The sequence below is a fragment of the Scyliorhinus torazame genome, chromosome 14 (assembly GCF_047496885.1).
Source record: "Scyliorhinus torazame isolate Kashiwa2021f chromosome 14, sScyTor2.1, whole genome shotgun sequence".
NCBI lineage: Eukaryota > Metazoa > Chordata > Chondrichthyes > Carcharhiniformes > Scyliorhinidae > Scyliorhinus > Scyliorhinus torazame.
The window spans coordinates 175,706,302-175,778,211 of record NC_092720.1 but is presented as its reverse complement, the minus strand read 5'-3'; the positions used below and the strand labels follow the sequence as shown (position 1 = coordinate 175,778,211).

Sequence of the window (71,910 nt, the reverse complement as noted above, 5' to 3'; positions counted from 1 at the left end):
GCATGCACTCTGCTGTGAACCCGTTTTAACGAGTCCTTCATACAGATAATTCCTCATCCGTTCATTTGGGAAAAATATATCAACTTATCGCTGCCGTGACTCGGATTCGAACCGAAATTGGTTCGGCCACAACGCAGACTACTAACCAATACACGATCACGGCACCACACTTTCCGGCAAAGGCTCACCTGCAACTGTCGATGTACTTGATTATCAACGGTGTGGCATGCATCATGGCCAACAGTTCATGACTCTCTAATTACAACTTTAGTAGATACACAGTTTGGATGCCTTAACCTTGGTTCCATAATGATGTTCCTGCAACAAGGATATATACACTTTAAACCAGGCTCATAAAAATAACAATGCAATCGCTATAATCTATAATACACAACAATTTCGATATTCATCCCAAACATATGGTATTTGGACGTTCTCCCGGTGCCTGCATCGGTTTTCTCCGCCTGCTCGACGTCGCTCCCACAGTCCAAAGATATGAAGGTTCGGGTGGATTGGCCACGGCAACGTGTGCCAGATTGTCCATTGATTAGCAGTTTCGCTGGATTGGTCATGATCTCCGTGCCGGATTATGGGTATTGTACGGAGGAACTTCGTCATTTCGACTCCTGCTGATTTTTCGAAACCATTTCACACTGTATCCCTTTCCTCTCATTCCTGAATATTGTCAGTGCAAACAAACTCTCTCTCTATTTCCGCGATTGAACTTCTCCGCCCACTTACCAATTGCACTTTGGAGCGCCTCTCAGTCGCCGCCTCACCCTCATTGATCCAAAGAGAAGAATCGAGGCCATTTTCATTCCACTGTTGCAATTAGGGTGAATATCTCTCTCTGGTCGTTCAAAGTAATATTGCTGAACTCTTTGGATGGGAACTGGCTGTTTAAAATCAAAATGATAGCATTCGGCGTGTTTAATATTGGAACCGGAGGAAAGAAATCAAATCAATGTGGCATGAAATATAAAAAGCACCACGGTGAGTGATTCTTTCCCACAGAGGGACAAAGTCTCATAAACACTTCATCCATGGGGTGGGAAAACACTTCATCACTGGGTAGAATCAAACTGCCAACCTTTTAGTTAACAGCCGAACGCGCTAACCGATTGCGCCACAGAGATGACAACCTCTGCTTTTACTCGGATTAACATATCAAATTCCGATGGAAACAGTCTCATCTTGTCCACATCGGAACAGCAAATTCTTGCTCTTGCACCAATCTGCAACAAAAATACAAAAGGCTGGGCAATCTCAGCCGGTCTGACAGCATCTGCGGAGAGAAAACTGAGTCTGTGTTTCAAGCCAGGGTGACTGTGTAACAGAACAAAGACTACACCATTATCCGTAGCCCTGTCAATAACGCGCCTCCAGACTTCTACATTCGAGCCATTGTTGTATTTTGCGCTTCCCGATACTCGCGATGAAACTATAATTAAACTGTATTTTCTGATGTGCAGTAAGGACTGTTTTCTTAGTTTCTAAATATCAGTTAGTTTCTCGAATCATTCTAATCAAAGGAAATGTGTCTTGACTGTCGCTGATCAGTCGGGCAGCGCCCTTCGATCTCCCCAGATTCTGTTTCTCGAAATGTTTCCCAACATTCACAAAACTGGTGCTTGATGTTCGTGTGTCGCTTCGTTTCCGTTTTCTCCATTGCCAACTGGCATTATTTCCCTAAATTCTGTCCGCTCCTCCTCATTGCATCATGACCAGATGTCAGGAAATGAATTTATATGGTGGGACTATCGAGACCAAGATTATTCTCCGGGTATACAGAAGGTTCAGTGGGTATTTGGTTGAGACACTTGAAAATTTTGGGTGAATGACCAAAGAAGCTGATGCAGCAAATTGAGAGAGACTGTTTTCACTTCCAAACAGACAAGAACCTGAGGAGTATGCTTGATGATAATAGTTAAAATAAAAAACAGGGAGCTGAAGACATTCTCGTATTCACAACCGTTTGAATTCTCGAGCATCAAGCAAGCACTCAGCTGTGAACCCATTTTAAAGAGTCCTTTCCTCAGAGAATTCTTCATTAGTTCTTTTGAGAAAACCCCATCAACTTATTGCTGCCATGACTCGGATTCGAACCGAGTTTGCTGCAGCCACAACCATGAGTACGAAACACGGGACGATCACAGCGCCACACGTATCCGCCGAGGCAGATGTGTAACTGTCGATAAGTCATAATTCCTCATCCGTTCATTTGGGAAAAACAGATCAACTTTTGTGGCGTGTACACTCTTTACTCCGGGGACATTAGGATGAGATTTCTAAATTCTTGGAAGTGCAGGGTCGGATTCGGACAAGTCAGCATGGATTTAGTAAAGGGAGGCCGTGCCTGACAAACCTGTTAGAGTTCTTTGAAAAGATAACAAATATGTTGTACCAAGGAGAGCCAATGGATGTTATCTATCTTGACTTCCAAAAGGCCTTTGATAAGGTACCTCACGGGAGACTGATGAGTAAAATAAGGGCCCATGGTGTTCGAGGCAAGGTACTAACATGGATTGACGATTGGCTGTCAGGCAGAAGGCAGAGAGTTGGGATAAAAGGTTCTTTTTCGGAATGGCAACCAGTGACGAGTTGTGTCCCACAGGGTTCAGTGTTGGGGCCACAGCAGTTCTCTTTATATCTTAACGATCTAGATGACGGGACTGGGGGCATTCTGGCTAAGTTTGCCGATGATACAAAGATAGGTGGAGGGGCAGGTAGTATGAAGGAGGTGGGGAGGCTGCAGAAAGATTTAGGCAGTTTAGGAGAGTGGTCCAAGAAATGGCTGATGAAATTCAACGTGGGCAAGTGCGAGGTCTTGCATTTTGGAAAAAAGTATAGAGGCATGGACTATTTTCTAAACGGTGACAAAATTCATAATGCTGAATTGCAAAGGGACTTGGGAGTCCTAGTCAAGGATTCTCTAAAGGTAAACTTGCAGGTTGAGTCCGTAATTAAGAAAGCAAATGCAATGTTGCCATTCATCTCAAGAGGCTTGGAATATAAAAGCAGGGATGTACTCCTGAAGCTTTATAAAGCATTAGTTAGGCTCCATTTAGAATACTGTGAGCAATGTTGTGCCCCACACCTCATGAATGACATACTGGCACTGGAGCGGGTCCAGCGGAGATTCACATGGATGATCCCAGGAATAGTAGGCCTAACATACGATGAACGTCTGAGGATCCTGGGATTATATTCATTAGAGTTTAGGAGGTTGAGGGGAGATCTAATAGAAACTTACAAGATAATGAATGGCTTAGATAGGGTGGATGTAGGGAAGTTGTTTCTATTAGCAGGATAGACTACGACCCGGGGGCACAGCCTTAGAATAAAAGGTAGTCACTTTAGAACAGAGATGAGGAGAAATGTCTTCAGCCAGAGAGTGGTGGGTCTGTGGAATTTATTGCCACAGAGGGCGGTGGAGGCCGGGACGTTGAGTGTCTTTCAGACAGCAGTTGATAAATTCTTGATTTCTCGAGGAATTAAGGGCTATGGAGAGAGAGCGGGTAAATGGAGTTGAAATCAGCCATGATTGAATGGTGGAGTGGACTCGATGGGCCGAATGGCCTTACTTCCACTCCTATGTCTTATGGTCTTATGGTCTTATGGACATTGCTTTCAATGCAGGCACACAGTTTCCCCATTTTAATGCACTATTAATGCAGGTTTTGCCTGACCGCTTAGCATCCAGTATTAAAACTAATAACATGGACTGGTCTGACAATTCCAAACCTCAAATGAAACGTGGGGTGAGACCTGTTACAAAGACACTTTGCCCAAAGTTAAATCCGAATTCATCCAATGTCCCTCTCAAAGAAGAGCTCCTTAAGGTCAGAACTCTCAGACAGATTAACGTTACTATTGCCCAGATTGCACGGACCCTCCTGAATTTGGTAACCACTGACAGGCTCCTTAGCCCTTCACTCCATACATGGAGGATTTCGACAGCGCTCCTCCGCATCGTCCTGCTGCCAAATATAATGTCACTTGCTCCAACTGTCAACGTACAGGCCACTACGCTAGGGATTGTCCAGCACCCCGACGACAAAGTAGATTTCAACCCTGTCGGCAGACACCCTTTACTACCTCTAACCCCTACTGACTAGCCAGATCGAACTTTCCGCTCCTCTGAACAGACCACTCTGACGAGCCCACCGCTACGATTTGCATAGAGGGCGTGCCTATCCCCTTCCTGATTGACACCGGCGTGACTCATTCTACGCTAGACTGGACATTAATTCAGAAACAGTGCTTTCCCCTTTCTGATAAGCATGTGGAACTTGCTGGTTTCATGGGGGAAGGTGCTGTTTATCCGCTTACGAAGCCACTCTCTGTTCAATTTGAGGGCCAGGAATGTTGCATCCCTTTCACAGTTACCCGCGTCCTTGGAGTCAACCTGGTCGGACGTGACTTGCTGTGTCCCTTGCAGGTGGAAATTGTTTGCCTTGATAACGGCATTACTATATCAGCTATCCCGCAGGCCCAGCTTCGAAATTTTCCCCTTTTCACTACTCCACAGTGGTGGTCGGTTGATTTTTATCCCTCACACTTTTCAACTCCCTTAGATATTCCCGATCCACATGTCACTCTTTGCTACGATCATACAGGATGCTCACCTGATTTGGAGAGCATGTACCAAGACACCCTCGGTTCTCTAAAATCTGTATCATTTGTTGGCCTCGCACAGGGAAAAGAAGGGTCTGCCTTTCTTGTCAATTTACCCCATGGCCTCTGGCATCAGTCGGGACTTGTGTCACCCCACGTGATCCTTTCTGTGAACGAAGGCTACAGTGCCAAGTCCTTGGGATTTCTGGCAGCTGCATTACGAGGACAAGCAGATCCTTTCTTTAATGGAAGTCAAATACTACCCGCAGGCACTTTACAATATTTTCAACGCCCATTTGTCCTCATTGGCACACTGCACCACCATCGTTCAGTCCAATCAACGACTTCTGAACTACCCGCAGATTTATGGGCGGCATCGAAACACGAAGTTGGTCTCACTAATGTCCCTCCCGTTGTTATTAAAGTTATACCCGACATGCCCTTTCCCTCGATTTCACAGTACCCTTTGCGCCCCGAGGTTGAAGAAGGAGTCTTGGTCATGATTCAATCGTTGCTTCAACAGGGAATTGTGGTACCATGCCAATCGCCCTGTAACACCCCGATTCTTCCAGTTCCTAAGATAGCAAGACATCCGAATGGCGTTTGGTCCAAGACCTCTGACGTATTAATCAGATAGTGGAACCCTTACATCCTATTGTTCCAAACCCGGTGACAATCCTTAGTAATGTCCCACCACAGGCGGCTGTTTTCACCCTTGTTGATTTACAACATGCCTTTTTGCAATACCCCTCGCCCCTGAATCACAGTATTTGTTTGCCTTTACATTTAAGGGCAACCAATACACTTGGACTAGGCTCCAACAGGGCTTCATTCATTCTCCAACCCTTTTCTCACAAGCATTGCACTCCCAGTTAGCGACATTATCAACTCCTGGTGGCTCCACCATCATCCAATATGTTGATGACTTACTCCTTGCCAGCCCTGACTTCACCACTAACCAGCATGACACCGTTTACCTGCTCATCCGTCTCCATTCATGGGGGTATGTGATCCCACCCACTAAAGTTCATAAAGGCCAACGGCAGGTCAAATGTTTGGGTGTCCTAATAAGTGCTACGGATCGCTCCCCTACTCAGGAACGCATTACTCCTTCACTGCAGACCCTATTTCCTATATCGCCCAAGCAGGTGCGAGCCATTTTAGGATTGGTGAACTTTTGCAGACAATGGATTGCGAATGTTACTGTCCATACTAAAGAGTTAACTCTGTACTCCTCTCAAAATGCTTCTCTTAAGTTTGAACTTCCTGATTCAGCAAAACAATCTTTTGTTACTCTGAAAAACGCCCTGGCAGCCGCCTCAGCGCCAGGACGACCTATGTATGACAGACCCTTTCAGTTGTACGTTAATGTTCTTGATGAATATGCCACTAGTGTTCTAACACAAGAACACGGTGACCGGCGTCGCTCGGTCGCCTACTATTCTACGAAATTGGACACTGTAGCTTGCAGTCTACCTCCCTGCACCCAAAGTCTTATGGCTGTCCATTTGTTAGCTCAGGCAGCCTCTAATCTGACCCTTTACCAGCCAGTACAAGTGCATACCTCACACTCTATTGTGGCTCTCCTAACGTCTCAGCAAACCCAGCATCTGACTCAAGCCCGCTTGAGCCGCTATGAGGTTTCACTATTGCAAAACCTTTACCTCTCTTTTCATTACTGTTCGACCTTAAATCATGCTGTGTTCCTCGAACAGCCCCCCGATAACCTTGTGGACCCGCCACACGATTGTTTGCTTCGGAATCACTTCCTTACCGCGCGTCGCCCGGATTTAACGGACCGGCCTATTGATAATCCAGATCTAATTTTTTATGTTAATGGCAGTTCCTCCATTTCTCTCACTGACATCCCACAGTCGGGATATGCCGTGGTAACCGACACTGATGTGCAGGAAGCAGCAGCCTTCGAGACCCCTGTCTCCGCACAAGCTATTTGCCCGTATTCAAGCATGTATTTTGGCCACATGTAAAAGTACTAATGTTTACACTGATTCTAGGTATGCCTTTGGCGTGACGCACGCTTTCGGTCGCCTCTGGCAACAGCCTCACCTCTGCGGGAGCTCCCATTCAAAATGCTCTTTGGATTAAAAATCTCTTCGATGCTAATCAGCTTCCCCATCAATTGGCAATTATTAAATGTGCTGCGCACACAAAGCGGGACACTCCCGTTCAATTAGGAAATGCCCGTGCTGATTCGGCTGCTTTAGCTGCGGCTGATTGTTCCCAGTGGGGCTAATCAGGCTCTAAAGCAGGTACCTGCACTAGGAACGAAGGGCATGCCAGACATGACTAAGTTCAAAATTTACAGAGGGACGCCTCTGATTCCGCGCGCACACTATGGAAGTCAATGGGGTGTTCACAAACCTTGACACGAGACCTCAGGCTTACTCCCGTTGGTCAAGTTTGTATTCCGAATTCTTTATTGCCGGTACTTATTGATTATTTGCATTCTTGTACCCATCTTGGCAAGGAGGGAATGGCACAGCTACTCCTGAAAACCTGGTGGCACCCAGATTTGAATACAGCAACGCAAACGCGGCAGGATCGATGCGTTATTTGCGTGAAACATAATAAGGGTAAAGGCATTAAATGCCCTCCAGGAACCACTCCCTTGCCAGATGGCCCTTTTGCCTGTATACAGCTTGATTTTATCGAATTGCCAAAAGCACAGTGCTACAAATATTGTTTAGTAATAATCAATGTATTTAGTAAATGGATTGAAGCCTTCCCCACCACTAATTGTACGGCACATACACTGGTGAAGTGGTTGTTAACGGAAGTCATTCCTCGTTTTGGGGTACCCAAAATAGTGAACTCAGACAATGGACCATATGCTGTAGCTCGGATCAATACTGAATTGTGTGAAGCACTCGTAATTAAACAGCAACTGCACTGCGCATATCACCCGCAGGCTGAGGGAATTGTGGAAAGAGCCAACGGGACATTAAGAGAAAAATTATCTAAATTAACTGAAAAAACTGGGTTAAATTGGCAAAAGGTTGGCACTATTTCACATGCATGTGACTCCCCATTCGCGGACCGGACTGTCAGCTACAGAGATAGTCTATGGTTGGCCAATGAGAACTCCCTGGGATGCCCATGAAAAATTCCTAGAGGGAGTAGACCTCCACATGATCGGGGAACAAATGCAGAAGAATTTGAAGCAATTAACACATTCTCTGAAGTTTCTCCACTCACAGGTAAAACAGGCACATCTCCCAGTAATGGCAGAGACAGTGGTCCCTCGATATCCAGTGAATAAACCCGGAGACCACATGTTGGTTAAAAACTGGGACAGAAAGAATCTAGGATAGCGCTGGAGTGGACCCTTCCGCGTACTGCTGACTACACCGACTTCCGTCAAACTTGAAGGACGTTCAAGTTGGATACATCTATCCGATTGCAAGAAGATAGTCTCCAAACCAGACGAGAACACAGGATGAAGATCTTCATAATAATTTTTGGACTATTTAGCCTTAATGGCCACTCGGTAGTGAAAAAAACGACCGAAACGAGACCTGCCTTCCAATACCTATTTATGTATGTCATATCTTTATGCCGAAAAATTGAATGTAAGCAAGTGTTGGGTTTGTACCCACATCCCCGTCCATTCGAGGGAAGGAATACCTCTCCAATCCCTCCCCTTTCATATCGCAGAGACGGTTGAATGGATTTTATGACAAAATCAAACAGGGAGCAGGGGAAATAGGGGGGATATGGAAATATGGAGATCTGCTGGCTATGACATGACTAAATTTTCAGCTTCGTATCAACCTACCTATAATCGTGCCTTGATTCCACCCTCCCTCACTGTCCACTCGTATAATGTTCAAGGTTCCATGTGTTTTAATAAATCAGGGAAAGGAAAGTTAATGGGGCAAAGTAGGTGCAACCTTACAGTTGACTGGCAAGGACCGGTACCAGGCATATCCAACAAGGGCATGTTTAACTGTGATTGGTCCAAGGTATGAAATATAACTTCTAACATTTCATGGGGACAGACATCCCCAATCCCCTGGATGACATCAGCTGATGATTTTACGGCCTATAATGGAACCTATTTCATATGCGGCACTAAAGGACATCCATGGCTTCCCATTGATTGGACAGGATCCTGCTTTTTGGGATATGTTGTACTTCAAATGCGTCACCTACCCACCTTTAAGCACTCCCCCTCGTGAGCAAAAAGGACTATTTCTAAAACAGAACAGTTCTTTATGACGGCCTTTCCCTTGTACGGAATGGGCAAGGCATCCGACGAACTGATCCACATGGCCACAGCATTGGAACAACTGGCGAACGTAATGGCAGCAGAAGCCAGGGAAACTGGACAGGCATTGGCTGAGGTCTCAGCTGAGCTAGTAGCTGTCGGGACTGTGGCATTACAAAATCGACTGGCTTTGGATTATCTGTTAGCCTCGCAGGGAGGAACGTGCGCTATCATAGGTCAGGAGTGCTGTACATATATTCCAGATGGCTCGGAAAATATCACTAACCTGGCCGACCATATAAAGAGACAGGCTTCTCAAATTCAAGAGATTGACAGTGTATTTCATGACTATAACCCGCCGGGTTGGCTCGGATGGTTGGGTCACGGAGTATTTGATTGGATCTTTAAGGCCTTCATTTTATTACTATTAATTCTACTAGGGATAGGATTGCCTGGTTGCTTGTGGAAATGCATTTTCAAACGAGTCATGGATATATCTATTTAACTAGTGGTCATGATATGACGAAAGGAGGGAATGTGATATGGTACGAATTAAGTAATGGCATGATGGGAAAACTGGTCAATGGGAAGACTGGTCAAAAGGTTTGATACAATACAAGAAAGGCTGAAACTGCTCACTCCAGCTCGCTAGGCCCAGGTAAACAATGCTGCCCTAACCATTTTCAGACTAGTATGGCCATAGGCCAATTCTGCATAACTTGAAGTCTGAAAATATTAGCGAACGTCGAGCCATTCCAAAACACCGGACCTCGGCAACTCCTGTGTAAACTAACTCGTCATAACCCAGGGCCGTAGGAATTTAAAACAAAGGTAAGTTCAGGAAGAAACAAGTCTATTCTGACCTTTCAATGTTCCCTCCGAGGACTAAATAATGGTATGAGTGATATGACCAAACATGGTCTGGTCTTTGCTTCCGTTTGTTTTTCCGATCAAACTCCTGACCATACTGTTGTCACATAATCTTGATAAAGTTAATGTATAAATATGGAGCTAATTCTCGACGAAAGCGCGGAACTTGTGAAAGATTGAGCAGTTTTGTTGACTGCTCTCTGACTTCAAGTTTCAGCCATTATTTCATGCAGTTGTTTTCGACAATAAAGCTTGTTATTCTGTCATAACGAGTGTGTTGAAATTTTCTACTACAGAAGCGGGAAAATATTGACTTTGACAGATTTCACTTCCAAAATGGCAAGAACCGGAGGAGTATGCATGATGATGATAGTTAAAATATCAAATCGGGAGCTGCGGAGATTCTCGCATTCACAACTGTTTGAATTCTGGAGCATCAAACAGAAGCAGAAGCATGCACTCAGCTGTGAACCCGTTTTAAAGAGTGCTTCACACAGAGAATTCCTCATCTGTTCATTTGGGAAAAACACGTTAACTGATCACTGCCGTGACTCGGATTCGAACCGAGGTTGCTGCAGCCACAATGCAGAGTACTAACCACTAGACGATCACGGCGCCTCACGTTACCGCCGAGGTAACCTGTAACTCTCGATATGCTTGGTCATCAACTGTTTGGAATCTATCATGGCCCACACTTTATGACTCTCTAAATACAACTTTAGTAGATACACAGTTTGGATGCCTGAACCTTGGTTCCATATTAATGTTCCTGCAAAATGGAGAAATACACGTTAACACAGGCTCATAAAAACAACAATGCAATCCCTTTAATATATTATCCGTCACAATTTCGATATTCATCCCAAACAGATGGTATTTGGACGTTCTCCCAGTGTCTGCATCGGTTTTCTCCGCCTGCTCGACGTCCCACCCGCAGTCCAAAGATGTGAAGGTTCGGCAGATTGGCCATGCTAAAGTATACCAGATTGCCCATAGATTAGCAGTTTCGCAGGATTGGCCATGATCAACGTGCCGGGTGACGGGCATTCTAACGAGGAGCTTGGTCACGTCGACCCCTGCTGATTTCTTAAAAACCATTTGACCCTGTACCACTTTCCTCTCATTCCTGAATATTGTCAGTGCAAACAAACTCTCGCTCTATTTCCACGATTGAACTTCTCCTCCCACATACAGTTGCACATTCTCCCATTCGCCGTCTCACCCTCTTTGAGCCAAAGAGAACATTCTTGGCCCCTTTCGTTCCTCTGTTGCTATTGGGGTGAATGTCTCTCTATGGTAATTCAAGTTAATTTTGATTAACTCTTTGGATGTGAACTGACTGTTTAAAATCAGAATGAAAGCATTTGGCGTGTTTAATATTGAAACCGCAGAAAGGAAATTAAATCAACGTGGCATGAACTATAAAATGCTCCAAGGTGGTGATTCGATCCCACAGAGGGACGACGTAAAAAAACGGCTTCATTCGGGGGTGGAATGACACTTCGTCTCCGGGGGGGGGGGCGGGGGGGGAATCTATCCACCAACCTTTACAGAGACGACAACTGCTCCCTTTGCTCGAATAAATATGCCAAATTGTGATGGAAACAATCTCATCTTGCCCACGTCACAATAGCAAATTATTGCCGATGCACCAATCTGGAAAAAAATTTAAAAGGCTGAGCAATCTCACCAGGTCTGACAGCATTTGTGGAGATGGAACGAGTCTGTGTTTCAAGCCAGGGTGACTTTGTGTCACAGAACAAAGACTACAACATTATCCGTAGCCCTGTCAATAACGCGCCTCCAGCCTTCTATATTCGAGCCATTGTTGTATTTTCTGCTTTCAGATATTCGCAATGAAACTACATTTAAACTGTATTTTCTGATGTGCAGTGAGAACAGTTTTCTTAGTTTCTAAATATCAGTTAATTTCTCGAATCATTCTAATCAAAGGAAATGGGTCTTGACTGTCGCTCATCAGTCGGGCAGCGCCCTTCGTTCTCCCCGAATTCTGTTTCACAAAACTGGTGCTTAATGTTCGTGTGTCGCTTCGTTTCCATTTCCTCCTTTGCCAACTGGCATTATTTCCCAAAACTCTGCGTGCTCCTGCTCATTGCATCATTTCCAGATGTCAGCAAATTCATTTATATGGAGGGACTATCGAGACCAAGATTATTCTCCGCGTAAACAGTAAATTCAGTGGTTATTTGGTTGTGACACGTGAACATTTTGGGTGATTGGCCAAAGAAGCTGATGCAGCAAATTGAGAGAGACTGTCGGGCAGAGGGCTGGTGAGCGGAGCTGCTGATTGGTTGTTGCGGGGGCAATTTGCATACGTCCGTGTGCTCACCCTAACTTGAAGGTGGTTTGTAGAGGAGCTGTTCTCCTCTACAGCTCGGGTTTAGAAACACTTCTTTAGTGGTTCCCTCCCTACCCCCCTCTTCTAACAAAAAAAACCCCAACCGCTGTCAAGATCAAGAGGAAGGCTCGAGGGCAGGTAGAAATAGAAAGAAGTTGAACTGTGACGTCACAGCCTGCAGGTAAGAGATTGGCTGGTGACTGGTAAGAAGTTTTTCTTTTATTTTCCCTCAGGTGTTATCGTGCGGGGCGCAGATGTGGCTGAGTGATAACTTGCTGAAAAGGGCAGTGAATAACAGGTAAGCTCTTTCTTTCTTTTTTTATCGTGAAGGAATGGCAGGGAATGTAGTGCATTGTCCCTCCTGCACATTGTTTGAGGTGAGGTACGCCGTCAGTGTCCCTGCTGATTTCACCTGTGGGAAGTTCAGACATCTCCAGCTACTCAGAAACCGCGTTAGTGAACTGGAGCTGGAGCTGAATGAACTTCGGATCATTCGGGAGGGAGAGGTGGACATGGATAGAAGCTTCAGGGATGTAGTTACTCCGAAGAATAAAGATAGATGGGTGACGGTGAGAGGGGCTGAGAGGAAGCAGTCAGTACAGGGATTCCCTGTGGTCGTTCCCCTTAGTAAAATGTATACCGCTTTGGATACTGTTGGGGGAGTGGCTTACCAGGGGTAAGCCATGTGGCACAGGTCTCTGGCACAGAGTCTGTCCCTGTTGCTCAGAATGGAAGGGGGGAGAGGAGTAGAGCATTAGTCATTGGAGACTCCATAGTTAGGGGGACAGATAGGAGATTCTGTGGGAACGAGAGAGACTCGCGGTTGGTATGTTGCCTCCCAGGTGCCAGGGTGCGTGATGTCTCAGATCGTGTTTTCGGGATCCTTAAGGGGGAGGGGGAGCAGCCCCAAGTCGTGGTCCACATAGGTACCAACGACATAGGTAGGAAAGGGATAGGGATGTAAGGCAGGAATTCAGGGAGCTAGGGTGGAAACTTAGATCTAGGACAAACAGAGTTATTATCTCTGGGTTGTTACCCCTGCCATGTGATAGCGAGACGAGGAATAGGGAGAGAGAGGAGTTGAACACGTGGCTACAGGGATGGTGCAGGAGGGAGGGTTTCAGATTTCTGGATAATTGGGGTTCATTCTGGGGTCGGTGGGACCTCTTCAAACTGGGTGGTCTACACCTGGACCAGAGGGGTACCAATACCCTGCGGGGTAAATTTGCTAATGCTCTTTGTGAGGGTTTAAACTAGTTCAGCAGGGGCTTGGGATCCTGAATTGTAGCTCCAGTACACAGGAGGTTGAATGTAGTGAGGTCATGAATAAGGTTTCAAATTTGCAGGAGTGTACCGGCAGGCAGGAAGGTGGTTTAAAGTGTGTCTTCTTCAATGCCAGGAGCATCCGGAATACGGTGGATGAACTTGTGTCATGGGTTGGTACCTGGGACTTCGATGTTGTGGCGATTTCAGAGACATGGATAGAGCAGGGACAGGAATGGTTGTTGTCGGTGTCGGGGTTTAGATATTTCAGTAAGCTCAGGGAAGGTAGTAAAAGAGGGGGAGGGGTGGCATTGTTAGTCAAGTTTCAGTATTACGGTGGCCGAAAGGACTCGTCTACTGAGGCAGTATGGGCTGAGGTTAGAATCTGGAAACTAGAGGTCACCCTGTTCGGGGTTTTCTATAGGCCTCCGAAAAGTTCCAGAGATGTCGAGGAAAGGATTGTAAAGATGATTCTGGATAGGAGCGAAAGCAACAAGGTAGTTGTTGTGGGGGACTTTAACTTTCCAAATATTGACTGGAAACTCTATAGTTGGAGTACATTAGATGGGTCCGTTTTTGTCCAATGTGTGCAGGAGGGTTTCCTGATACGGTATGTAGATAGGCCAACGAGAGGCCAGGCCATATTGGAATTGGTACTGGGTAATGAAACAGATTTGGAGGTAGGTGAGCACTTTGGTGATAGTGACCACAATTCGATTACGTTCACTTTAGTGATGGAAAGGGATAGGTATATACCGCAGGGCAAGAGTTGTATCTGGGGGAAAGGCAATTATGGTGCGATGAGGCACGACTTAGGATGCATCGGATGGAGAGGAAAACGGCAGGTGATGGGCACAATGGAAATGTGGAGCTTCTTCAAGGAACAGCTACTGCGTGTCCTTGAGATGTATGTACCTGTCAGGCAGGGAGGAAGTGCTCGAGCAAGGGAACCGTGGTTTACAAAAGCAGTCGAAACACTTGTCATGAGGAAAAAGGAGGCTTATGTAAAGATGAGACATGAAAGTTCAGCTTAGGGCGCTCGAGAGTTACAAGTTATCTAGGAAGGCCCTAAAGAGAGCTAAGAAGAGCCAGGAGGGGACATGAGAAGTCTTTGGCAGGTAGGATCAAGGATAACCCTAAAGCTTTCTATAAATATGTCAGGAATAAAGGAATGACTGGGGTAAGAGTATGGCTAGTCAAGGACAGTAGTGGGAAGTTGTGCTTGGAGTCTGAGGAGATAGGAGAGGTGCCAAATGAATATTTTTCATCAGTATTCACACAGGAAAAAGACAATGTTGTCGAGGAGAATACTGAGATTCAGGCTAATAGAGTAGAAGGGCTTGAGGTTCATAAGGAGCAGGTGTTAGCAATTCTGGAAAGTGTAAAAATAGATAAGTCCCATGGGCCGGATGGGATTGATCCTAAGATTCTCTGGGAAGCAATGGAGGAGATTGCTGAGCCTTTAGCTTTGATCTTTAAGTCATCTTTGTCTACAGGAATAGTGCCAAAAGACTGGAGGATAGCAAATATTGTCCCCTTGTTCAAGAAGGGGAGTAGAGACAACCCCGGTATCTATAGACCAGTGAGCCTTACTGCTGTTGTGGGCAAAATCTTGGAAAGGTTTACAAGAGACAGGATGTATAATTATCTGGAAGGGAATAATTTGATTAGAGATAGTCAACACGGTTTTGTGAAGGGTAGGTCGTGCCTCACAAACCTTATTGAGTTATTTGAGAAGGTGACCAAACAGGTGGATGAGGGTAAAGCAGTTGATGTGGTGTTTATGGATTACAGTAAAGCGGTTGATAAGGTTCCCCACGGTAGGATACTGCAGAAATTACGGAGGCATGTGATTCAGGATGATTTAGCAGTTTGGATCAGAAATTGGCTAGCTGGAAGAAGACAAAGGGTGGTGGTTGATGGGAAATGTTCAGACTGGAGTCCAGTTACTAATGGTGTACCACAAGGATATGTTTTGTGCCATTGCTGTTTGTCATGTTTATAAATGGCCTGGAGGAGGGTGTAGAAGGATGGGTGAGTAAACTTGCAGATGACACTAAAGTCGGTGGAGTTGTGGACAGTGCGGAAGGATGTTACAAGTTACAGAGGGACATAGATAAGCTGCAGAGCTGGGCTGAGAGGTGGCAAATGGAGTTTAATGCAGAAAAGTGTGAGGTGATTCATTTTGGAAGGAATAACAGGGCTAATGGTAAGATTCTTGGCAGTGTGGATGAGCAGAGAGATCTCGGTGTCCATGTACAAAGATCACTGAAATTTGCCACCCAGGTTGAGAGGGTTGTTAAAAAGGCGTGCGGTGTGTTAGCTTTTATTGGTTGAGGGATTGAATTTTGGAGCCATGAAGTCATCTCGCAGCTGTACAAAACTCTGGTGCGGCCGCATTTGGAGTATTGCGTGCAATTCTGGTCGTCACATTATAGGAAGGATGTGGAAGCATTGGAAAGGATGCAAAGGAGATTTACCAGAATGGTGCCTGGTATGGAGGGAAGATCTTATGAGGAAAGGCTGAGGGCCTTGAGGCTGTTGTCGTTAGAGAAAAGACGGTTAAGAGGTGACCTAATTGAGTCTTACAAGATGATCAGAGGATTGGATAGGGTGCGAAGTGAGAGCCTTTTTCCTCGGATGGAGATGTCTAGCACGAGGGTACATAGCTTTAAATTGAGGGGAGATAGATATAAGACAGATGTCACAGGTAGGTTCTTTATTCAGAGAGTAGTAAGGGCGTGGAATGCCCTGCCTGCAACAGTAGGGGACTCGCCAACACTAAGAGCGTTCAAATGGTCATTGGATCGACATATGGACGATAAGGGAATAGTGTAGATGGGTTTTAGAGTGGTTTCACGGGTAGGTGGAACATCGAGGGCCGAAGGGCCTGTACTCCTCTGTAATGTTCTCTGTTCTATGTTTTCACTTCCAAACAGACAAGAACCTGAGGAGTATGCTTGATGATAATAGTTAAAATAAAAAACAGGGAGCCGAAGACATTCTCGTATTCACAACCGTTTGAATTCTGGAACATCAAACAAGACCAGAAGCATGCACTCAGCTGTGAACCCGTTTTAAAGAGCCCTTCATACAGAGAATTTCTCATCCGTTCATTTGGGAAAAACACATCAACATATCGCTGCCGTGATTCGGATTCGAACCGAGGTTGCTGCGGCCACAACGCAGAATGATAACCACTATACGATCACGGCGCCTCACGTTACCGCCGCAGCAACCTGTAACTGTTGCTGTACTTGGTCATCAACTGTTTGGAATCTGTCATGGCCCACACTTTATGACTTTCTAATTACAACTTTAGTAGATACATAGTTTGGATGCCTTAACTTTGGTTCCATAATAATATTCCTGCAAAAAGGTTATATACACTTTAACACAGGCTCGCAAAAATAACAAAGCAATCGCTTTAATATATAATCCATCACATTTTCGATATCCATCCCAAACATATGGTATTTGGACGGTGTCTGCATCGGTTTTCTCCGCCTGCTCGAGGTCCCTCCCACAGTTCAAAGATGTGAAGTTTCGATGGATTGGCCATGCTAAAGTGTGCCAGATTGTCTATAGATTAGCAGTTTCGCTGGATTAGCCATGAACAACGTGCCGGGCGACGGGCATTCTACGGAGAAGCTTGGTTACATCGAGCCCTTCTGTTTTGTAAAAAAACATTTATTTTATCCTGTATCCCTGTCCTCTCATTCCTGAATATTGTCACTGCAAACAAACTCTCTCTCTATTTCCACGATTGAACTTTTCCGCCCACATACCAGTTGCACTTTGGAGCGCCTCTCATTCGCCGTCTGACTCTCTTTGATACAAAGAGAAACATCTAGGCCCCTTAGGTCCCACTGTTGCTTTTGGGGCGAATGTCTCTCGCTGGTAATTCAAATTAATATTGATTGACTCCTTGGATGTGAACTCACTGTTAAAAATCAGAATGACAGCATTTGGCGTGTTTAATATTGGAACCGGAGGAAAGAAATCAAATCAATGAGCATGAAATATAAAAAGCACCAAGGTGGGTGGATTCGATCCCACAGAGGGACGAAGTACAAAAAAAAGTTATCCGTGTGTGGGATAATACTCCGGCTGTTGGTGGGATCGGACCACAAATTTTCAGTTAACAGTCGAACGCGCTAACCGTTCGCGCCACAGAGGCGACGAATGTTGGTTTGGCACTAATACACAAGCTAAATTATAATGGTAACATTTCACCTTGTCCACATCGTGCCAGGAAATCCTTGCGGCTGCAGCAATCTGGAACAAAAACACAAAAGGCTGGGCAATCTCAGCAGGTCTGACAGCATCTGTGGAGAGAGAACGGAATCAGTATTTCAAGCCAGGGTGACTGTGTCACAGGACGAAGAGTACACCATTGTATAGCCATGTCAATAACGCGCCTCCAGCCTTTTTACATTCGAACCATTGTTGTGTTTTCCGCTTCCCGATATTCGCAATGAAACTATAATTAAACTGTATTTTCTGATGTGCAGTAAGGACAGTTTTCTTAGTTTCTAAATATCAGTTAATTTCTCGAATCACTCGAATCAAAGGAAATGTGTCGTGACTGTCTCTGATCAGTCGGGCAGCGCCCTTCGTTCTCCCCGGATTCTCTTTCTCGACTTATTTCCCAACATTCATAAAACTGGTGCTTGATGTTCGTATGTCGCATCCTTTCTGTTTTCTCCATTGCCAACTGGCATTATTTCCGAAAATTCTGCCTGCTCCTCTTCATTACATCATGACCAGATGTCAGGAAATTCATTTATATGGAGGCACTATCGAGACCAAGATTACTCTCCACGTATGCAGAAGGTTCAGTGGGTATTTGGTTGAGACACTTGAAAAGTTTGGGTGAATGGCCAAAAAAGCTGATGCAGCAAATTGAGAGAGACTGTTTTCACTTCCAAACAGTCAAGAACCTGAGGAATAGGCTTGATGATAAGAGTTAAAATAAAAACCGCGAGCTGAAGAGATTCTCGTATTCACAACCGTTTTCATTCTGGAACATCAACAGGAGGAGAAGCATGCATTCAGCTGTGAACCCGTTTTAAAGAGTCCTTTACACAGAGAATTCCTCATCAGTTCTTTTGAGAAAAATTCATCAATTTATCGCAGCTGTGACTCGGATTCAAAACGAGATTGGTGCGGCCAGGACGCAGGGTACTAACCACGAGACGATCACGGCTCCACACGTCAACGGCGGAGCACATTGGATCCTTTCGTTCCACTGTTGCGATTAGGGTGAATGCTCTATCTGTCGATGTATTTGGTCATCAACTGTTTGGAGTCTATCATGACCCACAGTTTATGACTCCCTAATTACAACTTTCGCAGATACACAAGTTTGGATGCCTTAACTTTGGTTCCATAATAATGTTCCTGCAACAAGGACATATACACTTTAACCCAGACTCATAAGAATAACAATGCAACAGTTGTAATATATACTTCATAACAATTTCGATATTCGTCCCAAACGTATGCATTTGGACGTTCTCCCGATATCTGCATTGGTTTTCTCCGCCTGCTCGGAGTCCCTCCCACAGTCCAAAGATGTGAAAGTTCGGTGGATTGGCCATGCTAAAGTGTGCCTGATTGTCCTTGGATTAGCAGTTTCGCCGGATTGGCCATGATCAACGTGCCGGATTACGGGTATTCTACGGAGGAACTTGGTCACTTTGTCTCCTGCTGATTTTTTGAAACCATTTCTCCCTGTATTCCTTTTCTCTCATTCCTGAATATTGCCACTGCAAACACACTCTCTCTCTATTTCAACGATTTACTTTCTCCGCCCACATACCAGTTGCACATTGAAAAGCCTCTAATTCGCCGTCTCACCTTCTTTGATCCAAAGAAAAAAATCCAGGCCCCTTTCGTTCCACTGTTGCTATTAGGGTGAATGTCTCTCTCTGGTCGTGCAAATTAATATTGATTAACTCTTCGGATGCGAAACGACTGTTTAAAATCAGAATTACAGCATTGGGCGTGTTTAATATTGGAACCGGAGAAATGAAATCAAATCAATGTGGCATGAAATATAAAACGCACCAAGGTGGTGATTCGATCCCGCAGAACGACAAAGTATAAAAAACTGTTAATCCGGAGGTGGTATAACACATCGTCTCCGGGTGGGATCGAAATACCTACTTTTCGGTTAACAGCCGAACGCGTTAACCGAGTGCGCCCCAGCGACGCCAACTGCACCCTCAGCTCGAAATAACAATCCAAATTATGATAGAAACAATCACATCTTGCCCACGTCATAATAGCAATTTTTTTCACATGCACCAATCTGGAACAAAAACACAAAAGGCTGGGCAATCTCAGCAGCTCTGACAGCATCTGTGGAGACAGAACGGAGTCTGTGTTTCAAGCCAGGGTGACTATGTGTCACAGAGCAAAGTCTACATTATCCATTATCCGTAGCCCTGTCAATAACGCGCCTCCAGCCTTCTACATTCGAGCCATTGTTGTACTTTCTGCTTCCAGATCTTCGCAATCAAACTACAATTAAACTTTATTTTCTGATGTGCAGTAAGTACAGTTTTCTCAGTTTCTAAATATCTGTTAATTTCTCGAATCATTCTAATTGAAGGAAATGGGTCTTGACTATCCCTGATCAGTCGGGCAGCGCCCTTCGTTCTCCCCGGAGTCTGTTTCTCGATGTGTTTCCCACCATTCACAAAGCTGGTGCTTGATTTTCGTGTGTCGCTTCTTTACCGTTTTCGCCACTGCCAGTGGCTCTATTTCCCAACGTTCTGCCCACTCCTCCTCATGGCATCATGACAAGATGTCAGGAAATTCATTCATATGGAGAGACTATCGAGACCAAGGTTACTCTCCGCGTATACAGAAGGCTCAGTGGGTATTTGGCCGAAGAAGCTGATGTAGCACATTGAGTGACACTGTTTTCACTTTCAAAAAGACAAGAACCGGAGTAGTATGCTTGGTGATAATAGATAAAATATAAAACCGGGAGCTGAAGAGATTCTTCTCTTCACAACCGTTTGAATTCTGGAGCATCAAACAGGAGCAGAAGCATGCACTCAGCTGTGAACCCGTTTTAAAGAGTCCCTGACACAGAGAGTTCCTCATCCGTTCATTTGGGAAAAACACACCAACTTATCGCTGCCGTTACTCGGATTTGAACCGAGGCTGCTGGGGCCGCAACGCAGAGTACGAACCACTATATGATCACGGCGCCGCAAGTTACCGTCGAAGGCAACCTGCAACTGTCGACGTACTTGGTCATCAATTGTTTGGAATCTATCATGTCCCACACTTTATGACTCTCTAATTACAACTTTAGTAGATACATAGTTTGGATCCCTTAACCTTGGTTCCATAATAATGTTCCTGCAACAAGGATATATACACTTTAACCCAGGATCATAAAAATAACAATGCAGCACCTATAATATATAATACATAACAATTTCGATATTCATCCCAACAGATGGTATTTGGAGGTTCTCCCGGTGTCTGCATCGGTATTCTCCGCATGCTCCAAGTCCCTCCCACCGTCCAAAAATATGAGGGTTCGCTGGCTTGACGATGCTAAAGTGTGCCAGATTGTCCATAGAGTAGCAGTTTCGCTGGATTGGCCATGATGGAAGTGCAAGTGACGGATATTCTACGGAGGAGCTTGGTCACGTCGACCCCGGCTGATTTAAAAAAAAAACATTTCATCCTGCATCCCTTTCCTCTCATTCCTGAACATTTTCAGTGCAAACAAACTCTCTCTCAATTTCTACGATTGAACTTCTCCGTCCGCATACCAGTTGCACTTTGCAGCGTCTCTCATTCGCTGTCTCACACTCTATAACCCAAAGAGAAAAATCTAAGGTCCTTTCATCCCACTGTTGCTCTTGTGTGAATGTCTCTCTGTGGTATTCAAATTAATATTGATTTACTCTTTGTATATGAACTGACTGTTTAAAACCAGAAAGACAGCATTTGGTGAGTTTAATATTGGAACTGGAGGAAAGAAATCAAATCAATGTGGCATGAAATATAAAAAGCACCAAGTTGGATAATTCGATGCCACAGAGGGACAAAGTATAAGAAACACTTTATCCAGGTGTGGGATAACCGTCTCTTGGTGGGATAACCGCTTCTGGGTGGGATCAAACCACCAACTTTTCGGTTAACAGCCGAACGCGCGAACCGATTGCGCCATAGAGACCACAAATGCTTGCTTTGCTCGAATAAAAAAGCTAAATTATGATGGAAACAGTCTCATCTTGTCCACATTGAAATAAAAAATTCTTGCTGATGCACCAATCTGGAACAAAAACAAAAAAGGCTGGACAATCTCAGCAGGTCCGACAGCATCTGTTGTGAGAGAACATAGAACATAGAACAGTACAGCACAGAACAGGCCCTTCGGCCCTCGATGTTGTGCCGAGGTTTGTCCGAAACCAAGATCAAGCTATCCTCCTCCCTGTCATTCAAGAGCGTAAATGAAAAAGCCCCGGGAAAATTGACGTACAGAGAGATCTGGGTGTTCAGGTCCATTGTACCCTGAAGGTGGCTGCACAGGTCGATAGAGTGGTTCAGAAGGCATACGGCATGCTGTCCTTCATCGGAAGGGGAAATGAGTACAAGAGTTGGCAGGTCATGTTACAGTTGTATAAGACTTTGGTTCGGCCACATTTGGAATACTGCATACAGTTCTGGTCGCCACATTACCAAAAGGATGTGGATGCTTTGGCGAGGGTGCAGAGGAGCTTCATCAGGATGTTGCCCGGGGAGTCTGTGTTTCAAATAAGGGTGACTGTGTCACAGAACGAAGAGTACACCATTATCCGTAGCCCTGTCAATAACGCGCCTCCAGCCTTTTTACATTCGAGCCATTGTTGTATATTCCGCATCCCGATCTTCGCAATGAAACTATAATTAAACTGTATTTTCTGATGTGCAGTAAGGACAGTTTTCATAGTTTCTAAATATCAGTTAATTTCTCGAGTCATTCTAATCAAAGGAAATGTGTCTTGACTGTCGCTGATCAGTCGGGCAGGGCCCTTCGTTCTCCACGGAATCTGTTTCTCGAAGTGTTTCCCAACATTCACAAAACTGGTGCTTGATATTCGTGTGTCGCTTCGTTTCCGTTTTCTCCATTGCCAACTGTCATTATTTCCCAAGATTCTGCCCGCTCCTCCTCATTGCATCATGACCAGGTGTCAGGAAATTCATTTATAGGGAGGGACTATCAAGATCCGGATTATTCTCCGCGTATACAGAAGGTTCAGAGGGTATTGCTGGAGGCACTTGAACATTTTGGGTGAATGGCCGAAGATGATGCAGCAAATTGAGAGAGAGTGTTGCACATCCAAAAAGAAAAGAACCAGAGGATTATGATTGATGAGACTAGTCAAAATGTAAAACTGGAGCTGAGGAGATTCTCGTATTTAAAACAGTTTGAATTCGAGAGCATCAAACAGGAGCAGAAAGATGCACTCAGTTGTGAACCCGCTTTAAAGAGGCCTTTCACAGAGAATTCCTCATCCGTTCATTTGGGAAAACACATCAACGTATCGCTGCCGATATTCGGATTGGAACCGAGGTTGCTGCGGCCACAACGCAGAGTACTAACGACTATACGACGACCGCGCAGCACGTTACCGCCGAAGCAACGTGTAACTGTCGATGTACTTCGTCATCAACTGTTTGGAATCTATTATGGCCCACACTTATGACTCTCCAATTACAACTTTAGTACATACACGGTTTGGACGCCTTAACCTTAGTTCCATAATAATGTCCCTGCAACAAGATAAATATACACTTTAACCCAGGCTCATAAAAATAATAATGCAAATGCTATAATATACAATACATAACAATTTCGATATTCATCCCAAACATATAGTATTTGGACGTTCTCCCGGTGTCTGCATCGGTTTTCTCCGCCGCTCGAGGTCCCTACCCCACTCCAAGTATGTGAAGGTTCAGTGGATTAGCGATGCTAAAGTGTACCAGATTGTTCATAGATTGGTAGTTTACCTGGACAGGCCATGATCTACGTGCCGGGTTACGGGTATTCTACGGATGAACTTGGTCCCGTCGTCCCCTGCTTACTTTTTGAAACCACTTCACCCTGTCACCCTTTCGTCTCATTCCTGAATATTGTCAGTGCAAATAAACTTTCTCTCTATTTCCACGATTGAACTTCTCCGCCCACATCCCAGTTGCACTTTGGAGCGCCTCTCATTCGTCGTCTCACCCACTTTGAACCAAAGAGAAAAATCTAGGCCCCTGTCATCCCACTGTTGCTGTTGGAGTGAATGTCTCTCTATCGGAGTTCAAATTAATATTGATTACGTTTTTGGGTGTGAACTGACTATTTAAGATCAGAATGACAGCATTTGGCGTGTTTAACATTGGAATCGCAGGAAAGAAATCAAATGAATGTCGCATCTATTATTAAAAGCACCAAGGTGGGTGATCCGACCCCACTGAGGGACGACGTTTAAAAAACACGTCATCCGGGGAGAAATTACTCTTCGTTTCGGGGTGGGATCGATCCACCATCTTAACAGCTGAACGCGCTAATCGATTGCGCCACAGAGACGACAGCTGCTCTCTTCGCTCGAATAAACATGCCAAATTATGATGGAATCAATCACATATTGCCCACGTCATAATGGCAATTATTGCCGTTGCACCAATCTGGAACAAAAACACAAAAGGCTGGGAAATTTCAGCAGGACTGACAGCATTTGTGGAGACAGAACTGAGTCTGTGTTTCAAGCCACGGTGACTTTGTGTCACAGAACAAAGACTACACCATTATCCGTAGCCCAGTCAATAACGCGCCTCCATCCTTCTAAATCCGAGCTATTGTTGTATTTTGTGCTTCCAGGTATTCGCAATGAAACTATAATTAAACTGTATTTTCTGATGTGCAGTAAGGACAGTTTTCTTAGTTCCTAAATATCACTTAATTTCTCGAATCTTTCTAATCAAAGGAAATTGGTCTTGACTGTTGCTGATCAGTCGGGAAGCGCCCTTCGTTCTCCCCGGTGTCTCTTTCTCTAAGTGTTTCTCAACATTCTCAAAACTGGAGCTTGATGTTCGTTTGTCGCTTCGTTTCCGTTTTCTCCATTGCCATCTGTCATTATTTCCCAAAATTCTGCCCGCTCCTCCTCATTGCATCATGACCAGATGTCAGGAAATTCATTTATATGGAGGGACTAGAGACCAAGATTATTCTCCGCGTATACAGAACGTTCAGTGGGTATTTGGTTGAGACATTTGAACACTTTTGGTGAATGGCCAAAGAAGCCGATGCAGCAAATTGAGAGAGACTGTTTTTACTTCCAAACAGACACGAATCTGAGGAATATGCTTGATGATAATAGTTAAACTAAAAAGCCCGGAGCTGAAGAGATTCTCGTACTCACAACCGTTTGAATTCTGGAGCACCAAACAGGAGCAGAAGCATGCACTCAGCTGTGAACCCGTTTTAAAGAGTGCTTTTTACAGAGAATTCCTCATCCGTTCATTTGGGAAAAACACATCAACTTATCGCTGCCGTGACTCGGATTCGAACCGAGGCTGCGACGGCCACAACGCAGATTACAAACCACTCTGTGATCACTGCGCCGCACATTACCGCCGAGGCAAGCTGCAACTGTCGACGGATTTGGTCGTCAAATGTTTGGAATCTATCGTGGCCCACTTTTTATGACTCTCTAATTACGACTTTAGTAGAGACACAGTTTGGTACCTAAACCTTGGTTCCATAATAATGTTCCTGCAAGACGGATATATACACTTTAACACAGGCTCATAAAAATAACAATGCAATCGCTATAATATATAATCCATCACGATTTCGAAATTCATCCCAACAGATATTATTTGGACGTTCTCCCGATTTCTGCATCAGTTTTCCCCGCCTGCTGGAGATCCCGCCCGTAGTCCAAAAATATGGAGGTACGGTGGATTGGCCATGCTAAAGTGTGCCAGATTGTCTATAGATTAGCAGTTTCGCTGGATTGGCCATGAACAACGTGCCGGGTGACGGGTATTCTACGGAGGAGCTTGGTCACGTCGACCTCTGCTGATTTTTAAAAAACCATTTCATCCTGTATCCCTTTCCTCTCATTCCTGAATATTGTCCGTGCAAACAAACTCTCTCTCTATTTCCAAGATTGAGCTTCTCCACCCACATACCAGTTGCACTTAGGCGCGCCTCTCATTCGCAGTCTCACCGTCTTTGATCCAAAGAGAAAAATCTCGGCCTCTTTCGTCCAACTATTGCTGTTGGGGTGAATGTCTCTCTATGGTAATTTATGTTAATATTGATTAACTCTTTGGATGTGAACTGACTGTTTAAAATCAGAATGACAGCATTTGGCGTGTTTAAAATTGGAACCGGAGGAAAGAAATCAAATCAATGTGGCATGAAATATAAAAAGCACCAGTGTGGGTGATTCGACCCCACAGAGGGACAAAGTATAAAAAACGTTTTATTCGGGGGTGGGATAACACTTCGTCTCCGGGGGGGAGGGGGGGGGGGGTCGAACCACCAACTTTTCGGTTAACAGACGAACGCGCTAAACGATTGCGCCACAGTGATGGCAAATGCTCTGCCAGTTCGAATAAACAAGCCAAATTATGATGGAAACAGTCTCATCTTGTCCACATCGTAATAGCAAATTCTTGCTGATGCACCAATCTGGAACAAATACACAAAAGGCTGGGCAATCTCAGCAGGTCTGTCAGCATCTGTGGACAGAGAGCGGAGTCTGTGTTTCAAGCCAGGGTGACTGTATCACAGAACGAAGAGTACACGAATTCCGTCGCCCTGTCAATAACGCGCCTCCAGCGTTTTTACATTCGAGCCATTGTCATATTTTCCGCTTCCCGATATTCGCAATGAAACTATAATTAAACTGTATTGTCTGATGTGCAGTAAGGACAGTTTTCTAAATGTCAGTTATTTTCTCGAATAATTCTTTTTTTTTTATTAAATATTTTATTGAAAATTTTTGGTCAACCAACACCATACATTGTGCATCCTTTACACAATATTATAACAACACAAATAACAATGACCTATTTTATAAACAAAAAATGAATAAATAATAAATAACAAAAATGAAAACTAGCCCTAATTGGCAACTGCCTTGTCACAAGTAACACTCTCCAAAAATATAATTTAACAGTCCAATATATAATTATCTGTAGCAACGACCTATACATACTATACAGTATATATTAACAACCCTGAGAGTCCTTCTGGTTCCTCCTCCCCCCCCCCCCACCCCTCCCCCCCCCCCGATCCTGGGCTGCTGCTGCTGCCTTCTTTTTCCCATTCCGTCTATCTTTCTGCGAGGTATTCGACGAACGGTTGCCACCGCCTGGTGAACCCTTGAGCCGACCCCCTTAGGACGAACTTAATCCGCTCTAGCTTCATAAACCCCGCCATGTCATTTTCCAGGTCTCCACCCCCGGGGGCTTGGCTTCTTTCCACATTAGCAATATCCTGCGCCGGGCTACTAGCGACGCAAAGGCCAAAACATCGGCCTCTCTCGCCTCCTGCACTCCCGGCTCTTGTGCAACCCCAAATATAGCCAACCCCCAGCTTGGTTCGACCCGGACTCCTACTACTTTTGAAAGCACCTTTGTCACCCCCATCCAAAACTCCTGTAGTGCCGGGCATGACCAAAACATATGGGTATGATTCGCTGGGCTTCTCGAGCACCTCGCACACCTATCCTCCACCCCAAAAAATTTACTGAGCCGTGCTCCAGTCATATGTGCCCTGTGTAATACCTTAAACTGAATCAGGCTTAGCCTGGCACACGAGGACGACGAGTTTACCCTGCTTAGGGCATCTGCCCACAGCCCCTCCTCGATCTCCTCCCCCAGCTCTTCTTCCCATTTCCCTTTTAGTTCATCTACCATAGTCTCCCCTTCGTCCCTCATTTCCCTATATATATCTGACACCTTACCATCCCCCACCCATGTCTTTGAGATCACTCTGTCCTGCACCTCTTGTGTCGGGAGCTGCGGGAATTCCCTCACCTGTTGCCTCGCAAAAGCCCTCAGTTACATATACCTGAATGCATTCCCTTGGGGCAACCCATATTTCTCGGTCAGCGCTCCCAGACTCGCGAACTTCCATCCACAAACAGATCTTTCAGTTGCGTTATTCCTGCTCTTTGCCACATTCCATATCCCCATCCATTCCCCCCGGGGCAAACCTATGGTTGTTTCTTATCGGGGACCCCCCCAAGGCTCCAGTCTTTCCCCTATGCCGTCTCCACTGTCCCCAAATCTTCAGTGTAGCCACCACCACCGGGCTTGTGGTGTAGTTCCTCGGTGAGAACGGCAATGGGGCTGTCACCATAGCCTGTAGGCTAGTCCCCCTACAGGACGCCCTCTCTAATCTCTTCCACGCCGCTCCCTACTCCTCTCCCATCCACTTACTCACCATTGAAATATTTGCGGCCCAATAATACTCACTTAGGCTCGGTAGTGCCAGCCCCCCCTATCCCTGCTACGCTGTAAGAATCCCTTCCTCACTCTCGGGGTCTTCCCGGCCCACACAAAACCCATGATGCTCTTTTCAATCCTTTTTAAAAAAGCCTTCGTGATCACCACCGGGAGGCACTGAAACACAAAGAGGAATCTCGGGAGGACCACCATCTTAACCGCCTGCACCCTCCCTGCCATTGACAGGGATACCATATCCCATCTCTTGAAATCCTCCTCCATCTGTTCCACCAACCGCGTTAAATTTAACCTATGCAATGTGCCCCAATTCTTAGCTATCTGGATCCCCAGGTAACGAAAGTCCCTTGTTACCTTCCTCAACGGTAGGTCCTCTATTTCTCTACTCTGCTCCCCTGGATGCACCACAAACAACTCACTTTTCCCCATGTTCAATTTATACCCTGAAAAATCCCCATACTCCCCAAGTATCCACATTATTTCTGGCAGCCCCTCCGCCGGGTCCGCCACGTATAGTAGCAAATCGTCCGCATACAAAGATACCCGGTGCTCTTCTCCTCCCCTAAGTACTCCCCTCCACTTCTTGGAACCCCTCAACGCTATCGCCAAGGGCTCAATCGCCAGTGCAAACAATAATGGGGACAGAGGGCATCCCTGCCTTGTCCCTCTATGGAGCCGAAAATATGCAGATCCCCGTCCATTCGTGACCACGCTCGCCACTAGGGCCCTATACAACAGCTGCACCCATCTAACATACCCCTCTCCAAAACCAAATCTCCTCAACACCTCCCACAAATAATCCCACTCCACTCTATCAAATGCTTTCTCGGCATCCATCGCCACTACTATCTCCGTTTATCCCTCTGGTGGGGCCATCATCATTACCCCTAACAACCTCCGTATATTCGTGTTCAGCTGTCTCCCTTCACAAACCCAGTTTGGTCCTCGTGGACCACCCCCGGGACACATTCCTCTATTCTCATTGCCATTACCTTGGCCAGGACCTTGGCATCTACATTTAGGAGGGAAATAGGTCTCTAGGACCCGCATTGTAGCGGGTCCTTTTCCTTCTTTAAGAGAAGCGATATCGTTGCTTCAGACATAGTCGGGGGCAGTTGTCCCCTTTCCTTTGCCTCATTAAAGGTCCTCGTCAGTACCGGGGCGAGCAAGTCCACATATTTTCTATAGAATTCGACTGGGAATCCATCCGGTCCCGGGGCCTTTCCCGCCTGCATGCTCCTAATTCCTTTCACCACTTCTTCTACCTCGATCTGTGCTCCCAGTCCCACCCTTTCCTGCTCTTCCACCTTGGGAAATTCCAGCCGATCCAAGAAGCCCATCATGCTCTCCCTCCCATCCGGGGGTTGAGCTTCATATAATTTTTTATAAAATGTCTTGAACACTCCATTCACTCTCTCCGCTCCCCGCTCCATCTCTCCTTCCTCATCCCTCACTCCCCCTATTTCCCTCGCTGCTCCCCTTTTCCTCAATTGGTGTGCCAGCAACCTGCTCGCCTTCTCCCCATATTCGTACTGTACACCCTGTGCCTTCCTCCATTGTGCCTCTGCAGTGCCTGTAGTCAGCAAGTCAAATTCTACATGTAGCCTTTGCCTTTCCCTGTACAGTCCCTCCTCCGGTGCTTCCGCATATTGTCTGTCCACCCTCAAAAGTTCTTGCAGCAACCGCTCCCGTTCCTTACTCTCCTGCTTCCCTTTATGTGCCCTTATTGATATCAGCTCCCCTCTAACCACCGCCTTCAACGCCTCCCAGACCACTCCCACCTGGACCTCCCCATTATCATTGAGTTCCAAGTACTTTTCAATGCACCCCCTCACCCTTAGACACACACCCTCATCTGCCATTAGTCCCATGTCCATTCTCCAGGGTGGGCGCCCTCCTGTTTCCTCCCCTATCTCCAAGTCCACCCAGTGTGGAGCGTGATCCAAAATGGCTATAGCCGTATACTCCGTTCCCCTCACCTTCGGGATCAATGCCCTACCCAGCACAAAAAAGTCTATTCGCGAGTAGACTTTATGGACATAGGAGAAAAACGAGAACTCCTTACTCCTAGGTCTGCTAAATCTCCATGGGTCTACACCTCCCATCTGCTCCATAAAATCTTTAAGTACCTTGGCTGCTGCCGGCCTCCTTCCAGTCCTGGACTTCGACCTATCCAGCCCTGGTTCCAACACCGTATTAAAATCTCCCCCCCATTATCAGCTTTCCCATCTCTAGGTCCGGAATGCGTCCTAGCATCCGCCTCTTAAAATTGGCATCATCCCAGTTCGGGGCATATACGTTTACCAAAACCACCATCTCCCCCTGTAGTTTGCCACTCACCATCACGTATCTGCCCCCGTTATCCGCCACTATAGTCTTTGCCTCGAACATTACCCGCTTCCCCACTAATATAGCCACCCCCCTGTTTTTCGCATCTAGCCCCGAATGGAACACCTGCCCCACCCATCCTTTGCGTAGCCTAACCTGGTCTATTAGTTTCAGGTGTGTTTCCTGTAACATAACCACATCTGCCTTAAGTTTCTTAAGGTGTGCGAGTACCCGTGCCCTCTTTATCGGCCCGTTCAGCCCTCTCACGTTCCACGTGATCAGCCGAGTTGGGGGGCTTCCTACCCCCCCCCCCCTTGTCGATTAGCCATCACCTTTTTCCAGCTCCTCACCCGGTTCCCACGCAGCTGTATCTCCCCCAGGCGGTGCCCCCCGCCCATCCTCTCCCATACCAGCTCCCCCCTCTCCCCAGCAGCAGCAACCCAGTAATTCCCCCCTCCCACCCCCCCCCCCACCCCCGCTAGATCCCCCGCTAGCGTAATTACTCCCCCCATGTTGCTCCCAGAAGTCAGCAAACTCTGGCTGACCACGGCTTCCCCCCGTGACCTCGGCTCGCACCGTGCGACGCCCCCTCCTTCCTGCTTCTCTATTCCCGCCATGATTATCATAGCGCAGGAACCAAGCCCGCGCTTCTCCCTTGGCCCCGCCCCCAATGGCCAACGCCCCATCTCCTCCACCTCCCCTCCTCCCCCATCACCAACTGTGGGAGAGAGAAAAGTTACCACATCGCAGGATTAGTACATAAAACCCCTCTTTGCCCCCCACATTCGCCCCACCACTTTGTTCGAACGTTCTTTTTAATAACCCGCTCATTCCAGTTTTTCTTCCACAATAAAAGTACACGCTTCATCCGCCGTCTCAAAGTAGTGGTGCCTCCCTCGATATGTGACCCACAGTCTTGCCGGTTGCAGCATTCCAAATTTTATCTTCTTTTTATGAAGCACCGCCTTGGCCCAATTAAAGCTCGCCCTCCTTCTCGCCACCTCCGCACTCCAGTCTTGATAAACGCGGATCACCGCGTTCTCCCATTTACTGCTCCGAGTTTTCTTCACCCATCTAAGGACCATTTCTCTATCCTTAAAACGGAGGAATCTCACCACTATGGCTCTGGGAATTTCTCCTGCTCTCGGTCCTCGCGCCATCACTCGGTATGCTCCCTCCACCTCCAACGGACCCGCCGGGGCCTCCGCTCCCATTAACGAGTGCAGCATCGTGCTCACATATGCCCCGACGACCGCTCCCTCCACACCTTCAGGAAGACCAAGAATCCTCAGGTTGTTCCTCCTTGCGTTGTTTTCCAGTGCCTCCAACCTTTCCACACATCGTTTCTGATGTGCCTCCTGCGTCTCCGTATTCACCACCAGGCCCTGTATATCGTCCTCATTCTCGGCTGCCTTTGCCGTCACGACCCAAAGCTCCCGCTCCTGGGTCTTTTGTTCCTCCTTTAGCCCTTCGATCGCCTGTAGTATCGGGGCCAACAGCTCTTTCTTCATTTCCTTTTTGATCTCTTCCACACAGCATTTCAAGAACTCTTGTTGTTCAGGGCCCCATGTTAAACTGCCACCTTCTGACGCCATCTTGGTTTTTGCTTGCCTTCCTTGCCGCTGTTCTAAAGGATCCACTGCAATCTGGCCACTCTCTCCTCCTTTTTCCATCCGTATCCAGGGGGGATTCCCTTCTGGTTTACCGCACAGTGATTTTAGCCGTCAAAATTGCCGTTGGGGCTCCGACCAAGAGCCCAAAAGTCCGTTTCACAGGGAGCTGCCGAAACGTGCGACTCAGCTGGTCATCGCCGCACCCGGAAGTTCTTCTCGAATAATTCTAATCAAAGGAAATGTGTCTTGACTGTTGCTGATCAGTCGTGCAGCGCCCTTCGTTCTCCCCGGTGTCTCTTTCTCGAAGTGTTTCCCAACATTCTCAAAACTAGTGCTTGATTTTCGTGTGTCGCTTCTTTTCCGTTTTCTCCATTGCCAACTGGCATTATCTCCCAACATTCTGCCCGCTCCTCCTCATTGCAATCATGACCAGATGTCAGGAAATTAATTTATATGGAGGGACTATCCAGACCAAGAATATTCTCCGCGTTTACAGAAGGTTCCGTGGGTCTTTACTTGAGACACTTGAACATTTTGGGTGAATGGCCGAAGAAGCTGATGCAGCAAATTGAGAGAGACTGTTTTCACTTCCAAACAGACAAGAACCTGCGGAGTATGCTTGATGATAATAGTTAAAATAAAAAACCGGGAGCTGAAGAGATTCTCTTATTCACAACCGTTTGAATTCTGCAGCATCAAACAGGAGCAGAAGCATGCACTCAGCTGTGAACCCGTTTTAAAGAGGCCTTTGCACAAATAATTCCTCATCCGCTCATTTCGGAAAAACACATCAAATTATCGCTGCTCGTATTTCGGATTCGATCTAAGGTTGCTGCGGCCACACCGCAAAATACTGACGAGTAGACGATCACGGCGCCACACGTCGCAGCCGAAACAACCTGTAACTGGCGATGTACTTAGTCATCAACTGTTTGGAATCTATCATGGCCCAAACTTTATGATTCTCTAATAACAACTTTAGTAGATACAGAGTTTGAATGCCTTAACCATGGTTCCATAATAATGTTCCTGCAACAAGGATATATACACTTTAATTCAGGCTCATAAAAATTACCATGCGAACGCTGTAATATACAATACATAACAATTTCGATATTCATCACAAACATATGGTACTTGGACGTTCTCCCGGCGTCTGCATCGGTTTTCTCCGCCTGCTGGAGGTCGCTGCCACAGTCCAAATATGTGAAGGTTCGGTGGATTGGCCATGCTCAAGTGTGCCCGATTTTCCATCGATTAGCAGTTTCGCTGGATTAGCCATCATCAACGAGCCCGGTTACGGGTATTCTCCGGGGGAACTTAGTCACGTCGTGCCCTGCTGACCCGGAGACGAAGTGTTATCCCACCCCAGGATGAAATGTTTTTTATACTTCGTCCCTCTGTGGGATCCAATCACCGCCTTGGTGCTTTTTATATTTCATGCCACGTTGATTTGAATTCTTTTCTCCGGTTCCAATATTAAACAATATTAAAATGCTGTCTTTCTGATTTTAAACAGTCAGGTTGCATCCAAAGAGTTAATCAATATTAATTTGAAGCACCATGGAGAGACATTCACTCTAACAGCAACAGTGGAACGAAAGGGGCCTTGATTTTTCTCTTTCGATCAAAGAGGGTGAGACGGCAAATGAGAGGCGCTCCAACGCGCAACTGGTATGGGGGCGGAGGAAGTAAATCGTGGAAATAGAGAGAGAGTTTGTTTGCACTGGCAATATTCAAGAATGAGAGGAAAGGAATGCTGGTAGAAATGGTTTCAAAAAATCAGCAAGGACAAAGAGGCCAAGTTCCTCCGTAGAATATCCGTAATCCCGCACGTTGATCACGGCCAATCCAGCGAAACTGTTAATCCATGGACAATCTGGCACACTTTAGCATGGCCAATACACCGAACGTTCACATCTTTGCACTGGGAGGGACCTCGAGCAGGCGGAGAAAACCGATGCAGACACCGGGAGAAAGTCCAAATACCATAAGTTTGGGATGAATATCGGAATTGGTATGTATTATATATTATAGCCATTGCATTGTTATTTTTATGAGGCTGGGTTAAAGTGTATATATCCTTGTTGCAGGAACATTATTATGGAACCAAGGTTAAGGCATCCAAACTTGTGTATCTACGAAAGTTGTTTTTAGGGAGTCATAAACTGTGCGTCATGATAGATTCCTAACACTTGATGACCAAGTACATCGACAACTCCAGACGAGCTTCGCCGGTGACGTGAGACGCGGTGATCGTCTCGTAGTTAGAACTCTGCGTTGTTACCTCAGCAATCCCGGTTCGATTCAGAGTCACGCCAGCGATAATTTGATGAGTTTTTCGCAAATGAACTGATGAGGAATTCTCTGAGGAAAGGACTCGTTATAACCCGTTCCCAGCTGAGTGCATGTTTCTGCTCCTGTTTAATGCTCCAGAATTCAAACGCTTGTGAATACGAGAATCTCTTCAGCTCCCAGTTTTTTATTTTAACTATTATCATCAAGCATAATCCTCAGGTTCTTGTCTGTTTGGAAGTGAAAACAGTCTCTCTCAATTTGCTGCATCAGCTTCTTTGGCCATTCACCCAAAATGTTCAAGTGTCTCAAGTAAAGACCCACGGAACCTTCTGTATACGCGGAGAATATTCTTGGTCTGGATAGTCCCTCAATATAAATTAATTTCCTGACATCTGGTCATGATTGCAATGAGGAGGAGCGGGCAGAATGTTGGGAGATAATGCCAGTTCGCAATGGAGAAAACGGAAAAGAAGCGACACACGAAAATCAAGCACTAGTTTTGAGAATGTTGGGAAAAACTTCGAGAAGAGACACCGGGGAGAACGAAGGGCGCTGCGCGACTGATCATCGACAGGCACTTCACATTTCCTTTGGTTAGAATGATTCGAGAAATCAACTGATATTAAGAAACTAAGAAAACTCTCCTTACTGTACATCAGAAAATACAGTTTAATTATAGTTTCATTGCGAATATCTGGAAGCAGAAAGTACAACAATGGCTCGAATGTAGAAGGCCGGAGGCGCGTTATTGACAGGGCTACGGATAATGGTGTAGTCTATGTTCTGTGACACATAATCACCCTGGCTTGAAACACAGACTCTGTTCTCTCGCCACAGATGCTGTCAGACCTGCTGAGATTGCCCAGCATTTTGTGTTTTTGTTCCAGATTGGTGCATCAGCAAGAATGAGCTGTTACGATGTGGACAAGATGAGACTGTGTCCATCATACATTGGCTTGCTTATTCGAGCAAAAGTGGCGTTTGTCGTCTCTGTGGCGCAATCGATGAGCGCGTTCGGCTGTTAAATGCAACGTTGGTGGTTCGATCCCACCCAGAAACGAAGTGTTATCCCACCCCCGGTTGAAGCGTATTTTACTTTGTCGCTCTGTGGGATCGAATCACCGCCTTGGTGCTTTTTATATTTCATGCCAGGTTGATTTTATTTCCTTTCTGAGTTCCAATATTAAACACGACAAATGCTGTGTTTCTGATTTTCAACAGTCAGTTCGTATCCAAAGGTTTAATCAATATGTATTTGAACCACCATGGAGAGACATTCACCTAACAGCAACAGTGGAACGAAAGGGGCTTAGATCTTTCTCTTTCGATCAAAGAGTGTGAGACGGCGAATGAGAGGCGCTCCAACGCGCAACTGGTATTTGGGCGGAGAAAGTTAATCGTGGAAATAGAGAGAGAGGTTGTTTGCACTTGCAATATTCAAGAATGAGAGCAAAGGAATGCTGGGAGAAATGGTTTCAAAAAATCAGCAAGAGACAAAGAGACCAAGTTCCTCCGTAGAATACCCGTAATCCCGCAAATTGATCACGGCCAATCCAGCGAAACTGTTAACCCATGGACAATCTGGCTCATTTTAGCATGGCCAATACACCGAACGTTCACATCTTTGCACTGCGGGAGGGACCTCGAGCAGGTAGAGAAAAACGATGCAGACACCGGGAGAACGTCCAAATACCATAAGTTTGGGATGAATATCGGAATTGGTATGTATTATATATTATAGCCATTGCATTGTTATTTTTATGAGCCCGGTTAATTATCCTTGTTGCAGGAACATTATTATGGAACCAAAGTTAAGGCATCCAAACTTGTGTATCTACTAAAGTTGTTTTTAGGGAGTCATAAACTGTGCGTCATGATAGATTCCAAACAGTTGATGACCAAGTACATCGACAGTTACAGACATGCTTCGCCGGTGACGTGTGGCGCCGTGATCGTCTCGTGGTTAGTGCTCTGCGTTGTGGCCGCAGCAATTTCGATTCAGAGTCACGACAGCGATAATTTGATGAGTTTTTCGCAAATGAACTGATGAGGAATTCTCTGAGGAAAGGAATCTTTAAAACGGGCTAACATCTGAGTGCATGTTTCTGCTCCTGTTTGATGCTCCAGAATTCAAACGCTTGTGAATACGAGAATCTCTGCAGCTCCCAGTTTTTTATTTTAACTATTATCAGCAAGCATACTCCTCAGGTTCTTGTCTGGTTGGAAGTGAAAACAGTCTCTCTCAATTTGCTGCATCAGCTTCTTTGGCCATTCACCCAAAATGTTCAAGTGTCTCAAGTAAAGACCCACGTAACTTTCTGTATACGCGGAGAATATTCTTGGTCTGGATGATCCCTCCAACTCCATGAATTTCCTGACATCTGTCATGATGCAATGAGGAGGAGCGGGCAGGATTTTGGGAGATAATGCCAGCTGGCAATGGAGAAAATGGAAAAGAAGCGACACACGAAAATCAAGCACTAGTTTTGTGAATGTTGGGAAACACTTCGAGAAAGAGACACCGGGGAGAACGAAGGACGCTGCCCGACTGCTCATCGACAGTGACGTCACATTTCCTTTGGTTAGAATGATTCGAGAAATCAACTGATATTTAGAAACTAAGAAAACTGTCCTTACTGCACATCAGAAAATACAGTTTAATTACAGTTTCATTGCGAATATCTGGAAGCAGAAAATACAACAATGGCTCGAATGTAGAAGGCTGGAGGGCGTTATTGACAGGGCTACAGATAACGGCGTAGTCTTTGTTCTGTGACACATAATCACCCTGGCTTGAAACACAGACTCCGTTTTCTCTCCACAGATGCTGTCAGACCTGCTGAGATTGCCCAGCATTTTGTGTTTTTGTTCCAGATCGGTGCATCAACAAGAATGAGCTGTTACGATGTGGACAAGATGAGACTGTGTCCATCTTAAATTGGCTTGTTTATTGGAGTAACAGAGCATCTGTCGTCTCTGTGGCGCAATCGTTTCGCGCGTTCGGCTGTTAATCGAAGGGTTGGTGGTTCGATCCCACCCAGAGACGGAGTGTTATCCAACCCCGGGTGAAGCGTATTTTACCTTGTCCCTCTGTCGGGTCGATTTTATATTTCATGCCACGTTGATTTGATTTCTTTTCTCCGGTTCCAATATTAAACACGCCAAATGCTGTCTTTCTGATTTTAAACAGTCAGTTCGCATCCAAATGGTTAATCAATATGAATTTGAATTTCCATAGAGAGACATTCACCCAATAGCAACAGTGGGATGAAAGGATCTTAGATTTTTCTCTTTGGATCAAAGAGGGCGAGACGGCGAATGAGAGACGCTCCAAAGTTCAACTGGTATGCGGGCGGAGATGTTGAGTCGTAGAAATAGAGAGAAAGTTGGTTTGCCCTGACAATATTCAGGAATGAGAGGAAAGTGAGACAGGATGAAATGGTTATTTTAAAATCAGCAGGGGTCTTCGTGATCAAGCTCCTCCGTAGAATGTCACCTGGCACGTTGATCTTGGCCAATCCAGCAAAACTGGTATTCTATGGAGAATCTGGCACACTTTAGCATGGCCAATCAACCGAACCTTCACATCTTTGGACTATGGGAGGGACGTCGAGCAGGCGGAGAAAACCGATGCAGAGACGGGAGAACGTCCAAATGCCATATATTTGGGATGAATGTCGAAATTGTTATGTATTATCTATTATAGCGGTTCTTTTTATCAGCGTGGGTTAAAATATATATCTCCTTGTTGCAGGAACATTACTCTGGAACCAATGTTGATGTATCCAAACTGTGTATCTACGAAACTTGTAATGAGAGAGTCATAAAGTGTTGGCCATGATAGATTCCAAACAGTTGGTGATCAAGTACATCGGCAGTCACTGTGCACCTCGGCGGTAACGTGTGGCGTCGTGATCGTGTAGTGGTTAGTAATTTGCGCTGTGGCTGCATCAACCTCGCTTCGACTCCGAGTCACGACAGCGGTAAGTTAATGTGTATCTCGGAAATGAACGGGTGCGGAATTCTCTGTGTAAGGCCTCTTCAAAGTCGGTCACAACTGAGTGCATGTTTCGGCTCCTGAATTCAAACTGTTGTGAATACGAGAATCTCCTCAGATCACGGTTTTATATTTTAACTATTATCATCTATCATACTCCTACGGGTCTTTTAGTTTTGCAAGTGAAAACAGTCTCTCTCAATTTGTTCCATCAACTTCTTCGGCAATTCACCCAAAACCTTCAAGTGTCTCAACCAAATACCCACTGAACCTTCTTAATACGCGGAGAATAATCTTGGTCACGATAGTCCCTCCATGGAAATGAATTTCCTGACATCTGGTCATGAAGCAGTGAGGAGGAGTGGGCAGAATTCTGAGAAATAGAGCCACTTGGCAGTGGAGAAAAGGATACGAAGCAACACACGAAAATCAAGCACTAGGTTTGTGAATGTTGGGAAACACTTCGAGAAAGAGACTCCGGGGAGAACGAAGGGCGCTGCCCGACTGATCGTCGACAGTCAAGACACATTTCCTTTGGTTAGAATGAGCAATCAACTGATATTTAGAAACTAAGAAAACTGTCCTAACTGCACATCAGAAAATACAGTTTTATTATAGTTTCACTGCTAATATCTGGAAGCAGAAAATACAAAAATGGCTCGAATGTAAAATGGTGGAGGAGCGTTATTGACAGGGCTACGGATAATGGTGTAGTCTTTGTTCTGTAACACAAAGTCACCCTGTCTTGAACCACAGACTCCGTTCTGACTTCTCAGATGCTGTAAGACCTGCCGAGATTGCCCAACCTTTTGTGTTTTTGTTACAGATTTGTGCATGGACAATAAGTTGCTCTGAGGACGTGGCCAGGATGAGATTGTTTCCATCATAATTTGGCATGTTTATTCGAGTAACTTGAGCAGTTGCCGTCTCTGTGGCGCAATCGGTTAGCGCGTTCGGCTGTTAACCGAACGGTTGGTGGTTCAATCCCACCCGGAGACGAAATGATATCTCTCCTGCGGAGGAACTATTTTGTATACTTCGTCTCTCAGTGGGATCGAATCAACGCCTTAGTGATTTTTATATTTCATGCCACGTTGATTTGATTTATTTTCTCCGGTTCCAATATTAAGCACGCCAAATGCTGTCTTTATGATTTCAAACAGTCAGTTCGCATCCAAAGGTTTAATCAATATGAATTTGAACCACCATGGAGAGACATTCACCTAACAGCAACAGTGGAACGAAAGGGGCCTAGATTTTTCTCTTTAGATCAAAGAGTGTGAGACGGCGAATGAGAGGTGCTCCAACGCGCAACTGGTATTTGGGTGGAGAAAGTCAATCGTGGAAATAGAGAGAGAGTTTGTTTGCACTTGCAATATTCAAGAATGAGAGCAAAGGAATGCTGGGAGAAATGGTTTCTAAAAATCAGCAAGAGACAAAGAGACCAATTTCCTCCGTAGAATACCCGTAATCCCGCAAATTGATCAGGGCCAATCCAGCGAAACTGTTAACCCATGGACAATCTGGCTCATTTTAGCATGGCCAATACACCGAACGTTCACATCTTTGCACTGCGGGAGGGACCTCGAGCAGGTAGAGAAAAACGATGCAGACACCGGGAGAACGTCCAAATACCATAAGTTTGGGATGAATATCGGAATTGGTATGTATTATATATTATAGCCATTGCATTGTTATTTTTATGAGCCCGGTTAATTATCCTTGTTGCAGGAACATTATTATGGAACCAAAGTTAAGGCATCCAAACTTGTGTATCTACTAAAGTTGTTTTTAGGGAGTCATAAACTGTGCGTCATGATAGATTCCAAACAGTTGATGACCAAGTACATCGACAGTTACAGACATGCTTCGCCGGTGACGTGTGGCGCCGTGATCGTCTCGTGGTTAGTGCTCTGCGTTGTGGCCGCAGCAATTTCGATTCAGAGTCACGACAGCGATAATTTGATGAGTTTTTCGCAAATGAACTGATGAGGAATTCTGAGGAAAGGAATCTTTAAAACGGGCTAACATCTGAGTGCATGTTTCTGCTCCTGTTTGATGCTCCAGAATTCAAACGCTTGTGAATACGAGAATCTCTTCAGCTCCCAGTTTTTTATTTTAACTATTATCAGCAAGCATACTCCTCAGGTTCTTGTCTGGTTGGAAGTGAAAACAGTCTCTCTCAATTTGCTGCATCAGCTTCTTTGGCCATTCACCCAAAATGTTCAAGTGTCTCAAGTAAAGACCCACGTAACCTTCTGTATACGCGGAGAATATTCTTGGTCTAGATGGTCCCTCCAACTCCATGAATTTCCTGACATCTGTCATGATGCAATGAGGAGGAGCGGGCAGGATTTTGGGAGATAATGCCAGCTGGCAATGGAGAAAATGGAAAAGAAGCGACACACGAAAATCAAGCACTAGTTTTGTGACTGTTGGGAAACACTTCGAGAAAGAGACACCGGGGAGAACGAAGGACGCTGCCCGACTGCTCATCGACAGTGACGTCACATTTCCTTTGGTTAGAATGATTCGAGAAATCAACTGATATTTAGAAACTAAGAAAACTGTCCTTACTGCACATCAGAAAATACAGTTTAATTACAGTTTCATTGCGAATATCTGGAAGCAGAAAATACAACAATGGCTCGAATGTAGAAGGCTGGAGGGCGTTATTGACAGGGCTACAGATAACGGCGTAGTCTTTGTTCTGTGACACATAATCACCCTGGCTTGAAACACAGACTCCGTTTTCTCTCCACAGATGCTGTCAGACCTGCTGAGATTGCCCAGCATTTTGTGTTTTTGTTCCAGATCGGTGCATCAACAAGAATGAGCTGTTACGATGTGGACAAGATGAGACTGTGTCCATCTTAAATTGGCTTGTTTATTGGAGCTAACAGAGCATTTGTCGTCTCTGTGGCGCAATCGTTTCGCGCGTTCGGCTGTTAATCGAAAGGTTGGTGGTTCGATCCCACCCAGAGACGGAGTGTTATCCCACCCCGGGTGAAGCGTATTTTACCTTGTCCCTCTGTATGGTCGATTTTATATTTCATGCCACGTTGATTTGATTTCTTTTCTCCGGTTCCAATATTAAACACGCCAAATGCTGTCTTTCTGATTTTAAACAGTCAGTTCGCATCCAAATGGTTAATCAATATGAATTTGAATTTCCATAGAGAGACATTCACCCAATAGCAACAGTGGGATGAAAGGATCTTAGATTTTTCTCTTTGGATCAAAGAGGGCGAGACGGCGAATGAGAGACGCTCCAAAGTTCAACTGGTATGCGGGCGGAGATGTTGAGTCGTAGAAATAGAGAGAAAGTTGGTTTGCCCTGACAATATTCAGGAATGAGAGGAAAGTGAGACAGGATGAAATGGTTATTTTAAAATCAGCAGGGGTCTTCGTGATCAAGCTCCTCCGTAGAATGCCAGTCACCTGGCACGTTGATCTTGGCCAATCCAGCAAAACTGGTATTCTATGGACAATCTGGCACACTTTAGCATGGCCAATCAACCGAACCTTCACATCTTTGGACTATGGGAGGGACGTCGAGCAGGCGGAGAAAACCGATGCAGAGACGGGAGAACGTCCAAATGCCATATATTTGGGATGAATGTCGAAATTGTTATGTATTATCTATTATAGCGGTTCTTTTTATCAGCGTGGGTTAAAATATATATCTCCTTGTTGCAGGAACATTACTCTGGAACCAATGTTGATGTATCCAAACTGTGTATCTACGAAACTTGTAATGAGAGAGTCATAAAGTGTTGGCCATGATAGATTCCAAACAGTTGGTGATCAAGTACATCGGCAGTCACTGTGCACCTCGGCGGTAACGTGTGGCGTCGTGATCGTGTAGTGGTTAGTAATTTGCGCTGTGGCTGCATCAACCTCGCTTCGACTCCGAGTCACGACAGCGGTAAGTTAATGTGTATCTCGGAAATGAACGGGTGCGGAATTCTCTGTGTAAGGCCTCTTCAAAGTCGGTCACAACTGAGTGCATGTTTCGGCTCCTGAATTCAAACTGTTGTGAATACGAGAATCTCCTCAGATCACGGTTTTATATTTTAACTATTATCATCTATCATACTCCTACGGGTCTTTTAGTTTTGCAAGTGAAAACAGTCTCTCTCAATTTGTTCCATCAACTTCTTCGGCAATTCACCCAAAACCTTCAAGTGTCTCAACCAAATACCCACTGAACCTTCTTAATACGCGGAGAATAATCTTGGTCACGATAGTCCCTCCATGGAAATGAATTTCCTGACATCTGGTCATGAAGCAGTGAGGAGGAGTGGGCAGAATTCTGAGAAATAGAGCCACTTGGCAGTGGAGAAAAGGATACGAAGCAACACACGAAAATCAAGCACTAGGTTTGTGAATGTTGGGAAACACTTCGAGAAAGAGACTCCGGGGAGAACGAAGGGCGCTGCCCGACTGATCGTCGACAGTCAAGACACATTTCCTTTGGTTAGAATGAGCAATCAACTGATATTTAGAAACTAAGAAAACTGTCCTAACTGCACATCAGAAAATACAGTTTTATTATAGTTTCACTGCTAATATCTGGAAGCAGAAAATTCAAAAATGGCTCGAATGTAAAATGGTGGAGGAGCGTTATTGACAGGGCTACGGATAATGGTGTAGTCTTTGTTCTGTAACACAAAGTCACCCTGTCTTGAACCACAGACTCCGTTCTGACTTCTCAGATGCTGTAAGACCTGCCGAGATTGCCCAACCTTTTGTGTTTTTGTTCCAGATTTGTGCATGGACAATAAGTTGCTCTGAGGACGTGGCCAGGATGAGATTGTTTCCATCATAATTTGGCATGTTTATTCGAGTGACTTGAGCAGTTGCCGTCTCTGTGGCGCAATCGGTTAGCGCGTTCGGCTGTTAACCGAACGGTTGGTGGTTCAATCCCACCCGGAGACGAAATGATATCTCTCCTGCGGAGGAACTATTTTGTATACTTCGTCTCTCAGTGGGATCGAATCAACGCCTTAGTGATTTTTATATTTCATGCCACGTTGATTTGATTTATTTTCTCCGGTTCCAATATTAAGCACGCCAAATGCTGTCTTTATGATTTCAAACAGTCAGTTCGCATCCAAAGGTTTAATCAATATGAATTTGAACCACCATGGAGAGACATTCACCTAACAGCAACAGTGGAACGAAAGGGGCCTAGATTTTTCTCTTTAGATCAAAGAGTGTGAGACGGCGAATGAGAGGTGCTCCAACGCGCAACTGGTATTTGGGTGGAGAAAGTCAATCGTGGAAATAGAGAGAGAGTTTGTTTGCACTTGCAATATTCAAGAATGAGAGCAAAGGAATGCTGGGAGAAATGGTTTCAAAAAATCAGCAAGAGACAAAGAGACCAATTTCCTCCGTAGAATACCCGTAATCCCGCAAATTGATCAGGGCCAATCCAGCGAAACTGTTAACCCATGGACAATCTGGCTCATTTTAGCATGGCCAATACACCGAACGTTCACATCTTTGCACTGCGGGAGGGACCTCGAGCAGGTAGAGAAAAACGATGCAGACACCGGGAGAACGTCCAAATACCATAAGTTTGGGATGAATATCGGAATTGGTATGTATTATATATTATAGCCATTGCATTGTTATTTTTATGAGCCCGGTTAATTATCCTTGTTGCAGGAACATTATTATGGAACCAAAGTTAAGGCATCCAAACTTGTGTATCTACTAAAGTTGTTTTTAGGGAGTCATAAACTGTGCGTCATGATAGATTCCAAACAGTTGATGACCAAGTACATCGACAGTTACAGACATGCTTCGCCGGTGACGTGTGGCGCCGTGATCGTCTCGTGGTTAGTGCTCTGCGTTGTGGCCGCAGCAATTTCGATTCAGAGTCACGACAGCGATAATTTGATGAGTTTTTCGCAAATGAACTGATGAGGAATTCTCTGAGGAAAGGAATCTTTAAAACGGGCTAACATCTGAGTGCATGTTTCTGCTCCTGTTTGATGCTCCAGAATTCAAACGCTTGTGAATACGAGAATCTCTTCAGCTCCCAGTTTTTTATTTTAACTATTATCAGCAAGCATACTCCTCAGGTTCTTGTCTGGTTGGAAGTGAAAACAGTCTCTCTCAATTTGCTGCATCAGCTTCTTTGGCCATTCACCCAAAATGTTCAAGTGTCTCAAGTAAAGACCCACGTAACCTTCTGTATACGCGGAGAATATTCTTGGTCTAGATGGTCCCTCCAACTCCATGAATTTCCTGACATCTGTCATGATGCAATGAGGAGGAGCGGGCAGGATTTTGGGAGATAATGCCAGCTGGCAATGGAGAAAATGGAAAAGAAGCGACACACGAAAATCAAGCACTAGTTTTGTGACTGTTGGGAAACACTTCGAGAAAGAGACACCGGGGAGAACGAAGGACGCTGCCCGACTGCTCATCGACAGTGACGTCACATTTCCTTTGGTTAGAATGATTCGAGAAATCAACTGATATTTAGAAACTAAGAAAACTGTCCTTACTGCACATCAGAAAATACAGTTTAATTACAGTTTCATTGCGAATATCTGGAAGCAGAAAATACAACAATGGCTCGAATGTAGAAGGCTGGAGGGCGTTATTGACAGGGCTACAGATAACGGCGTAGTCTTTGTTCTGTGACACATAATCACCCTGGCTTGAAACACAGACTCCGTTTTCTCTCCACAGATGCTGTCAGACCTGCTGAGATTGCCCAGCATTTTGTGTTTTTGTTCCAGATCGGTGCATCAACAAGAATGAGCTGTTACGATGTGGACAAGATGAGACTGTGTCCATCTTAAATTGGCTTGTTTATTGGAGCTAACAGAGCATTTGTCGTCTCTGTGGCGCAATCGTTTCGCGCGTTCGGCTGTTAATCGAAAGGTTGGTGGTTCGATCCCACCCAGAGACGGAGTGTTATCCCACCCCGGGTGAAGCGTATTTTACCTTGTCCCTCTGTATGGTCGATTTTATATTTCATGCCACGTTGATTTGATTTCTTTTCTCCGGTTCCAATATTAAACACGCCAAATGCTGTCTTTCTGATTTTAAACAGTCAGTTCGCATCCAAATGGTTAATCAATATGAATTTGAATTTCCATAGAGAGACATTCACCCAATAGCAACAGTGGGATGAAAGGATCTTAGATTTTTCTCTTTGGATCAAAGAGGGCGAGACGGCGAATGAGAGACGCTCCAAAGTTCAACTGGTATGCGGGCGGAGATGTTGAGTCGTAGAAATAGAGAGAAAGTTGGTTTGCCCTGACAATATTCAGGAATGAGAGGAAAGTGAGACAGGATGAAATGGTTATTTTAAAATCAGCAGGGGTCTTCGTGATCAAGCTCCTCCGTAGAATGCCAGTCACCTGGCACGTTGATCTTGGCCAATCCAGCAAAACTGGTATTCTATGGACAATCTGGCACACTTTAGCATGGCCAATCAACCGAACCTTCCCATCTTTGGACTATGGGAGGGACCTCGAGCAGGCGGAGAAAACCGATGCAGAGACGGGAGAACGTCCAAATGCCATATATTTGGGATGAATGTCGAAATTGTTATGTATTATCTATTATAGCGGTTCTTTTTATCAGCGTGGGTTAAAATATATATCTCCTTGTTGCAGGAACATTACTCTGGAACCAATGTTGAGGTATCCAAACTGTGTATCTACGAAACTTGTAATGAGAGAGTCATAAAGTGTTGGCCATGATAGATTCCAAACAGTTGGTGATCAAGTACATCGGCAGTCACTGTGCACCTCGGCGGTAACGTGTGGCGTCGTGATCGTGTAGTGGTTAGTAATTTGCGCTGTGGCTGCATCAACCTCGCTTCGACTCCGAGTCACGACAGCGGTAAGTTAATGTGTATCTCGGAAATGAACGGGTGCGGAATTCTCTGTGTAAGGCCTCTTTAAAGTCGGTCACAACTGAGTGCATGTTTCGGCTCCTGAATTCAAACTGTTGTGAATACGAGAATCTCCTCAGATCACGGTTTTATATTTTAACTATTATCATCTATCATACTCCTACGGGTCTTTTAGTTTTGCAAGTGAAAACAGTCTCTCTCAATTTGTTCCATCAACTTCTTCGGCAATTCACCCAAAACCTTCAAGTGCCTCAACCAAATACCCACTGAACCTTCTTAATACGCGGAGAATAATCTTGGTCACGATAGTCCCTCCATGGAAATGAATTTCCTGACATCTGGTCATGAAGCAGTGAGGAGGAGTGGGCAGAATTCTGAGAAATAGAGCCACTTGGCAGTGGAGAAAAGGATACGAAGCAACACACGAAAATCAAGCACTAGGTTTGTGAATGTTGGGAAACACTTCGAGAAAGAGACTCCGGGGAGAACGAAGGGCGCTGCCCGACTGATCGTCGACAGTCAAGACACATTTCCTTTGGTTAGAATGAGCAATCAACTGATATTTAGAAACTAAGAAAACTGTCCTAACTGCACATCAGAAAATACAGTTTTATTATAGTTTCACTGCTAATATCTGGAAGCAGAAAATACAAAAATGGCTCGAATGTAAAATGGTGGAGGAGCGTTATTGACAGGGCTACGGATAATGGTGTAGTCTTTGTTCTGTAACACAAAGTCACCCTGTCTTGAACCACAGACTCCGTTCTGACTTCTCAGATGCTGTAAGACCTGCCGAGATTGCCCAACCTTTTGTGTTTTTGTTACAGATTTGTGCATGGACAATAAGTTGCTCTGAGGACGTGGCCAGGATGAGATTGTTTCCATCATAATTTGGCATGTTTATTCGAATGACTTGAACAGTTGCCGTCTCTGTGGCGCAATCGGTTAGCGCGTTCGGCTGTTAACCGAAAGGTTGGTGGTTCAATCCCACCCGGAGACGAAATGATATCTCTCCTGCGGAGGAACTATTTTGTATACTTCGTCTCTCAGTGGGATCGAATCAACGCCTCAGTGCTTTTTATATTTCATGCCACGTTGATTTGATTTATTTTCTCCGGTTCCAATATTAAGCACGCCAAATGCTGGCTTTATGATTTCAAACAGTCAGTTCGCATCCAAAGGTTTAATCAATATGAATTTGAACCACCATGGAGAGACATTCACCTAACAGCAACAGTGGAACGAAAGGGGCCTAGATTTTTCTCTTTAGATCAAAGAGTGTGAGACGGCGAATGAGAGGTGCTCCAACGCGCAACTGGTATTTGGGCGGAGAAAGTCAATCGTGGAAATAGAGAGAGAGTTTGTTTGCACTTGCAATATTCAAGAATAGGGGGAAAGGAATGCTGGGAGAAATCGTTTCAAAAAATCAGCAAGAGACAAAGAGACCAAGTTCCTCCGTAGAATACCCGTAATCCCGCAAATTGATCAAGGCCAATCCAGCGAAACTGTTAATCCATGGACAATCTGGCTCATTTTAGCATGGCCAATACACCGAACGTTCACATCTTTGCACTGCGGGAGGGACCTCGAGCAGGTAGAGAAAACCGATGCAGACACCGGGAGAACGTCCAAATACCATAAGTTTGGGATGAATATCGGAATTGTTATGTATTATATATTATAGCCATTGCATTGTTATTTTTATGAGCCCGGTTAATTATCCTTGTTGCAGGAACATTATTATGGAACCAAAGTTAAGGCATCCAAACTTGTGTATCTACTAAAGTTGTTTTTAGGGAGTCATAAACTGTGCGTCATGATAGATTCCAAACAGTTGATGACCAAGTACATCGACAGTTACAGACATGCTTCGCCGGTGACGTGTGGCGCCGTGATCGTCTCGTGGTTAGTGCTCTGCGTTGTGGCCGCAGCAATTTCGATTCAGAGTCACGGCAGCGATAATTTGATGAGTTTTTCGCAAATGAACTGATGAGGAATTCTCTGAGGAAAGGACTCTTTAAAACGGGCTCACATCTGAGTGCATGCTTCTGCTCCTATTTGATGCTCCAGAATTCAAACGCTTGTGAATACGAGAATCTCTTCAGCTCCCAGTTTTTTATTTTAACTATTATCAGCAAGCATACTCCTCAGGTTCTTGTCTGGTTGGAAGTGAAAACAGTCTCTCTCAATTTGCAGCATCAGCTTCTTTGGCCATTCACCCAAAATGTTCAAGTGTCTCAAGTAAAGACCCACGGAACCTTCTGTATACGCGGAGAATATTCTTGGTCTGGATGGTCCCTCCATCTCCATGAATTTCCTGACATCTGTCATGATGCAATGAAGAGGAGCGGGCAGGATTTTGGGAGATAATGCCAGTTGGCAATGGAGAAAATGGAAAAGAAGCGACACACGAAAATCAAGCACTAGTTTTGTGAATGTTGGGATACACTTCGAGAAAGAGACACCGGGGAGAACGAAGGGCGCTGCCCGACTGCTCATCGACAGTGACGTCACATTTCTTTTGGTTAGAATGATTCGAGAAATCAACTGATATTTAGAATCTAAGAAAACTGTCCTTACTGCACATCAGAATATACAGTTTAATTATAGTTTCATTGCGAATATGTGGAAGCAGAAAATACAACAATGGCTCGAATGTAGAAGGCTGGAGGGCGTTATTGACAGGGCTACGGATAATGGCGTAGTCTTTGTTCTGTGACACATAATCAACCTGGCTTGAAACACAGACTCCGTTCCCTCTCCACAGATGCTGTCAGACCTGCTGAGATTGCCCAGCATTTTGTGTTTTTGTTCCAGATTGGTGCATCAACAAGAAGGAACTGTTACGATGTGGACAAGATGAGACTGTGTCCATCTTAAATTGGCTTGTTTATTGGAGCTAAAAGAGCATTTGTCGTCTCTGTGGCGCAATCGGTCAGCGCGTTCGGCTGTTAACTGAAAGGTTGGTGTTTCAATCCCACCCAGAGACGAAGTGTTATCCCACCCCGCGTGAACCGCATTTTACTTTGTCCCTCTGTGGGATCGAATCACCGCCTTGGTGCTTTTTATATTTCATGCCACGTTGATTTGATTTCTTTGCTCCGGTTCCAATATTAAACACGCCAAATTCTGTCTTTCTGATTTTAAACATTCAGTTCGCATCCAAAGGGTTAATGAATATGAATTTGAATTACCATAGAGAGACATTCACCAAATAGCAACAGTGGGATGAAAGGTTCTTAGATTTTTCTCTTTGGATCAAAGAGGGCGAGACGGCGAATGAGAGACGCTCCAAAGTTCAACTGGTATGAGGGCGGAGATGTTGAGTCGTAGATGTGAGAGAAAGTTGGTTTGCACTGACAATATTCAGGAATGAGAGGAAAGGGATACAGAATGGGGCAGCGCGGTCGCACAAGTGATTAGCACTGTGGCTTCACAGCGCCAGGGTCCCAGGTTCGATTCCCCGCTGGGTCACTGTCTGTGCGGAGTTTGCACGTTCTCCCCGTGTCCGCGTGGGTTTCCTCCGGGTGCTCCGGTTTCCTCCCACAGTCCAAAGACGTGCAGGTTAGGTGGATTGGCCATGCTAAATTACCCGTAGTGTCCATAAGGGTTGGGAGGGGTTATTGGGTTGCGGGGATAAGGTGGAAGTGAGGGATTAATGTGGGTCGGTGCAGACTCGATGGGCCGAATGGCCTCCTTCTGCACTGTATGTTCTATGTAATAAAATGGTTTTTAAAAAATCAGCAGGGGTCTTCGTGATCAAGCTCCTCCGTAGAATGCCAGTCACCTGGCACGTTGATCTTGGCCAATCCAGCGAAACTGCTAGTCTATGGACAATCTGGCACACTTTAGCATGGCCAATCCACCGAACCTTCACATCTTTGGACTATGGGAGGGACCTCGAGCAGGCGGAGAAAATCGATGCAGAGACGGGAGAAAGTCCAAATGCCATATATTTGGGCTGAATGTCGAAATTGTTATGTGTTATCTATTATAGCGGTTCTTTTTATCAGCGTGGGTTAAAATGTATATACCCTTGTTGCAGGAACATTACTCTGGAACCAAAGTTGAGGTATCCAAACTGTGTATCTACGAAACTTGTAATGAGAGAGTCATAAAGTGTTGGCCATGATAGATTCCAAACAGTTGATGATCAAGTACATCGGCAGTCACTGTGCACCTCGGCGGGAACGTGTGGCGTCGTGATCGTATAGTGGTTAGTACTTTGAGCTGTGGCTGCATCAACCTCACTTCGACTCCGAGTCACGACAGCGGTAAGTTAATGTGTATCTCGAAAATTAACGGGTGCGGAATTCTCTGTGTAAGGCCTCTTTAAAGCGGGTCACAACTGAGTGCATGTTTCTGCTCCTGTGAGAGGCACCTGAATTCAAACTGTTGTGAATACGAGAATCTCCTCAGATCACGGCTTTATATTTTAAGTATTTTCATCTATCATACTCCTCCGGGTCTTTTATTTTTGCAAGTGAAAACAGTCTCTCTCAATTTGTTACATCAGCTTCTTCGGCTATTCTCCCAAAACTTTCAAGTGTCTCAACCAAATACCCACTGAACCTTCTTTATACGCGGAGAATAATCTTGGTCTCGATAGTCCCTCCATGGAAATGAATTTCCTGACATCTGGTCATGAAGCAGTGAGGAGGAGTGGGCAGAATTCTGAGAAATAGAGTCACTTGGCAGTGGAGAAAAGGAAACGAAGCAACACACGAAAATCAAGCACTTTGTGAATGTTGGGAAAGACTTCGAGAAAGAGACTCCGGGGAGAACGAAGGGCGCTGCCCGACTGATCGTCGACAGTCAAGACACATTTCCTTTGGTTAGAATGAGAAATCAACTGATATTTAGAAACTAAGAAAACTGTCCTAACTGCACATCAGAAAATACAGTTTTGTTATAGTTTCACTGCGAATATCTGGAAGTAGAAAATACAAAAATGGCTCGAATGTAAAATGGTGGAGGAGCGTTATTGACAGGGCTACGGATAATGGTGTAGTCTTTGTTCTGTAACACAAAGTCACCCTGTCTTGAACCACAGACTCCGTTCTGACTTCTCAGATGCTGTAAGACCTGCCGAGATTGCCCAACCTTTTGTGTTTTTGTTCCAGATTTGTGCATGGACAATAATTTGCTCTTATGACGTGGCCAGGATGAGATTGTTTCCATCATTATGTGGCATGTTTATTCGAGCAACGAGAGCAGTTGTCGTCTCTGTGGCGCAATCGGTTAGCGCGTTCGGCTGTTAACCGAAAGGTTGGTGGTTCAATCCCACCCGGAGACGAAATGATATCCATCCCGAGGATGCTTTATTTTGTATACTTCGTCTCTCAGTGGGATCGAATCACCGCCTTGGTGCTTTTTATATTTCATGCCACGTTGATTTGATTTATTTTCTCCGGTTCCAATATTAAACACGCCAAATGCTGTCTTTATGATTTCAAACAGTCAGTTCGCATCCAAAGGTTTAATCAATATGAATTTGAACCACCATGGAGAGACATTCACCTAACAGCAACAGTGGAACGAAAGGGGCCTAGATTTTTCTCTTCAGATCAAAGAGTGTGAGACGGCGAAAGAGAGGCTCTCCAACGCGCAACTGGTATTTGGGCGGAGAAAGACAATCGTGGAAATAGAGAGAGAGTTTGTTTGCACTTGCAATATTCAAGAATGAGAGGAAAGGAATGCTGGGAGAAATGGTTTCAAAAAATCAGCAAGAGACAAAGAGACCAAGTTCCTCCGTAGAATACCCGTAATCCCGCAAATTGATCACGGCCAATCCAGCGAAACTGTTAATCCATGAACAATCTGGCTCATTTTAGCATGGCCAATACACCGAACGTTCACATCTTTGCACTGCGGGAGGGACCTCGAGCAGGTAGAGAAAACCGATGCAGACACCGGGAGAACGTCCAAATACCATAAGTTTGGGATGAATATCGGAATTGTTATGTATTATATATTATAGCCATTGCATTGTTATTTTTATGAGCCCGGTTAATTATCCTTGTTGCAGGAACATTATTATGGAACCAAAGTTAAGGCATCCAAACTTGTGTATCTACTAAAGTTGTTTTTAGGGAGTCATAAACTGTGCGTCATGATAGATTCCAAACAGTTGATGACCAAGTACATCGACAGTTACAGACGTGCTTCGCCGGTGACGTGTGGCGCCGTGATCGTCTCGTGGTTAGTGCTCTGCGTTGTGGCCGCAGCAATTTCGATTCAGAGTCACGGCAGCGATAATTTGATGAGTTTTTCGCAAATGAACTGATGAGGAATTCTCTGAGGAAAGGACTCTTTAAAACTGGCTCACATCTGAGTGCATGCTTCTGCTCCTGTTTGATGCTCCAGAATTCAAACGGTTGTGAATACGAGAATCTCTTCAGCTCCCAGTTTTTTATTTTAACTATTATCATCAAGCATACTCCTCAGGTTCTTGTCTGGTTGGAAGTGAAAACAGTCTCTCTCAATTTGCTGCATCAGCTTCTTTGGCCATTCACCCAAAACGTTCAAGTGTCTCAAGTAAAGACCCACGGAACTTTCTGTATACGCGGAGAATATTCTTGGTCTGGATGGTCCCTCCATCTCCATGAATTTCCTGACATCTGTCATGATGCAATGAAGAGGAGCGGGCAGGATTTTGGGAGATAATGCCAGTTGGCAATGGAGAAAATGGAAAAGAAGCGACACAAGAAAATCAAGCACTAGTTTTGTGAATGATGGGAAACACTTCGAGAAAGAGACACCGGGGAGAACGAAGGGCGCTGCCCGACTGCTCATCGACAGTGACGTCACATTTCCTTTGGTTAGAATGATTCGAGAAATCAACTGATATTTAGAATCTAAGAAAACTGTCCTTACTGCACATCAGAATATACAGTTTAATTATAGTTTCATTGCGAATATCTGGAAGCAGAAAATACAACAATGGCTCGAATGTAGAAGGCTGGAGGGCGTTATTGACAGGGCTATGGATAATGGCGTAGTCTTTGTTCTGTGACACATAATCAACGTGGCTTGAAACACAGACTCCGTTCTCTCTCCACAGATGCGGTCAGACCTGCTGAGATTGCCCAGCATCTTGTGTTTTTGTTCCAGATTGGTTAGGGTTAGGGTTAGGGTTAGGGTCCTTTTCTCCGATTTAAGATTTCTTTTCTCCGGTTCCAATATTAAACACGCCAAATTCTGTCTTTTTGATTTTAAACATTCAGTTCGCATCCAAAGGGTTAATGAATATGAATTTGAATTACCATAGAGAGACATTCACCCAATAGCAACAGTGGGATGAAAGGATCTTAGATTTTTCTCTTTGGATCAAAGAGGGCGAGACGGCGAATGAGAGACGCTCCAAAGTTCAACTGGTATGCGGGCGGAGATGTTGAGTCGTAGAAATAGAGAGAAAGTTCGTTTGCACTGACAATATTCAGGAATGAGAGGAAAGGGATACAGGATGTAATGGTTTTTAAAAAATCAGCAGGGGTCTTCGTGATCAAGCTCCTCCGTAGAATGCCAGTCACCTGGCACGTTGATCTTGGCCAATCCAGCGAAACTGCTAGTCTATGGACCATCTGGCACACTTTAGCATGGCCAATCCACCGAACCTTCACATCTTTGGACTGTGGGAGGGATCTCGAGCAGGCGGAGAAAATCGATGCAGAGAAGGGAGAAAGTCCAAATGCCATAAATTTGGGCTGAATGTCGAAATTGTTATGTGTTATCTATTATAGCGGTTCTTTTTATCAGCGTGGGTTAAAATGTATATATCCTTGTTGCAGGAACATTACTCTGGAACCAATGTTGAGGTATCCAAACTGTGTATCTACGAAACTTGTAATGAGAGAGTCATAAAGTGTTGGCCATGATAGATTCCAAACAGTTGATGATCAAGTACATCGGCAGTCACTGTGCACCTCGGCGGTAACGTGTGGCGTCGTGATCGTATAGTGGTTAGTACTTTTCGCTGTGGCTGCAGCAACCTTCTTCGACTCCGAGTCACGACAGCGGTAAGTTAATGTGTATCTCGGAAAGGAACGGGTGTGGAATTCTCTTTGTAAGGCCTCGTTAAAGCGTGTCACAACTGAGTGCATGTTTCTGCTCCTGTTGGAGGCACCTGAATTCAAACTGTTGTGAATACGAGAATCTCCTCAGATCACGGTTTTATATTTTAACTATTTTCATCTATCATACTCCTCCGGGTCTTTTATTTTTGCAAGTGAAAACAGTCTCTCTCAATTTGTTCCATCAGCTTCTTCGGCTATTCACCCAAAACTTTCAAGTGTCTCAACCAAATACCCACTGAACCTTCTTTATACGCGGAGAATAACCTTGGTCTCGATAGTCCCTCCATGGAAATGAATTTCCTGACATCTGGTCATGAAGCAGTGAGGAGTGGGCAGAATTCTGAGAAATAGAGCCACTTAGCAGTGGAGAAAAGGATACGAAGCAACACACGAAAATCAAGCACTAGGTTTGTGAATGTTGGGAAACACTTCGAGAAAGAGACTCCGGGAAGAACGAAGGGCGCTGCCCGACTGATCGTCGACAGTCAAGACACATTTCCTTTGGTTAGAATGAGAAATCAACTGATATTTAGAAACTAAGAAAACTGTCCTAACTGCACATCAGAAAATACAGTTTTATTATAGTTTTACTGCGAATATCTGGAAGCAGAAAATACAAAAATGGCTCGAATGTAAAAGGCTGGAGGCGCGTTATTGACAGGGCTACGGATAATGGTGTAGTCTTTGTTCTGTAACACAAAGTCACCCTGTCTTGAACCACAGCCTCCGTTCTGACTTCTCAGATGCTGTAAGAACTGCCGAGATTGCCCAACCTTTTGTGTTTTTGTTCCAGATTTGTGCATGGACAATAATTTGCTCTGAGGACGTGTCCAGGATGAGATTGTTTCCATCATAATTTGGCATGTTTGTTTGAGTGACGTGAGCAGTTGCCGTCTCTGTGGCGCAATCGGTTAGCGCGTTCGGCTGTTGACCGAAAGGTTGGTGTTCAATCCCACCGAGAGACGTAATGATATCCCTACTGAGGATCAAATGTTTTGTCTACTTCGTCCCTCTGTGGGATCGAATCACCGCCTTGGTGCTTTTTATATTTCATGCCACGTTGATTTGATTTATTTTCTCCGGTTCCAATATTAAACACGCCAAATGCTGTCTTTATGATTTCAAACAGTCAGTTCGCATCCAAAGGTTTATCAATATGGATTTGAACCACCATGGAGAGACATTCACCTAACAGCAACAGTGGAACGAAAGGGGCCTAGATTTTTCTCTTTAGATCAAAGAGTGTGAGACGGTGAATGAGAGGCACTGCAACGCGCAACTGGTATTTGGGCGGAGAAAGACAATCGTGGAAATAGAGAGAGAGTTTGTTTGCACTTGCAATATTCAAGAATGAGAGGAAAGGAATGCTGGGAGAAATCGTTTCAAAAAATCAGCAAGAGACAAAGAGACCAAGTTCCTCCGTAGAATACCCGTAATCCCGCAAATTGATCCCGGCAATCCAGCGAAACTGTTAATCCATGGACAATCTGGCTCATTTTAGCATGGCCAATACACCGAACGTTCACATCTTTGCACTGCGGGTGGGACCTCGAGCAGGGGAAGAAAACCGATGCAGACACCGGGAGAACGTCCAAATACCATAAGTTTGGGATGAATATCGGAATTGTTATGTATTATATATTACAGCCATTGCATTGTTATTTTTATGAGCCCGGTTAATTATCCTTGTTGCAGGAACATTATTATGGAACCAAAGTTAAGGCATCCAAACTTGTGTATCTACTAAAGTTGTTTTTAGGGAGTCATAAACTGTGCGTCATGATAGATTCCAAACAGTTGATGACCAAGTACATCGACAGTTACAGACATGCTTCGCCGGTGACGTGTGGCGCCGTGATCGTCTCGTGGTTAGTGCTATCCGTTGTGGCCGCAGCAATTTCGATTCAGAGTCACGGCAGCGATAATTTGATGAGTTTTTCGAAAATGAACTGATGAGGAATTCTCTGAGGAAAGGACTCTTTAAAACGGGCTCACATCTGAGTGCATGCTTCTGCTCCTGTTTGATGCTCCAGAATTCAAACGCTTGTGAATACGAGAATCTCTTCAGCTCCCAGTTTTTTATTTTAACTATTATCAGCAAGCATACTCCTCAGGTTCTTGTCTGGTTGGAAGTGAAAACAGTCTCTCTCAATTTGCTGCAACAGCTTCTTTGGCCATTCACCCAAAATGTTCAAGTGTCTCAAGTAAAGACCCACGGAACCTTCTGTATACGCGGAGAATATTCTTGGTCTGGATGGTCCCTCCATCTCCATGAATTTCCTGACATCTGTCATGATGCAATGAAGAGGAGCGGGCAGGATTTTGGGAGATAATGCCAGTTGGCAATGGAGAAAATGGAAAAGAAGCGACACACGAAAATCCAGCACTAGTTTTGTGAATGATGGGAAACACTTCAAGAAAGAGACACCGGGGAGAACGAAGGGCGCTGCCCGACTGCTCATCGACAGTGACGTCACATTTCCTTTGGTTCGAATGATTCGAGAAATCAACTGATATTTAGAATCTAAGAAAACTGTCCTTACTGCACATCAGAATATACAGTTTAATTATAGTTTCATTGCGAATATCTGGAAGCAGAAAATACAACAATGGCTCGAATGTAGAAGGCTGGAGGGCGTTATTGACAGGGCTATGGATAATGGCGTAGTCTTTGTTCTGTGACACATAATCAACGTGGCTTGAAACACAGACTCCGTTCTCTCTCCACAGACGCTGTCAGACCTGCTGAGATTGCCCAGCATCTTGTGTTTTTGTTCCAGATTGGTTAGGGTTAGGGTTAGGGTTCTTTTCTCCGATTTAAGATTTATTTTCTCCGGTTCCAATATTAAACACGCCAAATTCTGTCTTTCTGATTTTAAACATTCAGTTCGCATCCAAAGGGTTAATGAATATGAATTTGAATTACCATAGAGAGACATTCACCCAATAGCAACAGTGGGATGAAAGGATCTTAGATTTTTCTCTTTGGATCAAAGAGGGCGAGACGGCGAATGAGAGACGCTCCAAAGTTCAACTGGTATGCGGGCGGAGATGTTGAGTCGTAGAAATAGAGAGAAAGTTCGTTTGCACTGACAATATTCAGGAATGAGAGGAAAGGGATACAGGATGAAATGGTTTTTAAAAAATCAGCAGGGGTCTTCGTGATCAAGCTCCTCCGTACAATGCCAGTCACCTGGCACGTTGATCTTGGCCAATCCAGCGAAACTGCTAGTCTATGGACAATCTGGCACACTTTAGCATGGCCAATCCACCGAACCTTCACATCTTTGGACTATGGGAGGGACCTCGAGCAGGCGGAGAAAATCGATGCAGAGACGGGAGAAAGTCCAAATGCCATATATTTGGGCTGAATGTCGAAATTGTTATGTGTTATCTATTATAGCGGTTCTTTTTATCAGCGTGGGTTAAAATGTATATACCCTTGTTGCAGGAACATTACTCTGGAACCAATGTTGAGGTATCCAAACTGTGTATCTACGAAACTTGTCATGAGAGAGTCATAAAGTGTTGGCCATGATAGATTCCAAACAGTTGATGATCAAGTACATCGGCAGTCACTGTGCATCTCGGCGGGAACGTGTGGCGTCGTGATCGTATAGTGGTTAGTACTTTGCGCTGTGGCTGCATCAACCTCGCTTCGACTCCGAGTCACGACAGCGGTAAGTTAATGTGTATCTCGAAAATTAACGGGTGCGGAATTCTCTGTGTAAGGCCTCTTTAAAGCGGGTCACAACTGAGTGCATGTTTCTGCTCCTGTGAGAGGCACCTGAATTCAAACTGTTGTGAATACGAGAATCTCCTCAGATCACTGTTTTATATTTTAACTATTTTCATCCATCATACTCCTCCGGGTCTTTTATTTTTGCAAGTGAAAACAGTCTCTCTCAATTTGATACATCAGCTTCTTCGGCTATTCGCCCAAAACTTTCAAGTGTCTCAACCAAATACCCTCTGAACCTTCTTTATACGCGGAGAATAATCTTGGTCTCGATAGTCCCTCCATGGAAATGAATTTCCTGACATCTGGTCATGAAGCAGTGAGGAGTGAGCAGAATTTTGAGAAATAGAGCCACTTGGCAGTGGAGAAAAGGATACGAAGCAACACACAAAAATCAAGCACTAGGTTTGTGAATGTTGGGAAACACTTCGAGAAAGAGACTCCGGGGAGAACGAAGGGCTCTTCCCGACTGACCGTCGACAGTCAAGACACATTTCCTTTGGTTAGAATGAGAAATCAACTGATATTTAGAAACTAAGAAAACTGTCCTAACTGCACATCAGAAAATACAGTTTTATTATAGTTTCACTGCGAATATCTGGAAGCAGAAAATACAAAAATGGCTCGAATGTAAAATGGTGGAGGAGCGTTATTGACAGGGCTACGGATAATGGTGTAGTCTTTGTTCTGTAACACAAAGTCACCCTGTCCTGAACCACTGACTCCGTTCTGACTTCTCAGATGCTGTAAGACCTGCCGAGATTGCCCAACTTTTTGTGTTTTTGTTCCAGATTTGTGCATGGACAATAATTTGCTCTTCTGACGTGGCCAGGATGAGATTGTTTCCATCATAATTTGGCATGTTTATTCGAGTGACGTGACAGTTGTCGTCTCAGTGGCGCAATCGTTTTCCGCGTTCGGCTGTTAACCGAAAGGTTGGTGGTTCAATCCCACCCAGAGACGAAATGATATCCCTCCCGAGGATGAAAGGTTTTGTATACTTCGTCCCTCTGTGGGATCGAATCACCGCCTTGGTGCTTTTTATATTTCATGCCACGTTGATTTGATTTATTTTCTCCGGTTCCAATATTAAATACGCCAAATGCTGTCTTTATGATTTCAAACAGTCAGTTCGCATCCAAAGGTTTAATCAATATGTATTTGAACCACCATGGAGAGACATTCACCTAACAGCAACAGTGGAACGAAAGGGGCCTAGATTTTTCTCTTTAGATCAAAGAGTGTGAGACGGCGAATGAGAGGCACTGCAACGCGCAACTGGTATTTGGGCGGAGAAAGTCAATCGTGGAAATAGAGAGAGAATTAGTTTGCACTTGCAATATTCAAGAATGAGAGGAAAGGAATGCTGGGAGAAATCGTTTCAAAAAATCAGCAAGAGACAAAGAGACCAAGTTCCTCCGTAGAATACCCGTAATCCCGCAAATTGATCACGGCCAATCCAGCGAAACTGTTAATCCATGGACAATCTGGCTCATTTTAGCATGGCCAATACACCGAACGTTCACATCTTTGCACTGCGGGAGGGACCTCGAGCAGGTAGAGAAAACCGATGCAAACACCGGGAGAACGTCCAAATACCATAAGTTTGGGATGAATATCGGAATTGTTATGTATTATATATTATAGCCATTGCATTGTTATTTTTATGAGCCCGGTTAATTATCTTTGTTGCAGGAACATTATTATGGAACCAAAGTTAAGGCATCCAAACTTGTGTATCTACTAAAGTTGTTTTTAGGGAGTCATAAACTGTGCGTCATGATAGATTCCAAACAGTTGAAGACCAAGTACATCGACAGTTACAGACATGCTTCACTGGTGACGTGTGGCGCCGTGATCGTCTCGTGGTTAGTGCTATCCGTTGTGGCCGCAGCAATTTCGATTCAGAGTCACGGCAGCGATAATTTGATGAGTTTTTCGCAAATGAACTGATGAGGAATTCTCTGAGGAAAGGACTCTTTAAAACGGGCTCACATCTGAGTGCATGCTTCTGCTCCTGTTTGATGCTCCAGAATTCAAACGCTTGTGAATACGAGAATCTCTTCAGCTCCCAGTTTTTTATTTTAACTATTATCAGCAAGCATACTCCTCAGGTTCTTGTCTGGTTGGAAGTGAAAACAGTCTCTCTCAATTTGCTGCATCAGCTTCTTTGGCCATTCACCCAAAATGTTCAAGTGTCTGAAGTAAAGACCCACGGAACCTTCTGTCTCCGCGGAGAATATTCTTGGTCTGGATGGTCCCTCCACCTCCATGAATTTCCTGACACCTGTCATGATGCAATGAGGAGGAGCGGGCAGGATTTTGGGAGATAATGCCAGTTGGCAATGGAGAAAATGGAAAAGAAGCGACACACGAAAATCAAGCACTAGTTTTGTGAATGTTGGGAAACACTTCTAGATAGAGACACCGGGGAGAACTAAGGGCGCTGCCCGACTGCTCATCGACAGTGACGTCACATTTCCATTGGTTAGAATTATTCGAGAAATCAACTGATATTTAGAAGCTAATAAAACTGTCCTTACTGCACAATAGAAAATACAGTTTAATTATAGTTTCATTGCGAATATCTGGAAGCAGAAAATACAACAATGGCTCGAATGTAGAAGGCTGGAGGGCGTTATTGACAGGGCTACGGATAATGGCGTAGTCTTTGTTCTGTGACACATAATCAACCTGGCTTGAAACACAGACTCCGTTCTCTCTCCACAGATGCTGTCAGACCTGCTGAGATTGCCCAGCATTTTGAGTTTTTGTTCCAGATTGGTGCATCAACAAGAAGGAACTGTTACGATGTGGACAAGATGAGACTGTGTCCATCTTAAATTGGCCTTTTTATTGGAGCTGAAGTAGCATTTGTCGTCTCTGTGGCGCAATCGGTCAGCGCGTTCGGCTGTTAACTGAAAGGTTGGTGGTTCGATCCCACCCAGAGACGGAATGTTATCCCACCCCGCGTGAACCGCATTTTACTTTGTCCCTCTGTGCGATCGAAACACCGCCTTGGTGCTTTTAATATTTCATTCCACGTTGATTTGATTTCTTTTCTCCGGTTCCAATATTAAACACGCCAAATTCTGTCTTTCTGATTTTAAACATTCAGTTCGCATCCAAAGGGTTAATGAATATGAATTTGAATTACCATAGAGAGACATTCATCCAATAGCAACAGTGGGATGAAAGGATCTTAGATTTTTCTCTTTGGATCAAAGAGGGCGAGACGGCGAATGAGAGACGCTCCAAAGTTCAACTGGTATGCGGGCGGAGATGTTGAGTCGTAGAAATAGAGAGAAAGTTGGTTTGCACTGACAATATTCAGGAATGAGAGGAAAGGGATACAGAATGAAATGGTTTTTTTAAAATCAGCAGGGGTCTTCGTGATCAAGCTCCTCCGGAGAATGCCAGTCACCTGGCACGTTGATCGTGGCTAATCCAGCGAAACTGCTAGTCTATGGACAATCTGGCACACTTTAGCATGGCCAATCCACCGAACCTTCACATCTTTGGACTATGGGAGGGACCTCGAGCAGGCGGAGAAAATCGATGCAGAGACGGGAGAAAGTCCAAATGCCATATATTTGGGCTGAATGTCGAAATTGTTATGTGTTATCTATTATAGCGGTTCTTTTTATCAGCGTGGGTTAAAATGTATATACCCTTGTTGCAGGAACATTACTCTGGAACCAATGTTGATGTATCCAAACTGTGTATCTACGAAACTTGTAATGAGAGAGTCATCAAGTGTTGGCCATGATAGATTCCAAACAGTTGATGATCAAGTACATCAGCAGTCACTGTGCACCTGGTCGGGAACGTGTGGCGTCGTGATCGTATAGTGGTTAGTACTTTGAGCTGTGGCTGCATCAACCTCGCTTCGACTCCGAGTCACGACAGCGGTAAGTTAATGTGTATCTCGAAAATTAACGGGTGCGGAATTCTCTGTGTAAGGCCTCTTTAAAGCGGGTCACAACTGAGTGCATGTTTCTGCTCCTGTGAGAGGCACCTGAATTCAAACTGTTGTGAATACGAGAATCTCCTCAGATCACTGTTTTATATTTTAACTATTTTCATCCATCATACTCCTCCGGGTCTTTTATTTTTGCAAGTGAAAACAGTCTCTATCAATTTATTACATCAGCTTCTTCGGCTATTCACTCAAAACTTTCAAGTGTCTCAACCAAATACCCACTGAACCTTCTTTATACGCGGAGCATAATCTTGGTCTCGATAGTCCCTCCATGGAAATGAACTTCCTGACATCTGGTTATGAAGCAGTGAGGAGTGGGCAGAATTTTGAGAAATAGAGCCACTTGGCAGTGGAGAAAAGGATACGAAGCAACACACGAAAATCAAGCACTAGGTTTGTGAATGTTGGCAAACACTTCGAGAAAGAGACACCGGGGAGAACGAAGGGCGCTGCCCGACTGCTCATCGACAGTGACGTCACATTTCCTTTGGTTAGAAAGATTCGAGAAATCAACTGATATTTAGAATCTAAGAAAACTGTCCTTACTGCACATCAGAATATACAGTTTAATTATAGTTTCATTGCGAATATCTGGAAGCAGAAAATACAACAATGGCTCGAATGTAGAAGGCTGGAGGGCGTTATTGACAGGGCTATGGATAATGGCGTGGTCTTTGTTCTGTGACACATAATCAACGTGGCCTGAAACACAGACTCCGTTCTCTCTCCACAGATGCTGTCAGACCTGCTGAGATTGCCCAGCATCTTGTGTTTTTGTTCCAGATTGGTTAGGGTTGGGGTTAGGGTTAGGGTTAGGGTTAGGGTTCTTTTCTCCGGTTTTAGATTTATTTTCTCCGGTTCCAATATTAAACACGCCAAGTTCTGTCTTTCTGATTTTAAACATTCAGTTCGCATCCAAAGGGTTAATGAATATGAATTTGAATTACCATAGAGAGACATTCACCCAATAGCAACAGTGGGATGAAAGGAACTTAGATTATTCTCTTTGGATCAAAGAGTGCGAGACGGCGAATGAGAGACGCTCCAAAGTTCAACTGGTATGCGGGAGGAGATGTTGAGACGTAGAAATAGAGAGAAAGTTGGTTTGCACTGACAATATTCAGGAATGAGAGGAAAGGGATACAGAATGAAATGGTTTTTAAAAAATCAGCAGGGGTCTTCGTGATCAAGCTCCTCCGTAGAATTCCAGTCACCTGGCACGTTGATCTTGGCCAATCCAGCGAAACTGCTAGTCTATGGACAATCTGGCACACTTTAGCATGGCCAATCCACCGAACCTTCACATCTTTGGACTATGGGAGGGACCTCGAGCAGGCGGAGAAAATCGATGCAGAGACGGGAGAAAGTCCAAATGCCATATATTTGGGCTGAATGTCGAAATTGTTATGTGTTATCTATTATAGCGGTTCTTTTTATCAGCGTGGGTTAAAATGTATATACCCTTGTTGCAGGAACATTACCCTGGAACCAATGTTGAGGTATCCAAACTGTGTATCTACGAAACTTGTAATGAGAGAGTCATAAAGTGTTGGCCATGATAGATTCCAAACAGTTGATGATCAAGTACATCGGCAGTCACTGTGCATCTCGGCGGGAACGTGTGGCGTCGTGATCGTCTGGTGGTTAGTACTTTGCGCTGTGGCTGCATCAACCTCGCTTCGACTCCGAGTCACAACAGCGGTAAGTTAATGTGTATCTCGAAAATTAACGGGTGCGGAATTCTCTGTGTAAGGCCTCTTTAAAGCGGGTCACAACTGAGTGCATGTTTCTGCTCCTGTGAGAGGCACCTGAATTCAAACTGTTGGCAATACGAGAATCTCCTCAGATCACTGTTTTATATTTTAACTATTTTCATCCATCATACTCCTCCGGGTCTTTTATTTTTGCAAGTGAAAACAGTCTCTCTCAATTTGTTACATCAGCTTCTTCGGCTATTCACCCAAAACTTTCAAGTGTCTCAACCAAATACCCTCTGAACCTTCTTTATACGCGGAGAATAATCTTGGTCTCGATAGTCCCTCCATGGAAATGAATTTCCTGACATCTGGTCATGAAGCAGTGAGGAGTGGGCAGAATTTTGAGAAATAGAGCCACTTGGCAGTGGAGAAAAGGATACGAAGCAACACACGAAAATCAAGCACTAGGTTTGTGAATGTTGGGAAACACTTCGAGAAAGAGACACCGGGGAGAACGAAGGGCGCTTCCCGACTGATCGTCGACAGTCAAGACACATTTCCTTTGGTTACAATGAGAAATCAACTGATATTTAGAAACTAAGAAAACTGTCCTAACTGCACATCAGAAAATACAGTTTTATTGTAGTTTCACTGCGAATATCTGGCAGCAGAAAATACAAAAATGGCTCGAATGAAAAAGGCTGGAGGCGCGTTATTGACAGGGCTACGGATAATGGTGTAGTCTTTGTTCTGTAACACAAAGTCACCCTGTCTTGAACCACAGACTCCGTTCTGACTTCTCAGATGCTGTAAGACCTGCGGAGATTGCCCAACCTTTTGTGTTTTTGTTCCAGATTTGTGCATGGACAATAATTTGCTCTTTTGACGTGGCCAGGATGAGATTGTTTCCATCATTATTTGTCATGTTTATTCGAGTAACGAGAGCAGTTGTCATCTCTGTGGCGCAATCGGTTAGCGCGTTCGGCTGTTAATCGAAAGGTTGGTGGTTCAATCCCACCCGAAGACGAAATGATATTCCTCCCGAGGCTGAAATGTTTTGTATACTTCGTCCCTCTGTGGGATCGAATCACCACCTTGATGCTTTTTATATTTCATGCCCCGTTGATTTGATTTATTTTCTCCGGTTCCAATTTTAAACACGCCAAATGCTGTCTTTATGATTTCAAACAGTCAGTTCGCATCCAAAGGTTTAATCAATATGAATTTGAACCACCATGGAGAGACATTCACCTGACAGCAACAGTGGAACGAAAGGGGCCTAGATTTTTCTCTTTAGATCAAAGAGTGTGAGACGGCGAATGAGAGGCACTGCAACGCGCAACTGGTATTTGGGCGGAGAAAGACAATCGTGGAAATAGAGAGAGAGTTTGTTTGAACTTGCAATATTCAAGAATGGGAGGAAAGGAATGCTGGGAGAAATGGTTTCAAAAAATCAGCAAGAGACAAAGAGACCAAGTTCCTCCGTAGAATACCCGTAATCCGGCAAATTGATCACGGCCAACACAGCGAACCTGTTAATCCATGGACAATCTGGCTCATTTTAGCATGGCCAATACACCGAACGTTCACATCTTTGCACTGCGGGGGGATCTCGAGCAGGTAGAGAAAACCGATGCAGACACCGGGAGAACGTCCAAATACCATAAGTTTGGGATGAATATCGGAATTGTTATGTATTATATATTACAGCCATTGCATTGTTATTTTTATGAGCCCGGTTAATTATCCTTGTTGCAGGAACATTATTATGGAACCAAAGTTAAGGCATCCAAACTTGTGTATCTACTAAAGTTGTTTTTAGGGAGTCATAAACTCTGCGTCATGATAGATTCCAAACAGTTGATGACCAAGTACATCGACAGTTACAGACATGCTTCGCCGGTGACGTATGGCGCCGTGATCGTCTCGTGGTTAGTGCTCTGCGTTGTGGCCGCAGCAATTTCGATTCAGAGTCACGGCAGCGATAATTTGATGAGTTTTTCACAAATGAACTGATGAGGAATTCTCTGAGGAAAGGACTCTTTAAAACGGGCTCACATCTGAGTGCATGCTTCTGCTCCTGTTTGATGCTCCAGAATTCAAACGCTTGTGAATACGAGAATCTCTTCAGCTCCCAGTTTTTTATTTTAACTATTATCAGCAAGCATACTCCTCAGGTTCTTGTCTGGTTGGAAGCGAAAACAGACTCTCTCAATTTGCTGCATCATCTTCTTTGGCCATTCACCCAAAATGTTCAAGTGTCTCAAGTAAAGACCCACGGAACCTTCTGTATACGCGGAGAATATTCTTGGTCTGGATGGTCCCTCCATCTGCATGAATTTCCTGACATCTGACATGATGCAATGAAGAGGAGCGGGCAGGATTTTGGGAGATAATGCCAGTTGGCAATGGAGAAAATGGAAAAGAAGCGACACACGGAAATCAAGCACTAGTTTTGTGAATGTTGGGAAACACTTCGAGAAAGAGACACCGGGGAGAACGAAGGGCGCTGCCCGACTGCTCATCGACAGTGACGTCACATTTCCATTGGTTAGAATGATTCGAGAAATCAACTGATATTTAGAATCTAAGAAAACTGTCCTTACTGCACATCAGAATATACAGTTTAATTATAGTTTCATTGCGAATAGCTGGAAGCAGAAAATACAACAATGGCTCGAATGTAGAAGGCTGGAAGGCGTTATTGACAGGGCTACGGATAGTGGCGTAGTCTTTGTTCTGTGACACATAATCAACGTGGCTTGAAACACAGACTCCGTTCTCTCTCCACAGATGCTGTCAGACCTGCTGAGATTGCCCAGCATTTTGTGTTTTTGTTCCAGATTGGTGCATCAACAAGAAGGAACTGTTACGATGTGGACAAGATGAGACTGTGTCCATCTTAAATTGGCTTGTTTATTGGAGCTAAAAGAGCATTTGTCGTCTCTGTGGCGCAATCGGTCAGCGCGTTCGGCTGTTAACTGAAACAATCCATGGACAATCTGGCTCATTTTAGCATGGCCAATACACCGAACGTTCACATCTTTGCACTGCGGGTGGGATCTCGAGCAGGTAGAGAAAACCGATGCAAACACCGGGAGAACGTCCAAATACCATAAGTTTGGGATGAATATCGGAATTGTTATGTATTATATATTACAGCCATTGCATTGTTATTTTTATGAGCCCGGTTAATTATCCTTGTTGCAGGAACATTATTATGGAACCAAAGTTAAGGTATCCAAACTTGTGTATCTACTAAATTTGTTTTTAGGGAGTCATAAACTGTGCGTCATGATAGATTCCAAACAGTTGATGACCAAGTACATCGACAGTTACAGACATGCTTCGCCGGTGACGTGTGGCGCCGTGATCGTCTCGTGGTTAGTGCTCTGCGTTGTGGCCGCAGCAATTTCGATTCAGAGTCACGGCAGCGATAATTTGATGAGTTTTTCGCAAATGAACTGATGAGGAATTCTCTGAGGAAAGGACTCTTTAAAACGGGCTCACATCTGAGTGCATGCTTCTGCTCCTGTTTGATGCTCCAGAATTCAAACGCTTGTGAATACGAGAATCTCTTCAGCTCCCAGTTTTTTATTTTATCTATTATCAGCAAGCATACTCCTCAGGTTCTTGTCTGGTTGGAAGTGAAAACAGTCTCTCTCAATTTGCTGCATCAGCTTCTTTGGCCATTCACCCAAAATGTTCAAGTGTCTCAAGTAAAGACCCACGGAACCTTCTGTATACGCGGAGAATATTCTTGGTCTGGATGGTCCCTCCATCTCCATGAATTTCCTGACTTCTGGCATGATGCAATGAAGAGGAGCGGGCAGGATTTTGGGAGATAATGCCAGTTGGCAATGGAGAAAATGGAAAAGAAGCGACACACGAAAATCAAGCACTAGTTTTGTGAATGTTGGGAAACACTTCGAGAAAGAGACACCGGGTAGAACGAAGGGCGCTGCCCGACTGCTCATCGACAGTGACCTCACATTTCCTTTGGTTAGAATGATTCGAGAAATCAACTGATATTTAGAATCTAAGAAAACTGTCCTTACTGCACATCAGAATATACAGTTTAATTATAGTTTCATTGCGAATATCTGGAAGCAGAAAATACAACAATGGCTCGAATGTAGAAGGCTGGAGGGCGTTATTGATAGGGCTACGGATAATGGCGTAGTCTTTGTTCTGTGACACATGATCAACGTGGCTTGAAACACAGACGCCGTTCTCTCTCCACAGATGCTGTCAGACCTGCTGAGATTGCCCAGCATTTTGTGTTTTTGTTCCAGATTGGTGCATCAACAAGAATGAGCTGTTACGATGTGGACAAGATGAGACTGTGTCCATCTTAAATTGGCTTGTTTATTGGTGCTAAACGAGCGTTGATCGTCTCTGTGGCGCAATCGGTCAGCGCGTTCGGCTGTTAACGGAAAGTTTGGTGGTTCGATCCCACCCAGCGACGTAGGGTTATCCCACCCCGGGTGAAGCGTATTTTACTTTGTCCCTCTGTGGGATCGAATCAACGCCTTGGTGCTTTTTATATTTCATGCCACGTTGATTTGATTTCTTTTCTCCGGTTCCAATATTAAACACGCCAAATGCTGACTTTCTGATTTTAAAAATTCAGTTCGCATCCAAAGAGTTAATGAATATCAATTTGAATTACCATTGAGAGACATTCACCCAATAGCAACAGTGTGATGAAAGGATCTTACATTTTTCTCTTTGGATCAAAGAGGGCGAGACGGCGAATGAGAGACGCTCCAAAGTTTAACTGGAATGCGGGCGGAGATGTTGAGTCGTAGAAATAGAGAGAAAGATGGATTGCACTGACAATATTCAGGAATGAGAGGAAAAGGACACAGGATGAAATGGTTTTTAAAATATCAGCAGGGGTCTTCGTGATCAAGCTCCTCCGTCGAATGCCAGTCACCTGGCACGTTGATCTTGGCCAATCCAGCGAAAGTGCTAGTCTATGGACAATCTGGCACACTTTAGCATGGCCAATCCACCGAACCTTCACATCTTTGGACTATGGGAGGGACCTCGAGCAGGCGGAGAAAACCGGTGCAGAGACGGGAGAAAGTCCAAATGCCATATATTTGGGCTGAATGTCGAAATTGTTATGTGTTATGAATTATGGCGGTTCTTTTTATCAGCGTGGTTTAAAATGTATATATCCTCGTTGCAGGAATATTACTCTGGAACCAATGTTGAGGTATCCAAACTGTGTATCTACGAAACTTGTAATGAGAGAGTCATAATGTGTTAGCCATGATAGATTCCAAACAGTTGATGACCAAGTACATCGGCAGTCACAGTGCACCGAGGCGGTAACGTGTGGCGTCGTGATCGGAAAGTGGTTAGTACTTTGCGCTGTGGCTGCATCAACCTCGCTTCGACTCCGAATCACGTCAGCGATAAGTTAATGTGCATCTCGGAAATGAACGAGTGCGGAATTCTCTGTATAAGGCCTCTTTAAAGCGGGTCACAACTGAGTTCATGTTTCTGCTCCTGTTAGAGGCTCCTGAATTCAAACTGTTGTGAATACGAGAATCTCCTCAGATCACGGTTTTATATTTTAACTAGTATCATCTATCATACTCCGCCGGGTCTTTTATTTTTGCAAGTGAAACAGTCTCTCTCAATTTGTTCCATCAGCCTCTTCGGCTATTCACCCAAAACTTTCAAGTGTCTCAACCAAATACCCACTGAACCCTCTTTATACGCGGAGAATAATCTTGGTCTCGATAGTCCCTCCATGGAAATGAATTTCCTGACATCTGGTCATGAAGCAGTGAGGAGGAGAGGGCAGAATTCTGAGAAATGGAGCCACTTGGCAGTGGAGAAAAGGAAACGAAGCAACACATGAAAATCAAGCACTAGTTTTGTGAATGTTGGGAAACACTTCGAGAAAGAGACTCCGAGGAACGAAGGGCGCTGCCCGACTGATCGTCGACAGTCAAGACACATTTCCTTTGGTTAGAATGAGAAATCAACTGATATTTAGAAACTAAGAAAACTGTCCTAACTGCACATCAGAATTTACAGTTTTATTATAGTTTCACTGCGAATATCTGGAAGCAGAAAATACAAAAATGGCTCGAATGTCAAAGGCTGGAGGAGCGTTATTGACAGGGCTACGGATAATGGTGTAGTCTTTGTTCTGTAACACAAAGTCACCCTGTCTTGAACCTTAGACTCCGTTCTGACTTCTCAGATGCTGTAAAACCTGCCGAGATTGCCCAACCTTTTGTGTTTTTGTTCCAGATTTGTGCATGGACAATAATTTGCTCTTATGACGTGGCCAGGATGAGATTGTTTCCATCATAATTTGGAATGTTTATTCGAGCGAAGTGAGCAGTTGTCGTCTCTGTGGCGCAATCGGTTTGCGCCTTCGGCTGTTAACCGAAAGGTTGGTGATTCAATCCCACCCGGAGACGGAATGATATCCCTCCCAAGGATGAAATATTTTGTATACTTCGTCCCTCTGTGGGATCGAATCACCGCCTTGGTGCTTTTTATATTTCATGCCACGTTGATTTGATTTCTTTTCTCTGGTTCCAATATTAAACACGCCAAATGCTGCCTTTATGATTTTAAACAGTCAGTTCGCATCCAAAGGTTGAACCAATATGAATTTGAACCACCATGGAGAGACATTCAACTAACAGCAACAGTGGAACGAAAGGGGCCTAGATTTTTCTCTTTCGATCAAAGAGTGTGAGACTGCGAATGAGAGGCGCTCCAACGCGCAACTGGTATTTGGGCGGAGAAAGTCAATCGTGGAAATAGAGAGAGAGTTTGTTTGCACTTGCAATATTCAAGAATGGGAGGAAAGGAATGCTGGGAGAAATGGTTTTTAAAAATCAGCAAGAGACAAAGAGACCAAGTTCCTCCGTAGAATACCCGTAATCCCGCAAATTGATCACGGCCAATCCAGCGAAACTGTTAATCCATGGACAATCTGGCTCATTTTTGCATGGCCAATACACCGAACGTTCACATCTTTGCACTGCGGGAGGGACCTCGAGCAGGTAGAGAAAACCGATGCAGACACCGGGAGAACGTCCATATACCATAAGTTTGGGATGAATATCGGAATTGTTATGTATTATATATTATAGCCATTGCATTGTTATTTTTATGAGCCCGGTTAATTATCTTTGTTGCAGGAACATTATTATGGTACCAAAGTTAAGGCATCCAAACTTGTGTATCTACTAAAGTTGTTTTTAGGGAGTCATAAACTGTGCGTCATGATAGATTCCAAACAGTTGATGACCAAGTACATCGACAGTTACAGACATGCTTCACTAGTGACGTGTGGCGCTGTGATCGTCTCGTGGTTAGTGCTCTGCGTTGTGGCCTCAGCAATTTCGATTCAGAGTCACGGCAGCGATAATTTGATGAGTTTTTCGCAAATGAACTGATGAGGAATTCTCTGAGGAAAGGACTCTTTAAAACGGGCTCACATCTGAGTGCATGCTTCTGCTCCTGTTTGATGCTCCAGAATTCAAACGCTTGTGAATACGAGAATCTCTTCAGCTCCCAGTTTTTTATTTTAACTATTATCAGCAAGCATACTCCTCAGGTTCTTGTCTGGTTGGAAGTGAAAACAGTCTCTCTCAATTTGCTGTATCAGCTTCTTTGGCCATTCACCCAAAATGTTCAAGTGTCTGAAGTAAAGACCCACGGAATCTTCTGTCTCCGCGGAGAATATTCTTGGTCTCGATGGTCCCTCCATCTCCATGAATTTCCTGACACCTGTCATGATGCAATGAGGAGGAGCGGGCAGGATTTTGGGAGATAATGCCAGTTGGCAATGGAGAAAATGGAAAAGAACCGACACACGAAAATCAAGCACTAGTTTTGTGAATGTTGGGAAACACTTCGAGAAAGAGACACCGGGGAGAACTAAGGGCGCTGCCCGACTGCTCATCGACAGCGACGTCACATTTCCTTTGGATTGAATGTTTCGAGAAATCAACTGATATTTAGAAGCTAAGAAAACTGTCCTTACTGCACATCAGAAAATACAGTTTAATTATAGTTTCATTGCGAATATCTGGAAGCAGAAAATACAACAATGGCTCGAATGTAGAAGGCTGGAGGGCGTTATTGACAGGGCTACGGATAATGGCGTAGTCTTTGTTCTGTGAGACATAATCACCCTGGATTGAAACACAGACTCTCTCCAGAGATGCTGTCTGACCTGCTGAGATTGCCCAGCATTTTGTGTTTTTGTTCCAGATTGGTGCATCAACAAGAATGAGCTGTTGCGATGTGGACAAGATGAGACTGTGTCCATCTTAAACTGGCTTGTTTATTGGAGCTAAAAGAGCATTTGTTGTCTCTATAGCGCGTTCGGCCATTAACCGAAAGTTTTGTGGTTCGATCCCATCCAGAGACGAAGTGTTCTCCCACCCCGGGTGAAGCGTATTTTACTTTGTCCCTCTGTGG

At 44.7% G+C, this 71,910-nt stretch overlaps 14 non-coding genes across 14 annotated transcripts; 13 read left to right on the top strand and 1 right to left on the bottom strand.

Annotated features, from left to right (window-relative positions):
• Window positions 1–10,258: 10,258 nt before the first annotated feature.
• Window positions 10,259–10,330, bottom strand: trnah-gug (transfer RNA histidin (anticodon GUG)). The gene has a single exon. It is a non-coding gene; the product is annotated as a tRNA-His (tRNA).
• Window positions 10,331–37,038: 26,708 nt separating this feature from the next.
• trnan-guu (transfer RNA asparagine (anticodon GUU)) lies at window positions 37,039–37,112 on the top strand. The gene has a single exon. It is a non-coding gene; the product is annotated as a tRNA-Asn (tRNA).
• A 1,876-nt stretch (window positions 37,113–38,988) lies between these two features.
• On the top strand, window positions 38,989–39,062 carry trnan-guu (transfer RNA asparagine (anticodon GUU)). Its single transcript has one exon. It is a non-coding gene; the product is annotated as a tRNA-Asn (tRNA).
• A 1,914-nt stretch (window positions 39,063–40,976) lies between these two features.
• On the top strand, window positions 40,977–41,050 carry trnan-guu (transfer RNA asparagine (anticodon GUU)). Its single transcript has one exon. It is a non-coding gene; the product is annotated as a tRNA-Asn (tRNA).
• Window positions 41,051–42,930: 1,880 nt separating this feature from the next.
• On the top strand, window positions 42,931–43,004 carry trnan-guu (transfer RNA asparagine (anticodon GUU)). The gene has a single exon. It is a non-coding gene; the product is annotated as a tRNA-Asn (tRNA).
• A 1,916-nt stretch (window positions 43,005–44,920) lies between these two features.
• On the top strand, window positions 44,921–44,994 carry trnan-guu (transfer RNA asparagine (anticodon GUU)). The gene has a single exon. It is a non-coding gene; the product is annotated as a tRNA-Asn (tRNA).
• A 1,880-nt stretch (window positions 44,995–46,874) lies between these two features.
• Window positions 46,875–46,948, top strand: trnan-guu (transfer RNA asparagine (anticodon GUU)). Its single transcript has one exon. It is a non-coding gene; the product is annotated as a tRNA-Asn (tRNA).
• Window positions 46,949–48,864: 1,916 nt separating this feature from the next.
• Window positions 48,865–48,938, top strand: trnan-guu (transfer RNA asparagine (anticodon GUU)). Its single transcript has one exon. It is a non-coding gene; the product is annotated as a tRNA-Asn (tRNA).
• Window positions 48,939–51,170: 2,232 nt separating this feature from the next.
• On the top strand, window positions 51,171–51,244 carry trnan-guu (transfer RNA asparagine (anticodon GUU)). The gene has a single exon. It is a non-coding gene; the product is annotated as a tRNA-Asn (tRNA).
• A 3,671-nt stretch (window positions 51,245–54,915) lies between these two features.
• On the top strand, window positions 54,916–54,988 carry trnan-guu (transfer RNA asparagine (anticodon GUU)). Its single transcript has one exon. It is a non-coding gene; the product is annotated as a tRNA-Asn (tRNA).
• A 5,653-nt stretch (window positions 54,989–60,641) lies between these two features.
• On the top strand, window positions 60,642–60,715 carry trnan-guu (transfer RNA asparagine (anticodon GUU)). The gene has a single exon. It is a non-coding gene; the product is annotated as a tRNA-Asn (tRNA).
• A 3,679-nt stretch (window positions 60,716–64,394) lies between these two features.
• Window positions 64,395–64,468, top strand: trnan-guu (transfer RNA asparagine (anticodon GUU)). Its single transcript has one exon. It is a non-coding gene; the product is annotated as a tRNA-Asn (tRNA).
• A 3,367-nt stretch (window positions 64,469–67,835) lies between these two features.
• On the top strand, window positions 67,836–67,909 carry trnan-guu (transfer RNA asparagine (anticodon GUU)). The gene has a single exon. It is a non-coding gene; the product is annotated as a tRNA-Asn (tRNA).
• Window positions 67,910–69,816: 1,907 nt separating this feature from the next.
• Window positions 69,817–69,890, top strand: trnan-guu (transfer RNA asparagine (anticodon GUU)). The gene has a single exon. It is a non-coding gene; the product is annotated as a tRNA-Asn (tRNA).
• Window positions 69,891–71,910: the final 2,020 nt, after the last annotated feature.